The following is a 60,948-nucleotide window of genomic DNA, read 5'->3' as shown; positions in this document are numbered from 1 at the left end:
AAACAAAAAAAGTATTGCAAAAGTTTATAGAGAAACAAGAGAGAGCAATTCTTCAAAGAAAAAGAGACAAAAATGTATATTTAAAACACATGTATTTGAGTTTCTTTACTCTCTAAAACTCTGTTATAAATGTATTATGTTTGGGGGAACTGGACCATGAAGGACTGCCCCTTTTATCACATATTCTGGTTGTAGAAACGTTTTCTATTACAATTCATTGAAGCCGTGTATTGAAGACTGTTGCATTTGGCAGGCTGGTCTCATACACTAGACGTAACATATTAAACAAAAAAAAATCTAAAATCAAAATCAGTATGATATGTTACGTTTTTGTATGGTTACATAAGACAGAAGGTTACTTTTGGTCGGGGTGGATGGGTGGACGTATAAAGTGAATGTCTAGCAACCCAAAGATTGTGTGTTGAAATCTCATCATGGACAACTTCAGCAACAATTCACTACTTTCTAGCTACTTTGCAAATACTTAGTGTGTTAGCTGACCTTAAAACCCTTTAACCTAACTCCATCCTTAACCCGTAACCCTAACCCCTAGCCTAACCAATGGATTTCTTATGACTAGGCAGGGGTGAAACCATGGGTGGGCCTTGGAGGGCATAGGCCCACCCACTTGGGAGCCAGGCCCAGCCAATCAAAATGAGTTTTTCACCACAAAAGGGCTTTATCATCAACTGTCCAGGTGGCTGGTCTCAGATGATCCCGCAGGTGAATAAGCCGGATGTGGAGGTCCTGGGCTGGCGTGGTTACACATGTTCTGTGGTTGTGAGGCCGGTTGGACATACTTCCAAATTCTCGAAAACAACGTTGGTGACGGTTTATGGTGGAGAAATTAACATTCAATTCTCTGGCAACAGCTCTTGTGGACATTACTGCAGTCAGCATACGAATTGTGTGCTCCCTCAAAACTTGAGACATCTGTGGCATTGTGTTTTGTGACGAAACTGCACATTTTAGAGTGGCCTTTTATTGTCCCCAGCACAAGGTGCACCTGTATAATGATCATAGTGTTTAATCAGCTTCTTGATATGCCGCACCTGTCAGGTGGATGGATTATCTTGGCAAAGGAGAAATGCTCACTAACAGGGATGTAAGAAATTTGTGCACAAAATTTCAGAGAAATACGCTTTTTGTTGGTATAGAACATTTCTGGGATCTTTTATTTCAGCTCATGAAACACGGGACCAACATTTTACAGTTGATATTTTGTTCAGTATGGTATGATATGTAACTTTTTGTATGGAATGTATTTTTTATTTTATTTATTTATTTATTTATTTCACCTTTATTTAACCAGGTAGGCAAGTTGAGAACACGTTCTCATTTACAATTGCGACCTGGCCAAGATAAAGCAAAGCAGTTCGACACATACAACAACACATAGTTACACATGGAGTAAAACAAACATACAGTCAATAATACAGTGAAAAATAAGTCTATATACAATGTGAGCAAGTGAGGTGAGATAAGGGAGGTGAAGGCAAACAAAATATATAAATAAATAATAATATAAAAAAGGCCATGGTGGCGAAGTAAATACAATATAGCAAGTAAAAACACTGGAATGGTTGGTTTGCAGTGGAAGAATGTGCAAAGTAGAGATAGAAATAATGGTATTATTAGTATTATTATTAGTATTATTAGTATTAGTATTATTATTAAGTATTAATTTGTGGATGTCCATAATCCTATTTCTATGATATGTTACGATTTACAATTTGTATAATATGTTACAAATTGGCAATTCATACAATATGTTACAAATTTGCAATACGTATGATATGTTACAAATTCTAATTTGTTATTGCTAACGTTAGCTGGGTGACTAGATGGATAACGCTAACGTTATCTAGGTGGCTAACATAGATTAGGGCCCAATGAATTCATTTCAATTGACTTATTTCCATATATGAACTGTAACTCAATAAAATCGTGAAATTTTTGCATGTTGCGTTTGTATTTTTGTTCAGTATAATTTGAATTTCCCGGATTTTGTTTACTATGTTATGTCCCCCTGAGTCAAGTTGCATTGGATGGGCAGAGACAGAAAGGGAGACTTCGGCCACTCCCTTCTACACCTCCCGTTACCTCCCGCCCTCTAATCCTCCCTTTATCCAAGACCAGTAGCCCTACCCTTTCGCATGTCCAACCATTCTGCATCGCCCGGAGTAACAGCCACGCAGACTAGAAAAAAAAGGCAACACGCACTCTCTAAGGGGAGAGAGTGAGAAGGGAGGGGAGAGAGAAAAACGCCCTGGACACGGAGGGAGACTCGGGTTGATAGAGAAAGACAAGTATTCTAGAAGTGAGAAAGAACTTTTGATTGGGAAGAAGAAGACGTGCTTTTATCGACTGCTGGGACAGCAGGAGGGGAAGAGAACACTACCAAAGATGCTCAAGTTGCTGTGTTGAAGTTGATGCAGCTCAGACTGCTCAGGTAAAAACAATAATTTACTTTTGTCATCACAATTTTAATTTAGATCATTTTTTAACAGTTTATAATAATGGTGATGGTATCATATCTGGTAACCCCCCCCCCCCCACCCCCCCAAAGGTTATAATGCATACGTTTAAATGACGTGTCAATCGTGCTGTTTAATTAAGGTTAATTTTACATGACATTTTTTTTGAAAATAATATTGATAGCCTTTCACCACAGTAACTGAGAGGAAGGGTGGTGCCCATGATGCTACTTTGTTTTCTCGTTCAAAGTTCTGTAATTTATAACACGAGATGAAGTGGGTGTGTGTCACCACCCACATGAACGGGGACATGGGTCTCACTTCTTATTTCACTCTCCGTTACTGTGTACAAAATAAACCTGTTTGGGGTATATAAAGCGACGCCACTCACATGAAATACATTACATGTCAGACTAACTTAAGTTTCCCGGGGATGTGTTATAACATATATATTTTTTAAATGTAAAACCCCATGCAGATGTATAGCCTAGTCCGGTTGTGATTTCATCTCAGCGACGTGGATATTGATCCTCCTATTCTAACCCTGCCCTGCACGCAGGAAAGAAAAAAGAAAGTTGTTTAAAGAAACCGCCCAAAACATCATCATTGATGAAAAACCTGTCAAGTTAAATGATATTTGTTCTATTTGCCTCTAATCTATCAAGTCGAGTGTTTGTGTGAGTATGAGTAATTATTTGCTTAGAAATGGCTATCAGTAAAGGCAGTTCCCCATAAAGCGTTTTATTAAGATAGCCTACAGACTTGGGTGTGGATTCTACTCTCTTACAAGTCCTTCACCTCCCTCCTGCTTCTGGTTCAGAGAGGCGCACCAAGGGAAGAGGGAGAGAGAAAAGAATTGCACACACTCTGCAATCATGTACAGAAGTCTTAGAACAACATCTTATAACCCATCTTCACGAGACCAACGGTTTTCAGAGTATAGTATAGTAACGGGTTTAATATAGTATAACAAAAAACGGTACATTTCGAATTTAGCAATACATTCTTTAAAAAAAATCTGTTTAACGTCTTGACATGGGTGGAGTTTTACGGACTTTCTCGCTCGCAGTTTTAACTCGATTCGTTTTATCCCGGGATTCTAGCCAGGGTGGAGAGAGAGAGAGAGAGAGAGAGAGGGGGGGGGGGGTATGGTAATGGAATGTAGTGGTTAGGAAATACTTACTAATTGAAACCAGGTCTGAGGAAAAGAGGGGAAAATAATCAAGACTTCTGCAGCACATAGAGAAATCGTTTTTTATTTTTTTTATCGAGCTCAGAAACGAAGATACAGAATGTGTTTGAATAACAGAACAGCTACGCTGTTGTAACTTCAGGCGTGTATTAACCTTGAAGAGTTATGATCAAACGAAACAGACACGTTTTTGTTCGTTTCTTCATCACAATAGACATACGATAGAGATGTAGCGACATTGATCCCTGAAACATTATGCTTTGTAGAGTTGGGTGGAAATTCATATTTTTTAAAGCTCAGCCCTTCCCCCTTCTGCCACACCCTGGCCGACGTTCTTCTGTGAAACAGCAAGGAAAAGAATACCGCTCTCCCAGAAAACACTAGTTATAGGCTGTCATCGGAGCCAGCGAGCTCACACAGAATGCCTTAAAGCTGTAAAAGTCTAGCGTTCTCCAATTGTTCCTGTCGAAGTGATGGGCTGTATGGTCGGTCAAGTCATGCTTAAAGTGGCAATATGTAACTTTTTGGGCAACCCTACCAAATTCACATAGAAATGTGTGCTATAGATCTATCATTTGTGCGGCAGGTAGCCTAGTGGTTAGAGCGTTGTCGAATCCCCGAGCTGACAAGGTATAATCTGTTGTTCTGCCCCTGAACCAGACTGTTCAGGCTGTCATTGTAAATAAGAATTTGTTCTTCACTGACTTAAATAAAACATTTAAAAACGAAATAATTCAACTTGAAAGTAAGTCTAAGAACTGTAGGTCTGTTCTATGTGTGCTATTTCTATGCTTCCGGTTCATAAGTTTTGTTTTTGTGTCTTTAGGTTTTGTAATTGAGCTTAAAACAGCTGAAAATACTATATTTTTTGTTATGGAAAATATATTTCACAGTGATTTTAGATAGCACAAGCAATTTCTCAAGCAAGACTTTTGCAAGGTCTGTCTGGGAGTGGTCTGAGTGGGAAGGGGGAAACTGAAAACTTGGTGTTATTGACAGAGAAATGTGGAACTCTCATAACTAATTTTCTGCCTGGTGATGTCACGTGGCAGGCCAAAACGCCATCCCAACAAAATAGGCTGTAATTTTAGTCAATCTTTTCAAAAATCTCTAACACTAAAAGGGAATTATCACAATTTTCACAAATTCACAATATTATTCCAACCTCATAGTGTGGCAACACAGACAAATCACGTTTTTGACTGTACTAGACCTTTAAAATGTAAACTTTGTTATTATTGTGATGGTATGTAAAAGTATAGCCTATGTCTGTATTCAGTGTTTTGAACAGTTCATTTGACTCGGTAGTACTTGTTCCAAACAGAGAATATAGTAAGTGTCAACTATGGATTGGAATAAAGTAAGCAATCATTTAAGAAAACATCAGGTTCAGAACAGAGCCTTTCTTAACAACCCCCCTGACGTCGTTATTTAGTCATGTGATCTATCAGTCCAGTGGACATGGAATTCATAGAACACTCATCATTGTATTCCAACAAACCTGCCACCACAGCTTTCCCCTGCCAACTGTTGATAGCAGAGGAGAGGAGTGGCATTCTCACTGGGCCCGTGTGAGATGGAAAGAGACCACTTCCTTTTTTTTCATTTCCTCATCACGGGCCCATTCGAAAGAGGGAGAGAGGGAGAGAGAGGGGAGAGAGAGAGAGGGGGAGAGAGAGAGGAGAGAGAGAGAGAGGGAGAGAGAGGAGAGAGAGAGAGAGGGAGAGGGGAGAGAGGGAGAGAGAGAGGAGAGAGAGGGGAGAGAGAGAGGAGAGAGAGAGAGAGAGAGAGAGAGAGAGAGAGAGAGAGAGAGAGAGAGAGAGAGAGGGAGAGAGAGGGAGAGAAAGAGAGAGAGAGAGGGAGAGAGAGAGAGAGAGAGAGAGAGAGAGAGAGAGAGAGAGAGAGAGAGAGAGAGGGGAGAGAGAGAGAGAGAGAGAGAGAAAGAGGGGAGAGAGAGGGAGGGAGAGAGGGAGAGGGGAGAGAGAGGGAGGGAGAGAGAGAGAGAGAGAGAGAGAGAGGGAGAGGGGAGAGAGAGATGAGAGAGAGGAGAGAGAGGAGAGAGAGGATAGAGAGAGGAGAGAGAGAGAAAACAAAAAGATAATAACTTGACACATTGGAAAGAATTAACAAAAAAACAGAGCAAACTAGAATGCTATTTGGCCCTAAACAGAGAGTACAAAGTGGCAGAATACCTGACCACTGTGACTGACCTAAACTTAAGGAAAGCTTTGACTATGTACAAACTCAGTGAGCATAGCCTTGCTATTGAGAAAGGCTGCCGTAGGCAGACCTGGATCTCAAGAGAAGACAGGCTGTGTGCACACTGCCCACAAAATGAGGTGGAAACTGAGCTGCACTTCCTAACCTCCTGCCAAATGTATGACCATATTAGAGACACATATTTCCCTCAGATTACACAGACCCACAAAGAATTCGAAAACAAACCCAATTTTGATAAACTCCCATATCTACTGGGTGAAATACCACAGTGTGCCATCACAGCAGCAATATTTGTGACCTGTTGCCACAAGAAAAGGTCAACCAGTGAAGAACAAACACCATTGTAAATACAACCCATATTTATGTTTATTTATTTTCTCTTTGTACTTTAACTATTTGCACATCATTACAACACTGTATATAGACATAATATGACATTTGAAATGTCATTATTCTTTTGTGAGGGTAATGTTTACTGTTACTTTTTATTGTTTATTTCACTTTTGTTCATTATCTACTTCACTTGCTTTGGCAATGTAAACATGCCAATAAAGCCCTTTAAATTGAAATTGAATTGTGTGAGAGAGAGAGATTGTATTTTAACACTTGTATTCGTCTCTGTGTCTGATTGTTCCCTGGGTGTTTTAATTGTAGATAATTTAGACATTTAAGTCATTTATTTTATTTATCACATAGATTTCACACCTGGTGCCCTGAAGCAGCTGTCCGTCCATCAGAATTGGTGAAATAAGGACTAGAGGTAGTACTGCAATACGTTATTGATCCCAACTTGGGAAATTGTTGACTAAAGCTCCAATATTGTCGGGGGTTTTCCTCCCCCTCTGTGTGACTGTAAATCCATCTAAAAAAATCTCTCTTGACTCATGGACTTACACTATATATACAAGAATACACTGAACAAAAATATAAACACAACATGTAAAGTGTTGGTCCCATGTTTCATGAGCTGAAATAAACGATCCCAGAAATGTTCCGTACGCACAAAAAAAGTTTATTTCTCTGAATGTCCATTGACAAACATTGGCCGTAGAATGGCCTTACTGAAGAGCTCAGTGACTTTCGATGTGGCACCGTCATAGGATGCCACCTTTCCGACAAGTCAGTTCGTCAAATTTATGCCCTGCTAAAGCTGCCCCTGGTCAAATGTAAGTGTGGTTATTGTGAAGTGGAAACGTCTAGGAGCAACAACGGCTCAGCCGCCAAGATGGTAGGCCACACAAGCTCACAGAACGGGACCGGCGAGTGCTGAAGCGCGCAGCGTGTAAAAATCGCCTGTCCTCAGTTGCAACACTCACTACAGAGTTCCAAACTGCCTCTGGAAGTAACGTCAGCACAAGAACTGTTCGTCGGGAGCTTCATGAAATGGGTTTCCATGGCTGAGCAGCCGCACACAAGCCTAAGATCACTATGCACAAGCGTTGGCCCGAAATGGAGTGGACTCTGGAGCAGTGGAAACACGTTCTCTGGAGCGATGAATCACGCTTTACCATCTGGCAGTCAAACAGACAAATCTGGGTTTGACGGATGGCAGGAGAACGCTACCTGCCAGAATGCATAGTGCCAACTGTAAAGGTTGGTGGAAGAGAAATAATGGTGTGAGGCTGTTTTTCTTGGTTCAGGCTAGGTCCCTTAGTTCCAGTGAAGGGAAATCTTAACGGTACAGCATACAATGACTTTCTAGATGATTCTGTGCTTCCAACTTTGTGGCATCAGTTTGGGAATGGCCTTTTCCTGTTTCAGCATGACAATGCACCCGTGCACAAAGCAAGGTCCATAAAAAAATGGTTTGTCAAGATCGGTGTGGAACAACTTAACTGGCCTGCACAGAGCCCTGACCTCAACCCCATCGAACACCTTTTTGGATGAATTGGAACGCCGACTATGAGCCAGGCCTAATCGCCCAACATCAGTGAAGTACCTCACTAATGCTCTTGTGGCTGAATGGAAGCAAGTCCCCGCACCAATGTTCCAACATCTAGTGGAAAGCCTTCCCAGAAGAGTGGAGGTTGTTATCGCAGCAAAGGGGGGGACCATTAATAACTCCTTATACCTTTTTGTTTCTCTCCGTCACCCACAAGCACTTTCAACATTTAGATAATAAAGTATTTTACCTTTCCATTGTGTTAACGATGGAGAATTTTAAGTATCGACCAACCTATCGGGTATCTCACTGCACCCTCATACACCATGTCTTGAAATATGCAGAAAGAGAGATTTACACTGAGTGTACCAAACATTAGGAACACCTTTCTACTATCGAGTTGCACCCCCTTCTGTCCTCAGAACAGCCTCCATCAGGGCATGGACTCTACAAGGTGTCAAAGGCATTCCACAGGACTGCTGGCCCATGTTGTCTCCAATGCTTCCAACACTTGTGTCAAGTTGTCTGGATTTCTTTTGGGTGGTGGAACATTCTTGATACACATGGGAAACTGTTGAGCGTGAAAAACCCAGCAGCGTTGCAGTTCTTGACACACTCAAACCGGTGTGCCTGGCACCTGCTACCATGCCCCATTCAAAGGTACTTAAATATTTTGTCTCGCCCATTCACCTTCTGAATGTCACACATACACAATCCATATCTAAAGGCTTAAAAATCCTTCTTTAACCTGTTTCCTCTCCTTCATCTACACTGATGAAAGTGTATTTTCCAGGTGAAATCAATAAGGGATCGTTGGATTTCATCTGGATTCCCTTGGTCAGTCTATGTCATGTTCCCAATCAAATCAAAATGTATTAGTCACATGTGCCGAATACAACAGGTACAGTGAAATACTTACTTACAAGCCCTTAACCAACCATGCAGTTTTAAGAAAAAATAAGTGTTAAGAAAGTATTTACTAAATAAACTGAAGTAAACAATAAAACAATAAAAAAATATATAATAATTAAAGAGCAACAATAGTAACGAGGCTGTATACAGGGTGTTACGGTACAGAGTCAATGTGGAGGCTATATACAGGGGGGTACCAGTACAGAGTCAATGTGGAGGCTATATACAGGGGGGTACCAGTACAGAGTCAATGTGCGAGGGCACAGGTTAGTCGAGGTAATTGAGGTAATATGTACATGTAGGTAGAGGTATCAGGTAGCCATTTGGTAAGCTGTTCAGGAGTCTTATGGCTTGGGGGTAGAAGCTGTTAAGAAGCCTTTTGGACCTAGACTTGGTGCTCCGGTACCGCTTGCCGTGCAGTAGCAGAGAGAACAGTCTATGACTAGGGTGACCTACCCTCACCACCTGGGGGCGGCACGTCAGGAAGCCCATCATCCAGTTGCAGAGGGAGGTTTTTAGGGCACGATGGTGGTGTTGAATGCTGAGCTGTGTTTCCTTTGTCCAGGTGGGAAAGTGCAGTGTGGAGTGCAATAGAGATTGCATCATCTGTGGATCTGTTGGGGCGGTATGCAAATTGGAGTGGGTCTAGGGTTTTTGAGATAATGGTGTTGTTGTGAGCCATGACCAGCCTTTCAAAGCACTTCATGGCTACGGACGTGAGTGCTACGGTTTGGTAGTCATTTAGGCAGGTTACCTTGGTGTTCTTGGGCACAGGGACTATGGTGGTCTGCATGAAACATGTTGGTATTACAGACTAGGTCAGGGACAGGTTGAAAATGTCAGTGAAGACGCTTGGTCAGCGCGTGCTCGGAGTTCACGTCCTGGTAATCTGTCTGGCCCTGCAGCCTTGTGAATGTTGAGCTGTTTAAATGTCTTACTCACATCGGCTATAGAGACTGTGATCACACAGTAGTCCGGAACAGCTGGTGCTCTCATGCATGCTTCAGTGTTGCTTGCCTCGAAGTGTGCATAGAAGCAATTTAGCTGGTCTGGTAGGCTTGTGTCACTGGGCAGCTCGCAGCTGTGCTTCCCTTTGTAGTCCATATTAGTTTCCAAGACCTGCCACATCCGACGAGCGTCGGATCTGGTGTAGTAAGATTCAATCTTAGTCCTGTATTGATGCTTTGCCTGTTTGATGGTTCGTCGGAGGGCATTGCAGGATTTCTTAGCATCCGGGTTAGAGTCCTGCTTCATGAAAGCGGCAGCACTACCCTTTAGCTCAGGGCAGATGTTGCCTGTAATCCATGGCTTCTGGTTGGGGTATGTACGTATGGTCACTGTGGGGGCAACGTCATCAATGTGCTTATTGATGAAGCCAGTGACTGATGTGGTGTACTCCTCAATGCCGTCTGGAAGAATCCCGGAACATGTTCCAGTCTGTGCTAGCAAAACAGTCCTGTAGTGTAGCATCTGTGTCATCTGACCACTTCCGTATTGAGCGAGTCACTGGTACTTCCTGCTTTAGTTTTTGCTTGTAAGCAGGAATCAGGAGGATAGAATTATGGTCAGATTTGCCAAATGGAGGGTTGAGGGAGAGCTTTGTACATGTCTCTGTGTGTGGAGTAAAGGAGGTCTAGAGTTTTTTTCTCCTCTGGTTTCACATGTAACGTGCTGGTAGAAATTAGGTAAAACTTATTTAAGTTTCTCTGCATAAATGTCCCTGGCCACTAGGAGCGCTGCCTCCTCGTTCAGTCACGACTGTGAAACATAAGATATGACTTTTTTTAATGTCCCGTTGGTAGGATAGTATCGAGCAGAGATCATCCAGTTTATTATCCAATGATTGCACGTTGGCTAATAGGACGGATGGCGGGTCATCCACTCGCTGTCGGATTCTTACAAGGCACCTCGGCCTACGACCCCTATATCTCTGTCTCTCCTTCATGCGAATGACGGGGATTTGGGCCTTGTTCGGTATCTGAAGTAAATCCTTTTTTTAATTTTTTTTTTTTAATCCTCCATCTCCTCCGGCGCCATTATACCCCCTCCTAATGTCATGTTCCTAATGTTTTATACACTCCGTATTTTGGTCTGTCCAAAAAAAATTTTATTTTTATTCTGTCATGGAAATCAATGTATTTCCCATTTATAGTTTATATGCCAATTTATCGGCGAATTCACAAAAGCTATCCAAGGATTGTTTCATAGGGTTGTGTTTCTAGGGAGTGATATCGGTTCTTGTTGTTGAATATGTTTCATTTGAAGTTGTTAAATGTTCTTTATCATTTGAAAATAGACAAGTGAAAAGATTCTGGGGATGAGCGTACACATCTTCAATATGGACCCACGTTTCCTCTTTAGTGCATTTAACTAACTATATTTATTATTTATTTATATTTATCATTTAACTAACTATATTTATTATTTATTTATATTTATCATTTAACTAACTATATTTATTATTTATTTATATTTATCATTTAACTAACTATATTTATTATTTATTTATATTTATCATTTAACTAACTATATTTCACAAGTTAAAGCCCTGGGTGGTGGGCAGATACAATTTCAAGTCTGGAAGGTTAAAACTACCTCAGACATAGGAAGATGTAAAACCTTCCTTTTTAATACCATGAGTTTTATTTTCCCATATAAAGTTTGTTATGACCGAGTATACTTTTTTATCAGAATGTCTTCGGATGTATTTCCCATTTATAGTAATTGGTATTACCGAGAATAAATCTAAAAACCTTTGGAGCCATGCTGTTCTGAAGAAGTTTATTGTACCTGTAAGATTTATGGGAAAATTATTCCATTTAATTAAATCTGCTTTTATATGGTTGACTAATGGGATAAAGTTATATTTATATAAGCATCCTAAGTATTTTATATATTTTTTGTGGTGATCTTAAAGCTTTAGATCATGAGTTATTCTGTTTCCTATTGTTGTTATTTATTTACTTTCCTCCACGTTCCATTTTATGTCCTGAGATTTTACAGTATTCTGAAAATATTTTTAGCAAATGGGGACATTGAGTTTTCACTATTGGTCCGGGTATACCAAGGTCGGTAGTGACGCCTCCGGCACTGAGATGCACTCGGAGTGGCAGTGCGAGTAATGCAAATATATTTTTTGCTTTGTTGAGGTTGTTCTCCGGCTGGCAACATATACAGGCTCACGTGTATTTTTTAAAACTGTAATTTCTCTACCTCCGTCTCAGCACTTGCCTTTACTTGTTTAAAACCCATTTGTTTCCAACCACAGCTGTTCTTGAACGCTGACATAAATCCGGTAGCCTGTGGAATGTACAGGAAGTTTCAAAGTTGCTAACAGTCAAAAGGTTACAGGTGTGTTACCTGTCAATATGTCATGTGACTGGAAAACATTATAATGATTCATGTCAACAATAACTTTAGAATTTCATAGAGGTTCAGGTATTACATTTTGATTTCCAAAGCTCCAGGGGAAACCATTCCTTTAAGATTTATATGGAGGTGTGATATTAGCCTGTAATTACCATTACGATGTATATGGAAGTGTGATATTAGCCTGTAATTACCATTAAGATGTATATGGAAGTGTGACATTAGCCTGTAATTACCATTAAGATGTATATGGAGGTGTGTAATTACCATTAGCCACTGGTGACATTCACACAAACAATAAACAGTGTCACTTTGGGACAGACATCAACAGCCTACTTAGTAAATAACACAGTACTTGTATGCAGTCCTTATATGTTGGTGTATTTTGATGAGCATTGGAAACAAAATGTAAATCATTTCAATAAAAGGATTTATTCCAAATCAGTGAAATAATAATTTATAGTTCAGTTATGTTATGTTATGCTCTATGATTTGAGGTTTTACACACCATGCACTGTAGAAAAAACACATTTGCCTCTGTCAATCTACAACATTTTCATGTTTGCTTATGCAAAACCTCTCCCTCCCTCTCTCTCTCTCTCTCTCTCTCTCTCTCTCTCTCTCTCTCTCTCTCTCTCTCTCTCTCTCTCTCTCTCTCTCTCTCTCTCTCTCTCTCTCTCTCTCTCTCTCTCTCTCTCTCTCTCTCTCTGTCTCTCTCTCTCTCTCTCTCTCTCTCTCTCTGGTCTGTAAACCAGTCAGGCCAGTTAGTGGTAACACATGTTGCTTTCTCACCCCTTTCACACACCCCATTGCTTACAACTACTCCCCACAACAAAGGGAGGAACAAAACATTGAGACAATTCTGTTTGATAGCATTGGGATAATTCAGTATGTCTATTCTCCTTAGCTTAGGATTCCGTCCCAAATGGCACCCTATGCCCTTCATAGTGCACTACTTTAGACCAGAGCCCTATTCCCTATATAGTGCACTACTTTAGACCAGAGCCCTATTCCCTATATAGTGCACTACTTTAGACCAGAGCCCATAGAACCTTAACCAAATCTTGCCACTCGCCAGTATTTCATTGTTTGATGATTAGTGTTCTTTATCACGATCACTTACTCTATCTATTCTTGATAGTTGTCTTCAATCAATCATCTTAACTCACTGACAGATCCTTTCAGATACAAGACTAACTCTCTAGGTGTTTACCAGATACAAGACTAACTCTCTAGGTATTTGCCAGATACAAGACTAACTCTCTAGGTGTTTACCAGAAACAAGACTAACTCTCTAGGTGTTTACCAGATACAAGACTAACTCTCTAGGTATTTACCAGATACAAGACTAACTCTCTAGGTGTTTACCAGATACAAGACTAACTCTCTAGGTGTTTACCAGATACAAGACTAACTCTCTAGGTGTTTACCAGATACAAGACTAACTCTCTAGGTATTTACCAGATACAAGACTAACTCTCTAGGTGTTTACCAGATACAAGACTAACTCTCTAGGTGTTTACCAGATACAAGACTAACTCTCTAGGTGTTTACCAGATACAAGACTAACTCTCTAGGTGTTTACCAGATACAAGACTAACTCTCTAGGTGTTTACCAGATACAAGACTAACTCTCTAGGTATTTACCAGATACAAGACTAACTCTCTAGGTGTTTACCAGATACAAGACTAACTCTCTAGGTATTTACCAAACTGGAGAGTCTATACGGCTCCTTTGCACAATCAGGTACAGAGATCCATTCAGTGACGATGATTGTAGTTACCTAACATGACGCAACCAAATGACGAAAGTACGAAAAGTGATTCTGTTTTGTGGCTGGATCCTGTGCGGACATGCTCTGGGTTTGCAGGCAGCACACAGAGAGGCTGGGTAGAGTGAGTGGAGGTCATTTCTTTGGAGTTAGTCACTGTGGGAGAGGTACAGAGGAGAGACTGGGCTCCGTTCCAGCTGGCCTGACAGCGCTATCAAGTAATGTGTGAGACTGGAGCCCAGGGTGGGGCCTCCTCAGCCTTGTAGAGTACAGCACACAGCCCAGAGTGGGCCCTGCTCAGCCTTGTAGAGCACGGCACCCAGCCCAGAGTGGGGCCTGCTCAGCCTTGTAGAGCACGGCACACAGCCCAGAGTGGGGCCTGCTCAGCCTTGTGGAGCACGGCACCCAGCCCAGAGTGGGGCCTGCTCAGCCTTGTAGAGTACAGCACACAGCCCAGAGTGGGCCCTGCTCAGCCTTGTAGAGCACGGTACCCAGCCCAGAGTGGGGCCTGCTCAGCCTTGTGGAGCACGGCACCCAGCCCAGAGTGGGGCCTGCTCAGCCTTGTAGAGTACAGCACACAGCCCAGAGTGGGCCCTGCTCAGCCTTGTAGAGCACGGCACCCAGCCCAGAGTGGGGCCTGCTCAGCCTTGTAGAGCACGGCACACAGCCCAGAGTGGGGCCTGCTCAGCCTTGTGGAGCACGGCACCCAGCCCAGAGTGGGGCCTGCTCAGCCTTGTAGAGTACAGCACACAGCCCAGAGTGGGCCCTGCTCAGCCTTGTAGAGCACGGTACCCAGCCCAGAGTGGGGCCTGCTCAGCCTTGTGGAGCACGGCACCCAGCCCAGAGTGGGGCCTGCTCAGCCTTGTAGAGTACAGCACACAGCCCAGAGTGGGCCCTGCTCAGCCTTGTGGAGCACGGCACCCAGCCCAGAGTGGGGCCTGCTCAGCCTTGTAGAGCACGGCACCCAGCCCAGAGTGGGGCCTGCTCAGCCTTGTGGAGCACAACACAACACCCAGGCCTGTTGCCTAGCCCATTGGTTGCTCTCTTAGCAACCTAGCTAGCACTGAGAGGCTAGGCTGTTTAGCCCTGTAGCCTGTTGCTACAAGCTGTTAGCAAGCAAACAACCTTCACCGAGACAGGACTCGAGGCAAGGTGGGGCCCAGCCTCGTAGCACAGCGCTGCACCCAGCCGTTTAGCCTGTTGCCCCCACTACTGTAAGTCTCTCTGGATAAGAGAGTCTGTTAAATGACTCACCACTGTAAGTCTCTCTGGATAAGTGCATCTGCTAAATTATGTAAATGTAAAAAGCTAGCACTGCCTGAGGTGGGACTCGTAGCCTAGCCCGTTGCTCCATTCCCTTAGCAAGCAAGCTAGCACTGCCAGAGGTGGGACTCGTAGCCTAGCCCGTTGCTCCAATCCCTTAGCAAGCAAGCTAGCACTGCCAGTGGTGGGACTCGTAGCCTAGCCCGTTTCTCCAATCCCTTAGCAAGTAAGCTAGCACTGAGATGGTGGTAAGACTGGAGGCACATAGAAATCAATCTATTTGTTTGACTGACTAGAACGGGGAAAAGCCCATTAGGTGACGGAAATTTGACAGAACACTCATGAGTACAATCAATATTCTAGTCCGTCTAATTCCCGGCCCAGCCCCACACTCCTTTTAGCAAGCAAGCTAGCGGTGACCACTCCTCTGTGTGCACTGCTGTGATTGTGATCATTAAAACAGTAGTGTGGGGGCCACACTGTTTCCTTTAAACCTACCTGAAGCAGTGACTTTGGTGTTTCTCACAATATCTCTAACTGTTATTCCAGTCGCCTTGCTTTGACTAATGGTGTTCGTTTTACCACATAGGTGTGACCAATAGTACACAGTGTTTTTGGATTTGCGATGCCCGTGTAACAAGTCAATGCCAAGTCAAGGTTGACATGTTCCTATGTTTTGTAACACCAGTGGCAAGAGCCAATTATGTTGTCAGAAAATGTTTCCAAACAGACATAAAAACAACAAAATCCAAATCAGATCAACCAAATCCTTACCTGAATCTGCTTAATTGAACGGATTACAGACAGAGTGCACGTTTATGGAATTCCTTGAGACTTACCGTCTTACCTACTACGCATGTTGTTGATCTTCCTCCTTGTGACAGGAGGCAAAATGAATACAACGCCTCTGGGTGTCTGCTGGTGTAGACAGCTGTCCTACCCCTGAGTCTCTCTTTATACAAACACAGTGGCAATCCAACCTCGTATCGCTTGGCGTTTATCCCCACCACTGGCCTATCTATTTCAGTACCCCATCAGAAATAACCAACTAGCTAGCTACGCCAACAATAAAGCAGTGAGGATAGGAAGAGGTTTTAGCTTGGTGATGGTGTGAGGAAAGACCTTTTTAATGAGGGTTTGAAGAGAGAGAAACGCTTGTTGGATCCGTTAACCGGACCCTTGTTTACTTCTAGCTCACCGGTGGCTATTTGCTATAGACAACAACAACATGTAGTCATGACGCGCTTGGTTTCTGCTCTTCTGCAACTTCAAACGGGTAAGCACAAACGGAACACCGGAGTGATACATAACTATAAATCTAGCGAAGACCCAGTATGTTAACACAATGCAAATATAACTGTTTTATGCGTCAAAGGTTTGCGCTTGGAGTTGATCCTCAAACTAGTTCATCTTGTTTTAAATAATAAATCAAAATCCTGTAAAGAGTTTCCTCTTTGCACCCTTTACTAAAACTTTTACTTTGAGTTCTGTTTTTCAACTGCCACTGAAAGAGTCTGTAAACTGTAAACACAGTTATTTGCTGTAATTTTCTTGGACGTAAAGAACAGTTCAGCTGTAAACCACAAGAAGGGAGGAGGCAGCAGACTAATGACAGTTGTTCAAAAAACACAACTTGTCTTTAAAGAATTTGTCTGTGTGGGGGGCAGGTTGTCACTAGTCCATGCCTGTCTGTGAGGAATCCAGTCCACCAGTTGGTGTTTCTGCTCAAGAGGAAAGTCTCTTCTTTGTTTCACAGTACCCTCTTCCAGTCAAAGCAGAGACCTTCAAACGCAGGAAGGAATTGTGAACTAAGCCGGATGGAAAGCACTTGACATACAACGTACCAAGGTTCAGCTTTTACTGTCGAGACAAATGGCAAAGTTTAACTGGAAAACAAATATATCAATACCAAACCAGTTGCTTATACAATTAGATCATTATTATTGATTTCAAGCTCAAAGCTTTAAGGCACTGCTGAAAAGGACCAGTGTCATTCGGGAAAACAGAATTCTCCAGATACTTTATGGTACCAGTCATGAATCTTAAATCAGATATTTCTTCGCCTTCAGACATGTGCTAGTACTGTGAGCTCCAAAACTATTGGGACAGTAAGCAGGTTTCCATCCAACCTTTTAATGTATATAAAGTACATGTCGGATGAAAAATGTCATGACAGGCCTGATGGAAACAGAACATCTTTTTCCCAGTAAACTTTCAAAATGTCGACAAAACTAAATATGCTAGACAAGGTGGGATCTTTATGTGTTGGTAAAATTAATTATGCGAGAAATATAGGTGGAAACGCTTTTATACGCAAATATATACATTACCTTTCAAAAGTTTGGGGTCACTTACAAATTTCCTTGTTTTTTGAAAGAAAAGCACATTTTTCCCCCATTAAAATAACATCAAACTGATCAGAAATACAGTGTAGACATTGTTAATGTTGTAAATGACTATTGTAGATGAAAACGGCAGATTTTTTTAATGGAATATCTACGTAGGCGTACAGAGGCCCATTATCAGCAACCATCACTCCTATGTTCCAATGGCACGTTGTGTTAGCTAATCCAAGTTTATCATTTTAAAAGGCTAATTGATCATTAGAAAACCCTTTTGCAATTATGTTAGCACAGCTGAAAACTTTTGTTCTGATTAAAGAAACAATAAAACTGGCCTTATTTAGACTAGTTGAGTATCTGGAGCATCAGCATTTGTGGGTTCAATTACAAGCTGAAAAGGGCCAGAAACAAATAACTTTCTTCTGAAACTCGTCAGTCTATTCTTGTTCTGAGAAATGAAGGCTAGAAGGTCATGATCATATATAAGAGTAGTGTATGTTTCTAAACACTTCTAAATTAATGTGTATGATTACGGATAATGAATTGTGAATAATGATGAGTGAGACACAAATATCATATCCCCCCCAAAAATGCTAACCTCTCACCAATACAATAACGGGAGGTTAGTATGTGTGGGGTACAAAAATGATGTAGTCATTCAAAAAATCATATTAAACACTATTATTTTAACATGATCTATGTAACTTATTATGTGACTTGTTAAGCAAATCTTTACTCCTGAACTTATTTAGGTTTGTCATAACAAAGGGGTTGAATACTTACTGACTCAAGACATTTCAGCTTTTCATTTGTAATTCATTTGTAAATATTTCGAAAAAGATAATTCCACTTTGACATTACGGGGGTATTGTGTGTAGGCCAGTGACAGCCCCCCCCCCCCCCCAAAAAAAACCCTCTATTTAATCCATTTTAAATTGAGGTTGTAACACAACAAAATGTGGAAAAATTCAAGCAGTGTGAATACTTTCTGAAGACACTATAACCTCAAGCGAGACGCTATCTGTTACGTTGGCCTAAGGCTAGTCGCTAGTTGTTTCTAAGATGTTAATAGACCTGAACTGAAAGGGAATCTTGTCTAAACGTATTAGCAGCCACATGCAGACATCAGAACGAGGCCTACGGCAGACAGCAGCTGGGTATGTGAGGTCTGTGTACAAGCCAAGGTGTTGTTCTCCTCAGGTGGAACAGTTTAAGTAAAGGGCCAATACCTCGTGACTGTTTTTTTGTTTGAGACTGTTTTGGTGACATTTGATAGTGCAGCGATGTGTCCAAGTTGTGGTTTGAACATACTAGTGTTGCGTTAGGAAATTGAAATGACCCAGCTGTCATGCGTTGCGTCTTTCTTGTTGTGTTGAGTGATCTGTGATCTGTGGTACATATTTAAAATGGCGTGGCTGCCTGCTATGGTATGGTCTGCCACATAATTCACATTACCCACTGGGCAAAGACCTCAGTTCAACGTCTAGTTTTGATTTATATTTGGTTGAGTTTGTCCACTAACGTGAATTTAATGTGAAATCAACTAAACATTTCACCATGTCGCTGGATTTAGGTTAAAAGTTAGGTGGGAAAGAAAAGACGAAATGCCCTTAACTTTGATGACTTTTTGCAAATCCAATCAGTTTTCCACGTTGATTCAACCTCATCTCCAATGTTCCCTCTAATTTCTTTCGGCACTGAGAAAATTAACAATGTTGATTCAACCAGTTTTTGTCCAGTGGGTTTTGAAATATAGAATCTCTTGCTCCACCTGTACCACTTTCAGTATTTACATGTGTTGAAAACACGCTTGATTCTTTACAGATGAGCTGATACAGTATATATACAGCAGTATGTGGACACCCTTTCAAATTAGAGGATTCGTCAGGTGTATAAAATTCGAGCACACAGCCCATTCTCTCTGAGGTGAAGGTCCATTCTCTCTGAGGTGAAGGTCCATTATCTCTGAGGTGAAGGTCCATTATCTCTGAGATGATGGTCCATTCTCTCTGAGGCGAAGGTCCATTCTCTCTGAGGCGAAGATCCATTCTCTCTGAGGCAAAGGTCCATTCTCTCTGAGGTGAAGGTCCATTCTCTCTGAGGCGAAGGTCCATTCTCTCTGAGGCGAAGATCCATTCTCTCTGAGGCAAAGGTCCATTCTCGCTGAGGTGAAGGTCCATTCTCTCTGAGGCGAAGGTCCATTCTCTCTGAGGCGAAGGTCCATTCTCTCTGAGGCAAAGGTCCATTCCATCTGAGGCGAAGGTCAATTCTCTCTGAGGCGAAGGTCCATTCTATCTGAGGCGAAGGTCCATTCTCTCTGAGGGGAAGGTCCATTCTCTCTGAGGTGAAGGTCCATTCTCTCTGAGGCGAAGGTCCATTCTCTCTGAGGCAAAGGTCCATTCTCTCTGAGGCAAAGGTCCATTCTCTCTGAGGCGAAGGTCCATTCTCTCTGAGATGAAGGTCCATTCTCTCTGAGGCGAAGGTCCATTCTCTCTGAGGCGAAGATCCATTCTCTCTGAGGCGAAGGTCCATTCTCTCTGAGGTGAAGGTCCATTCTCTCTGAGGCGAAGGTCCATTCTCTCTGAGGCGAAGGTCCATTGTCTCTGAGGCGAAGGTCCATTCTCTCTGAGGCGAAGGTCCATTCTCTCTGAGGGGAAGGTCCATTCTCTCTGGGGCGAAGGTCCATTCTCTCTGAGGCAAAGGTCCATTCTCTCTGAGGCGAAGGTCCGTTCTCTCTGGGGCAAAGGTCCATTCTCTCTGAGGCAAATGTCCATTCCATCTGAGGCGAAGGTCCATTCTCTCTGAGGCGAAGGTCCATTCTCTCTGAGGTGAAGGTCAATTCTCTCTGAGGTGAAGGTCCATTCTCTCTGAGGCGAAGGTCCATTCTCTCTGAGGCGAAGGTCCATTCTCTCTGGGGCAAAGGTCCATTCTCTCTGAGGCAAATGTCCATTCCATCTGAGGCGAAGGTCCATTCTCTCTGAGGCGAAAGTCCATTCTCTCTGAGGCGAAGGTCCATTCTCTCTGAGGTGAAGGTCAATTCTCTCTGAGGCGAAGGTCCATTCTCTCTGAGGCGAAGGTCCATTCTCTCTGAGACGAAGGTCCGTTCTCTCTGAGGCAAAGGTCCATTCTCTCTGAGGCGAAAGTCCATTCTCTCTGAGGCGAAGGTCCATTCTCTCTGAGGCGAAGGTCCATTCTCTCTGAGGCGAAGGTCCATTCTCTCTGAGGCGAAGGTCCATTCTCTCTGAGGCGAAAATCCATTCTCTTTGAGGCGAAGATCAATTCTCTCTGAGGCGAAGGTCCATTCTCTCTGAGGCGAAGGTCCATTCTCTCTGAGGCGAAAGTCCATTCTCTCTGAGGCGAAGGTCCATTCTCTCTGAGGTGAAGGTCCATTGCATTGTTATGAAGACACAATCAGAACACACTGAAGATGTGTGACCTAGTCATGTAGATATCCCTGGAGCAGTAGCATATTAGTACGGGCATAGTTTATGAACTTGTTTCTATGTCTTTCCAAAAGCCATGAATGAATGTGTGTTGACGTTGTTTGCTCTCTTGTTGGAGTAACATAGGCAAGAGAGATGTGTGGACGTGAGAATTAACCTATCTATTTGATCAATCAATGTGATTAACTCCTATCCCTCTTCTCTCTCTGTGTGTCCCTCTGTAAACAGACAAACAAGAAGCGAAGAGACAGAGCCCTTGGCCTTGCTTGAGCAATCCAAAGTACGTAAGTGTCCTTCATTCAAAGATATAGTCCTCCAAGATGTTGACGACAAGACGCAGGCTAAACACAACACGCAACACATCAGTTACTGTAAACCCCCTTTAATATGAAATGGCCAGTCAAGCCCTGCCAGATCACACTGTTTAACTGTTGGTAGTAGCAGCTGTTGCAGGATCATTTTTTAAACTGGGGAGTCAGTGTCGTAAGCCTAAGGAATACCAAACCGCCAAACCGTACGCAGACAATGTAGCCAACAAGGGATACAGGAAAGAGGCGTATACAGACATGTTCTGTGGTCAGAAAGAGGCGGGTTAGCTAACTGGTTAGGAGCTGCCATTGTCAGAAACCAGAAGCTTTCTTGTCGGGTGGTCTGTCCTCGTGTTCCCTGCAGGCTTTCTCTCATAGCACAGTTACATAGCAAACTACAATGATGTACAACGCTCATCCCCTTTCCCATTCCTTCCCTCCAGTTCCTCCCCACTTTTCTTCTTTGATCCTTTTGTGGCCAAATTTGTACTTTCATGTCTCCATTGGGCACATTTTGATGAGCTCATCATTTGATTAGAAGATGTTTTGCAGTCAAGGCACAGAGAGACAGAAATGGAAGAAAGTAGTTTGACTGTTGTTTTTTTGTTGCTTTCTTTCACTGCTTGTCTGTCGAATGATTCCATGAACACAACAAGTCTTGTTCACAGTTTGCTTTACCCCTCAACCAGCTGGTCCTTTGACTTTACATTACAGCAATTATACAAATGATAGTTTCCCTCCTGAACTCTCTCTCTCTGTCTCTGTCTCTCTGTCTCTCTGTCTCTCTGTCTCTCTGTCTCTCTGTCTCTCTCTCTCTGTCTCTCTCTCTCTGTCTCTCTCTCTCTCTCTCTCTTTCTCTCTCTCTCTCTCTCTCTCTCTCTCTCTCGCTCTCTCTGTCTCTCTCTCTCTCTGTCGCTCTCTCTCTCTCTCTCTCTCTCTCTCTCTCTCTCTCTCTCTCTCTCTCTCTCTCTCTCTCTCTCTCTCTCTCTCTCTCTCTCTCTCTCTCTCTCTCTCTCTCTCTCTCTCTCTCTCTCTCTCTCTCTCTCTCTCTCTCTCTCTCTCTCTCTCTCTCTCTCTCTCTCTCTGCCCCTCCCAGTACTCCCTGCCAGGAATATGTCAAAGGAAAATACTTCTCTAGATCATAAAGCATTGTTCCAAAAGGGGGAGGGGAAAGGGCAGTAAAATACACATTTGATGTTATGAAACCTCAAGGACTATTGTAGCTATAGAGAGTAATAGGAGTGAGAGTTGGGTGTGGTGTGGCCGTAGGTTACTTTTTAATGCGAGAGATGAGATGAGGGCGGGACGTAGAGTAGAATAACGAGAGCTGTATAATCCGAGCCGGGAGCTGTAGGTTTCTCCCTCCATCTGCTTTTGTAAATAACTCTTGAGTGCCAACAATAATAATGGGGCTTGTTTGAGAGTTAGTGCAGCATAGTTTTCACGGGTCTCTCATATCCTGAATGTCTCTATGCAGACAGAGATAAGCTCTGAAACACATGGGAAACTGTCAGAGCAAAAGCATCAAATGGGACATGATGCAGAGTGTTTTTGTGTGTCTCTATTGATGATTTCTAATTCATCTGATGAATGCAATGCACATGTTGGTGTTTGGGCTCTCACATGGTGCGGGGTGTTCGGGCTCTCACATGGTGCGGGGTGTTCGGGCTCTCACATGGTGCGGGGTGTTCGGGCTCTCACATGGTGCGGGGTGTTCGGGCTCTCACATGGTGCGGGGTGTTCGGGCTCTCACATGGTGCGGGGTGTTCGGGCTCTCACATGGTGCGGGGTGTTTGGGCTCTCACATGGTGCGGGGTGTTCGGGCTCTCACATGGTGCGGGTTGTTCGGGCTCTCACATGGTGCGGGGTGTTTGGGCTCTCACATGGTGCGGGGTGTTCGGGCTCTCACATGGTGCGGGGTGTTTGGGCTCTCACATGGTGCGGGGTGTTCGGGCTCTCACATGGTGCGGGGTGTTCGGGCTCTCACATGGTGCGTTGACTTTGAGAAACTCACACACAGACACACACACACTGTTTTTTTTCTTCATTTACTTAGAAAGTATTTTTGTCGCGATACTAAGGGCCAAGCTACTAGCTAGGATCCATTTTAGATTGTGTTATTAGCTAGCATGCAGTGTCAGTTGACCTGAGTGCAAATTTGATCTTCATGAGTTAATTAGATCACGTGTCTTTGATGAATAACACCCTATTCCCCATGTAGTGCACTACTTTTGATGGGCCCTGGTCAAAAGTAGTGCACTATGTAGGGAATAGGGTGGCATTTGGGATGGATCCCTTTGACACTGCAGATTCAGTAGGTCTGCATCGTTGCCTTGTTAAAGTAACTCCCTTTATCTGGACTGGCTGTGTTGTTGTGTTACTGGAGGAGTTGAAAGCTTTTCTGATCCTTATATGTCATAGAGTACCGGAGTATGAGTCATAATACCCAAAATACCTAGCGGTTAAACAGGGAAATGGTTGCAATAGTTTTAGAAACACTTAAAATAAGGGCTGTGTTTCATATTGGCTTACCCTGGCGTGACGTTTTGATAACCGTGTAAATCTCTCTCGAACAAGGGGACTAATATCAATATATTTGCCTGTATTTACCCCCCATAAATGAAACGCTAATTAGCTGCTAATGTGGCTATCATAAAGAACTACAAATACCATGAGGATCTGGACGAGACGACCGAATCAAGGAAAAGGTAAGAATCTCTGGATCAACTATTTCATGTTAATTAAATGTAGTAATGAATAAATTGGCTACATTTCTTTAAATGTACAATTCTGGGAACTGTGTAGTGCAAGTTTTAAGTTGGCACAATACCTGATAGCAAAGGTGTCAGCTATATAGTCACCTTGTTCGAGAGAGATTTACACGGTTATCAAAACGTCACGCCAGGGTGAGTCTACATGAAACACAGCTCTTATTGGAAATGTTTCTAAAATCCCTTATAGGAAGAATTAATGGAGGAAAAAATGATTGGAACCATTTCCCTGTTTGACCGCTAGGTTTTATGGGTATTATAACACCTCCACTGTGGGGCTCTGTTTAGAAAGAATGTGCATACCTGAAAAGAGAGAGAGAGAGAGAGGGGGGTGGGGAGAGAGGGGCAGAGAGGGATGGGAAGAGAGAGAGAGGGAGGGATGGGGAGAGAGAGAGAGGGGGGGGGGGGATGGGGAGAGAGAGAGAGAGATGGGGAGGGAGAGAGAGAGAGGGGGAAGGGTGGGGAGAGAGAGAGAGGGGGATGGGGAGAGAGGGTTTTCATGGCAAGGGAAGAGACAACGCCATCTTTGACGTAAACATTGTTCATACTGTATTTTCTGTCTTGTCTTCTTCTTTGTGTTCCCATGTTTATATCAAATCAAAAATCAACATTTTATTTGTCACATGCTTGGTAAACAACAGGTGTGGACTAACAGTGAAATTCTTACGTACGACCCTTCTCAACAATGCAGAGAGAAAAGAGAAAATAAGAGAAATCATATAAAAAATATATTTAAAAAATATTTCTAGAAATATTAAAAAACGATGAATATGTATAATCATTCCCCTATGGTCAGGTTTTCCCCTCTTTCTTGAAATTGACCAAACAGCTGTTCAAAAAAGCAGTCTTCAAATTACCTTAACGGATTTCATGCATTCTGCAATATCTCCAATCACAAGAGATCAAGGGTTGTGTTCCAAATGACCCCCTATTCCAAGGTCTATTTATTGACCGGTTTTAATTGGACGACAGTGAGACATTGGCCGAAGCTGGGGAGAATAATATATTTACATTGCATTCCGGCATGTCTATCTGCTTATTGTTGAATCGTTGATCTCTTTAAAGTTGTCTGCATTCTATTGAGTCTGTTTATTAAACCATGGGCTTGTATCCTCTGTTCACTTAGTTGAACTATTTTTAAGATGGAATTCATTGCTTTTATCGTTTTTATCGTTTATCGCTTATCGTTTATCGCTAACAAGTACATGTCAAAACCTATAGGAAATGCTAGCTAAATGCTAACGTGCGCATTGCCGACATTTTATACAGTCTCTGACATAAACTGTTTTGCAGGACAAACATCTCAGCCCATAAAGTTATACAAGTAACTAAAAAAATGCCTCTCACAGTTTGCTGCACAAAACAAATATTAGACAGTAATGTTCTTTATCCAGGAGGAGATTCTCTGCTATTACAAAGAGAAGCTTAATTTTTCAAGAAGCTAACCAACTAGATAACTACTGAGTTAGTAAACCAAATGCACAACTGCAGAGCATTTAGCATATTCCATACTGTAGCTCCCGAGTGGCGCAGCGGTCTAAGGCACTGTATCTCTGTGGAAGAGGCGTAGCTACAGTCCCTGTTTCGAATCCGGCCTTTATTACATCCGGCTGTGATTGGGAGTCCCATAGGGCGGTGCACAATTGGCCTGGCTAGGCCGTCATTGTAAATAAGAATTTGTTCTTAACTGACTTGCCTAGTTAAAAACAAACAAAAAAAAGGCTGAGAGGGAAAGGAAACCAAACAGTGATCTTCAATTAGACTATAGAATAACAATACTGAGGGGAAAATCAATTGCAAATTTTCTGCTCTTTTGAATAAGGAATTTGATGTTTCAGAGATAAAGGCTGACAAGACCGAGATAAATCTAGGACTATCTAGCTCCACTTGAAATAAAATAGAAATATATAGATCACCTGGCGTGTGCTGCACAATAGTGCATGACTACAAGGCTCCTTGTCTCTCTGTAGTTGTGTGCTTGTAAACAAACACCATGTGACTGGGTACTACCGGTTAGCTTCATAATGTAAAATAATGTGACAGGTGAATTGAAGAACGTGATCTTCTTTATCTTCTAACGTATTGCACAAGTTGACTGCAGATATTTACTTAAAAAGTAGCTTAAAATATTAAAATGTGTATATTTATATATATATATATATATATACAGTGGGGAGAACAAGTATTTGATACACTGCCGATTTTGCAGGTTTTCCTACTTACAAAGCATGTAGAGGTCTGTAATTTTTATCATAGGTACACTTCAACTATGAGAGACGGAATCTAAAACAAAAATCCAGAAAATCACATTGTATGATTTTTAAGTAATTAATTTGCATTTTATTGCATGACATAAGTATTTGATACATCAGAAAAGCAGAACTTAATATTTGGTACAGAAACCTTTGTTTGCAATTACAGAGATCATACGTTTCCTGTAGTTCTTGACTAGGTTTGCACACACTGCAGCAGGGATTTTGGCCCACTCCTCCCTACAGATCTTCTCCAGATCCTTCAGGTTTCGGGGCTGTCGCTGGGCAATACGGACGTTCAGCTCCCTCCAAAGATTTTCTATTGGGTTCAGGTCTGGAGACTGGCTAGGCCACTCCAGGACCTTGAGATGCTTCTTACGGAGCCACTCCTTAGTTGCCATGGCTGTGTCCTTCGTGTCGTTGTCATGCTGGAAGACCCAGCCACGACCCATCTTCAATGCTCTTACTGAGGGAAGGAGGTTGTTGGCCAAGATCTCGCGATACATGGCCAAATCCATCCTCCCCTCAATACGGTGCAGTCGTCCTGTCCCCTTTGCAGAAAAGCATCCCCAAAGAATGATGTTTCCACCTCCATGCTTCACGGTTGGGATGGTGTTCTTGGGGTTGTACTCATACTTCTTCTTCCTCCAAACACGGTGAGTGGAGTTAGACCAAAAAGCTCTATTTTTGTCTCATCAGACCACATGACCTTCTCCCATTCCTCCTCTGGATCATCCAGATGGTCATTGGCAAACTTCAGACAGGCCTGGACATGCACTGGCTTAAGCAGGGGGACCTTGCGTGCGCTGCAGGATTTTAATCCATGACGGCGTAGTGTGTTACTAATGGTTTTCTTTGAGACTGTGGTCCCAGCTCTCTTCAGGTCATTGACCAGGTCCTGCCGTGTAGTTCTGGGCTGATCCCTCACCTTCCTCATGATCATTGATGCCCCACGAGGTGAAATCTTGCATGGAGCCCCAGACCGAGGGTGATTGACCGTCATCTTGAACTTCTTCCATTTTCTAATAATTGCGCCAACAGTTGTTTCCTTCTCACCAAGCTGCTTGCCTATTGTCCTGTAGCCCATCCCAGCCTTGTGCAGGTCTACAATTTTATCCCTGATGTCCTTACACAGCTCTCTGGTCTTGGCCATTGTGGAGAGGTTGGAATCTGTTTGATTGAGTGTGTGGACAGGTGTCTTTTATACAGGTAACGAGTTCAAACAGGTGCAGTTAATACAGGTAATGAGTGGAGAACAGGAGGGCTTCTTAAAGAAAAACTAACAAGTCTGTGAGAGCCGGAATTCTTACTGGTTGGTAGGTGATCAAATACTTATGTCATGCAATAAAATGCAAATTAATTATTTAAAAATCATACAATGTGATTTTCTGGATTTTTGTTTTAGATTCCGTCTCTCACAGTTGAAGTGTACCTATGATAAAAATTACAGACCTCTACATGCTTTGTAAGTAGGAAAACCTGCAAAATCGGCAGTGTATCAAATACTTGTTCTCCCCACTGTATATTGTTGTATTGGCTGTCATGTTTAGTGATTTATCACCTACTACACCTGACTTAACCTGTCGTTGTTAGCCAGATACTTTACCAGTACAGATACCAGTACTGTACAATAACTTGAAAAGATGGAATGGAAAAATATATATTTTTAACACCTCTCTTTGTTTATGTAATGATAACAGGCAATACGTTTAAAATGAGCGTGGTGGTGAGGAAGAGTGGTACATGTCGCAGATTCAAACTCTCTGGGTGTGTCCCAAATGGCACCCTAATCCCTTTATAGTGCACTACTTTAGACGAGGGGGCCCGTAGGGGCAAGTTGTTCATTAAATAGGGAGTAGTGGATCATTTGGAACACATCCTCTGTCTTAAACAGCTCTTTCTTTATCTCTTCCTCGGTTCTTCTTTCTCTCTCTCAGCAGGCCGTTATCTTGCAGAGCAGTGTGGACTAGTACCATTATAGCTATGTACAGTTTAACTTTAATCAGTGAATATATGTATATATATATATATATATATATATATATATATATATATATATAGGTTCACCTTGGCTTCAGTTACTCTCTGCTCATGCTACTGATGGATTTACCAGTTGTATTTATAGTGGTGCAAAAAAAGAGTATGGTATGGAAACATTTATTTTTAGTTTGAAACTATTATGCAAATATGGAATTCGGCACGATTGTCTATGGACAGGAGAACATATGCATGTTTATTTCATAGATCTACGGAGACATATAGCAAAATGAGCCATAGATCTATGGAGGCATATAGCAAATGAAGCCATAGATCTATGGAGACATATAGCAAATGAAGCCATAGATCTATGGAGACATATAGCAAATGAAGCCATAGATCTATGGAGACATATAGCAAAGGAAGCCATAGATCTATGGAGACATATAGCAAATGAAGCCATAGATCTATGGAGACATATAGCAAATGAAGCCATAGATCTACGGAGACATATAGCAAAATGAGCCATAGATCTATGGAGACATATAGCAAAGGAAGCCATAGATCTATGGAGACATATAGCAAATGAAGCCATAGATCTATGGAGACATATAGCAAATGAAGCCATAGATCTATGGAGACATATAGCAGTTTACAGCTAACAGTTTAACTTTACGTCCGTCCCCTCGCCCCGACCCTGGTGCAAACCAGGGACCCTCTGCACACATTAACAACAGTCACCCACGAAGCATCGTTACCCATCGCTCCACAAAAGCCACGGCCCTTGCAGAGCAAGGGGAACCACTACTTCAAGGTCTCAAAGCGAGTGACGTCACCGATTGAAAGGCTACTAGCGCGCACCACAGCAAACTAGCTAGCCATTTCACATCGGTTACACAGCATACTAAATGCAGCATACTAAATGCAGCATACTAAATACAGCATACTAAATACAGCATACTAAATACAGCAAACTAAATGCAGCATACTAAATGCAGCATACTATATACAGCATAGTAAATACAGCATACTAAATACAGCATACTAAATGCAGCATACTAAGTGCAGCATACTAAATACAGCATACTAAATACAGCATACTAAATACAGCATACTAAATGCAGCATACTAAATGCAGCATACTAAATACAGCATAATAAATGCAGCATACTAAATGCAGCATACTAAATACAGCATACTAAATGCAGCATACTAAATGCAGCATACTAAATACAGCATACTCTATCTATATCTAGATGTAGATCAGATGTGACTGGTAACAACAAGCACGATGCCCATGGCAATAGGTTAACAATGACACAGTCTCAGAGAGATGTTCTGGATTCCATCCCTCTCTTAGACAGACGACAGACATTTTAATTAGTGTGTCTGATCTGACTGTCTAATCTGAGCACCACAGGAATCTGACAGTGGGTGTGGGCTTGGAGCGAATGAGTGTGGGTTCTCTCTCTCTCTCTCTCTCTCTCTCTCTCTCTCTCTCTCTCTCTCTCTCTCTCTCTCTCTCTCAATTCAATTCAATTCAATTCAATTCAAGGGGCTTTATTCTCTCTCTCTCTCTCTCTCTCTCTCTCTCTCTCTGTCTCTCTCTCTCTCTGTCTCAATTCAATTTAAGGGCTTTATTGCCTTGGGAAACAGATAATAAAATAGATACTAAACAAAAGTTAAATAAACAACGTGTTCCCTCTGAATGTTTTCGGTGTCTGAGGTGTACTATGCCTCTACTCTCTGACTGCGTCCCAAATGGCACCCTATTCCCTGCCTAGATCTCCAGGTACCCATAGTGCTCTAGTGCCGTGGCAGTAAATGTGACAGTAAATATGATCAGGAGGTAAGGAGATCAAATCAACGGGGAAAGATAACACAAAACAAATCAAGAAAACACCATGGCAACAAAAAAAAGTGGTTTGCGGTATTCTCAATTGTGTTCCCAAGATTGTGAGATAAAGATTGAGGAAACTTGTTGGATTCCTAGTTGTGACTTCCCTGGCTCCCTCCCTGCTTCCTGTGTAGTTATGACAACTTAATGAAAACAGAGATAATCACTCAGTGGCGTGACTCATATCCTGTTGCTTTTGTTATATCCTGTTGATAGACATGAGCGCATGGTCAGGGGGCTGGTACATAATTACAAATCATTTGTAGACAGCAAATTGACTGCAGGAAGCCCAAACAGATATAATATTTAACTAAAACATAATTACTTCAAACCTTGCTTACATTTGTATAAGATCACATGTCTCTCTATGATGCGTGGGAATACTTGGAGCTGATCGCCTGGTGATTTGTGTCGTGTGTGTGTCCAACAATGAAAATGTAAAAAATAAAATAAAATACATCGGTGCCCAAATACAACCACCCTGCTGAATCCTGCTGTATGGGTTGATTGGACCAAAGGCATCGTCCAGTGGGGGGAACCCTGTTCTACGGATTGGTTTGACCAAATGGATACGGCCACAGAACTCTTTTTTTCCAATACAAGTTTACACTGTAAAATATAATGTAATGTAAGTTGGCTTAACTTAAAAAAGTAAGGAAACCCGATTAAGTTAGGTGAACGTATCTCAATTGGAGTCAATTGGACCCCGAATGGATACAGCCACACTGTATAACATACACGTCTATAGACTATATGTTCATGTATACATGTACAGCACAATCCCCCCAGCAAACGTTCAATGTTGCCTGTGATTTAGTTGACTCACAGTACAGTCTCCATCGGAACGTTCTTCCCATAAAGGTCAGGAATGAACACTGGACACTGGATAGTTCTTCTTCACAGGCTGTGTCCCTAAATGGCACCCTGGACCTTGTCCCAAATGGCACCATGGACCTTGGCCCAAAGTAGTGTACTATGTAGGGAATAGGGTGTAATTTGGGACGCAGGCAACACAGTCTTCTTGATGAATTGGGGTCCCTTTGAAAACGGACATAATTGTCTGTCAGAATCTAAAGCGTGGTGTAACATAGGCCTACACTGTCTGCGTAGGTGGAGGTTCATACAGCACAGACATGGCTTATGTAATTACAAGGGGTGGGATGTTCGAGGAGTTGACATTAACGAAACAATGGGTTGTCTGTCCCCAATGTGTGTGTTGGGTCTTGTCAGCATGTGTTGGACGGGACAGGCACTCACCCTGGCAAGTAAATGATGTAAACAAACCACTTTCTGGCTGTGTTGTATTTGTAGCGTACTGTTTTGTTTATGTGATGTGTAGTACATTAGTTCCATGGCAACTGAATATTGTCAAATTGTATTTGATGTAGCTAGCTTTTTGTAGGCCAACAGTATATTTGACATTTCAAATGGTACAGTTCCATTGTAAGAAAGGGGAGAGCTAGGGTGCAAAAAATGAGTTATAAGCAACGTATGTTTTGGATTGTCCTCCCAGTCAAAGTGCATTATATCTCAACGTGGTCTCAAGAGCATTTCATATTATTCTGTACGTAAATTATAATTCGTATGATACAGTATGTTATGAATTGCATATCGTACGATATGTTATGAATTACAATTCGTACAATATGTTACGAATTACAAATCGTACAATATGTTACAAATTTGCAAAACCTTGTGTCTACCGTTAGCTAGTTGGCTAACGTTAGCTCTAGGGGTTAGGGTTATGGTTAAAGTTAGGGTTAGGCTTATGGTTAAAGTTAGGGTTAGGGTTATGGTTAAAGTTAGGGTTAGGGTTATGGTTAAAGTTAGGGTTAGGGTTATGGTTAAAGTTAGGGTTAGGGTTATGGTTAAAGTTAGGGTTAGGGTTATGGTTAAAGTTAGGGTTATGGTTCAAGTTAGGGTTAGGGTTATGGTTAAAGTTAGGGTTAGGGTTAGGGTTATGGTTAAAGTTAGGGTTAGGGTTAGGGTTAAAGTTAGGGTTAGGGTTAGGGTTAGGGTTAGGGTTAGGGTTAGGGTTAGGGTTAGGGTTAGGGTTAGGGTTAGGGTTAAAGTTAGGGTTAGGGTTAGGGTTAGGGTTAGGGTTAGGGTTATGGTTAAAGTTAGGGTTATGGTTAAAGTTAGGGTTATGGTTAAGGTTAAGTTGCTAAGTAATTGCTAAGTAGCTAAAATGCTAAATTTGTCTGTGATGAGATTTTGAACACGCAACCTTATGGGTCGCTAGACGTTTTTACATTCTACGCCTACCCATCCACCCTGACCAACCAGCTGCCTTTCATTTTTGCCTTATTAAGTAAACGTCTATCTTATGTAACCATACCAAACGTAACATTCTCATTCGAGTGTCCCGGATTTACTTTTACTATGTTACATCTAGTCCATGAGACCAGGCTGCATATCTGTTGTATATGCATTAACATTGTGTCTGTTGCATCACAGTTCATTTCCTAAAACTTGTCTTGCTAAACCTGTGAAATCAAAAGGGTGGGACCCACTAATCCCTCTCTGTAAGACTTTTCTCCTCTACTAAATGTACTCCTCAGTTCAGACATATTATTTATAGGCTTTCACAACCTCGATAGTTACAAATGAGGAGGTCAATTTCACAACAAATAGTTGACAGAAAATAATTCTGTCAGGAGTCACACCAGGGCGCTTGGTCTTACCTTGACTGAGTTATTTCTATAGGGTCTGATGCCGTGTGTACTAAACAAGAGGTTTGGTTTATGTATGTGTGTGTGTATGTGTGTGTGTGTGTGCATGTGTGTTTTTTTATACAAGCCTGTATGTACGTGTGTGTGTGTGTCTAAAGAATGGAAGCTACAGCCATCATTGTTCTCAGTATTGACATTGGAGCAGAGGTGTAAGCTGCAGGATCAGGCAGCTTTCCTCAGGGTAAGGGTGTGGTCTCAGTCCAACTCCAACCAAATTTCCACAAAACACAGCACAGGAGAGAAACGGAGGGAACTGAGAGTTGGGTGGTTATATAGGACAAGGCAGGACTAATCACCTACCCAGAGTTTTAGCGCCATCTAATGGCCATTGCATACATCTAATGACCATTTCATACATCTAATGACCATTTCATACATCTAATGACCATTTCATACATCTAATGGCCATTTCATACATCTAATGGCCATTTCATACATCTAATGGCCATTTCATACATCTAATGGCCATTTCATACATCTTGGCCATTTCATACATCTTGGCCATTGCATTATAACAAGAACTTGTTGTAACCATGCAGTGAGTGACAGGTAGACCATAGTTTTCATAAAAGCAAATACACATGCAAATATGTCAGGTGCCTTACATTTTGTACACATTTTAACAGGGTTTTCTTTTTACAGAATGGTTTGCTGAAGCTGAATGGTTTGCTGAAGCATGTTCATGAATCAACGGTACTGATGTTATCTCATGTTTTGTTTTTCAGTAAAACCAAGGCAGAAAGAAACCACACCAGAGCATAGGCAAAGGACAAGGAAAAACAAAGGTATTTCACCTACTAGAAATCACCTTATTAAGAAATACTATAGTCTTAGTTTGCATTTTATTTTCTATTTCATGTGATTTGTTTTCTCTCTCTCTCTCTCCCCCTTCTCTCTCCCCCCTCTCCCCCCTTCTCTCACTCTCTCTCTCCCCCCACTTTTCTCTCTACCCTCTCCCCTCTCTCTCCCCCCTTCTCTCTCCCCCTCTCTCTCTCCCCCCTTCTCTATCCCCTCTCTCTTCCCCCCTTCTCTCTCCCCCTCTCCCCCCTTCTCTCTCCCCCTCCCCCCTCCTTCTCTCTCCCCCTCCTTCTCTCTCCCCCTCTCTCCACCTCCTTCTCTCTCCCCCTCTCCACCTCCTCTCTCCTTCTCTCTCCCCCTCCTTCTCTCTCCCCCTCCTTCTCTCTCCCTCTCTCCCCCTCCGTCTCTCTCCCCTTCTCCCCCTCCTTCTCTCTCCCCCTCTCTCCGCCTCCTTCTCTCTCCCCCTCTCCCCCTCCTTCTCTCTCCCCCTCTCTCCCTCTCCTTCTCTAAAGTTCAGCACATGAACTAACTTAATGGTGTTGTTCTCCAAAGCGTCTTTGAGATTCTTCTTGTATTGATAAAAGCCCTATTAACATCTATCGTTATTAAAGGATGGCTGAAGAGGAGGAAACCAGGGAGGTGCTCTTCTCTGACTGGTCGGGTCCAGAGAAACAGGGAATGACCCTTGAGCAGTCAGGCGAAGGAGAGATCTATGTCAAAGAGGTGAAAATGGAGTCGCCTGCTGGACGCACTGGAAGAGTACACGAGGGTATGTAACGGAGTTAGCATTGCTCTTCTGTAAGGTATTCATGAAGTTAATTGATTTCTACAGTTATTTAAGCTCCTGATATATTATAATTTATGTAAGTTGATATACAGTAAGATTTGATAGATCTACCTTTGTTTTATTCAAAATCCATTTTGACTGACGGATTTTTAACATAGTATCAATGTTCTCTTGTGTCCTTCCCCCTAAAGGTGATCAAATTGTGGGTGCCACCATCTATTTTGACAACATGAGTTCCGAGGAGACAGCGGAGCTCCTTAAGACCTTAAACAAACACAAGGTTGGTCTGAAACTACAGAACAAGGACAAGTCACCATGCCGCTCCCCCATGGGCACTATGTCACCCTGCCGCTCCCCAATGGGAACTCTGACGTATGAAGGGAAAGGGAGGTTTGGAGGCTCCAGCCAAGACAGTATCCTGGTATGTAGCTATGTTTACTGTGCAAGCAATGTTAAGTGTATTTACTTGTGTGATGGTGCGGCAAAAGATTGGCATTTTACAGGATTTGAATAAGTTTTTCAGTAGCTTTTATGTGAACACCAGGATCGGGGTCAATTCATTTCCTGTCAATTCAGGAAGTACACTGGAATTCCAATTATCTTCAATGGTTTTATAACGAGGAACATTTAGAATTGTAATTAGAATTAGGTTTACTTTCAGAATTCACGGGAATTGAAATTGAAATGAACCCCAACTCTAGTGAACATAGACTTCTTGAATACAGACTATACACATATCTTCTTAAATATACTTACTTCCATATCGAATGTTCATACTGTATTTTTTCAACAATAGTATTATTATCTAATGTAATACATTTATGAATTACTGCAATTACTGATTTCACCTTCTTTTGACGAGAACAGAGTGGGGATGATGAAGATTACAAGAGAATATATTCCAAGAAGATTAAGCCCCGACTGAAGTCTGAGGATCTGGCTGAGGGCGTGGACGTCCATACGGAGCGCCACAGCAGCACCAGCACTGACGGCAGCACGATCACCACTATCACCCGTCGCATCACTACCTACTCTGTAGACATGCCAGGGGGCGTGGACGAGCAGCTTGAGCTCACTGGGCCAGAGTTCAAAGGGAAACGATACGAGCAGTCAGAAGGGGGCAGCTCGTCTCAAATACGAGTTTTACACGGAAGCGGAAGCTCTTCAGGTATAGGAGGTGGATTGGAGGGGGGTGATTTTGAACTAGGAGGTGATGGTGTTTCCTTCACTGGGCCGCATGTAACTAGCTCTTCTGAGAAACACTGGAGCACTGGAGGGGTGAAAACCACCACTATTACGAGGCAGATAGAGGGCGGAGATGGTGGAGCAGCAGGGATCAGATTCAAAGGACCTAACTTTGGAATGTCGGGGGCGAAGGGTCAGCGGGAGTTCGGCCTCTATAGAGGGGGTGAGCAGGGAGACGGGAGCTTTCAGGTTTCAGGTGACTCAGCTGACTACCAGGCAGGATCAGTCAATGTCACGATCCCTGGAAGAACAACAAATATTTCCTCCAGCTCCATATCAATGGGTAAAGGGGAGGTGAGAGGAGTAGACGTTAATTTGCCTGGTAGAGGCAGTGCAGACTGGCAGGGTAGGGTCAGAGGATCAGTACCTGGAATAACCATTAGTGATCAACAGATGAGAGAGTCTGGGATCGTAGGTCACTCCGGAGGCAACCAGGGTGGGGTTTCCTTACCCAGCATGCCAGGCACTGATACAGGGTTGAATGGAGGCAAGATATCAACAGACATAAGAGCGCCAACACTTGACATCAGTACCCCAGGCATGAAGGAGTCTGGCTCAGTGAAAACGTCTGTAAAAGGACCGTCAGTAAAAGGAACGACCATTGAAAATGAAAGCAAACTTAAAGGTGGCATCAAAATGCCATCATTTGGACTGAACACTGCAGGTACAGAAAGCGATGGAGATGTTAAACTACCGAAGGTGAAGGGTAGTGTAGATGTTTCGGTTCCCGGAGTAGATGTAGATGTATCAGGCCCATCTATGAATGTTAAAGAAGAAAAGAAGATAGGTGGTATTGATATCAAAGCACCTAAAGTAGACATTAACGTTTCAGGTGTTGATGTTCATGATCCAGAAGGCGGTTTCAAGATACCCAAAGTAAAGATGCCATCATTTGGAATCAAAGGAGCGGGACGTGAGGGACCAGATGTTGATGTCAACCTACCAAAAACTGACATTGACATCAAGTCTCCCAAAGTCGACATTAAAGGTCCAGAACTTGACATTGAAGGTCCAGATGGTAAAATCAAAGGGTCAAAATTCAAGATGCCGTCAATATCAGGACCAAACATCTCAATGCCCGACGTGGACTTCAATCTGAAAGGTCCAAAGATGAAAGGAGATTTTGATGTGTCAGGAGACCTCAAAGCACCCAAAGTAGACATTGAAGGTCCAGATGTTGACATTGAAGGTTCAGGAGAATTTAAGATGCGAAAGATGAAGATGCCGTCATTTGGAATCAAAGGACCCAAACTGGAGGGGCCAGATGTTGATCTCAACCTTCCTAAAGCTGACACTGACATCAAGGCTCCCAATGTTGACATTAAAGGTCCATCAATTTCAGGACCAAAGATCTCCATGCCTGATATGGACCTCAACCTAAAAGGTCCAAAGATGAAGGGACATTTCGATGTATCAGGGCGCAAGATAGAAGGAGACCTCAAAGCACCCAAAGTAGACATAGAGGGGCCAGATCTTGACATTGAAGGTTCAGGAGGATTTAAGATGCCAAAGATGAAGATGCCATCATTTGGATTCAAAGGACCTAAATTGGAGGGTCCAGATGTTGATGTTAACCTACCAAGAGCTGATATAGACATCAAAGCTCCCAAAGTGGACATTAAAGGTCCAGAACTTGACATTGAAGGCCCTGATGGTAAAATCAAAGGGCCGAAATTCAAGATGCCGTCAATGTCAGGACCAAAGATCTCCATGCCTGATATGGACTTCAACCTAAAAGGTCCAAAGATGAAGGGAGATTTCGATGTGTCAGGGCCCAAGATAGAAGGAGACCTCAAAACACCCAAAGTAGAGATAGAGGGGCCAGATCTTGACATTGAAGGTTCAGGAGGATTTAAGATGCCAAAGATGAAGATGCCATCATTTGGATTCAAAGGACCTAAATTGGAGGGTCCAGATGTTGATGTTAACCTACCAAGAGCTGATATAGACATCAAAGCTCCCAAAGTGGACATTAAAGGTCCAGAACTTGACATTGAAGGCCCTGATGGTAAAATCAAAGGGCCGAAATTCAAGATGCCGTCAATGTCAGGACCAAAGATCTCCATGCCTGATATGGACTTCAACCTAAAAGGTCCAAAGATGAAGGGAGATTTCGATGTGTCAGGGCCCAAGATAGAAGGAGACCTCAAAGCACCCAAAGTAGAGATAGAGGGGCCAGATGTTGACATTGAAGGTTCAGGAGGATTTAAGATGCCAAAGATGAAGATGCCATCATTTGGATTCAAAGGACCTAAATTGGAGGGTCCAGATGTTGATGTTAACCTACCAAGAGCTGATATAGACATCAAAGCTCCCAAAGTGGACATTAAAGGTCCAGAACTTGACATTGAAGGCCCTGATGGTAAAATCAAAGGGCCGAAATTCAAGATGCCGTCAATGTCAGGACCAAAGATCTCCATGCCTGATATGGACTTCAACCTAAAAGGTCCAAAGATGAAGGGAGATTTCGATGTGTCAGGGCCCAAGATAGAAGGAGACCTCAAAGCACCCAAAGTAGACATAGAGGGGCCAGATGTTGACATTGAAGGTTCAGGAGGATTTAAAATGCCAAAGATGAAGATGCCATCATTTGGATTCAAAGGACCTAAATTGGAGGGTCCAGATGTTGATGTTAACCTACCAAGAGCTGATATAGACATCAAAGCTCCCAAAGTGGACATTAAAGGTCCAGAACTTGACATTGAAGGCCCTGATGGTAAAATCAAAGGGCCGAAATTCAAGATGCCGTCAATGTCAGGACCAAAGATCTCCATGCCTGATATGGACTTCAACCTAAAAGGTCCAAAGATGAAGGGAGATTTCGATGTGTCAGGGCCCAAGATAGAAGGAGACCTCAAAGCACCCAAAGTAGACATAGAGGGGCCAGATGTTGACATTGAAGGTTCAGGAGGATTTAAGATGCCAAAGATGAAGATGCCATCATTTGGATTCAAAGGACCTAAATTGGAGGGTCCAGATGTTGATGTTAACCTACCAAGAGCTGATATAGACATCAAAGCTCCCAAAGTGGACATGAAAGGTCCAGAACTTGACATTGAAGGCCCTGATGGTAAAATCAAAGGGCCGAAATTCAAGATGCCGTCAATGTCAGGACCAAAGATCTCCATGCCTGATATGGACTTCAACCTAAAAGGTCCAAAGATGAAGGGAGATTTCGATGTGTCAGGGCCCAAGATAGAAGGAGACCTCAAAGCACCCAAAGTAGACATAGAGGGGCCAGATGTTGACATTGAAGGTTCAGGAGGATTTAAGATGGCAAAGATGAAGATGCCATCATTTGGATTCAAAGGTCCTAAATTGGAGGGTCCAGATGTTGATGTTAACCTACCAAGAGCTGATATAGACTTTAAAGCCCCCAAAGTGGACATGAAAGGTCCAGAACTTGACATTGAAGGCCCTGATGGTAAAATCAAAGGGCCGAAATTCAAGATGCCGTCAATATCAGGACCAAAGATCTCCATGCCTGATGTGGACTTCAACCTGAAAGGCCCAAAGGTGAAGGGAGAGTTTGATATGTCAGGAGACCTTAAAGCACCCAAAGTAGACATTGAAGGTCCAGATCTTGACATTGAAGGTCCAGATGGAAAAATCAAAGGGCCAAAATTCAAGATGCCATCAATTTCAGGACCAAAGATCTCCATGCCCGATGTGGACTTCAACCTAAAAGGTCCAAAGATGAAGGGAGATTTCGATATGTCAGGGCCCAAGATGGAAGGAGACGTCAAAGCACCCAAAGTAGAGATAGAAGGGCCAGATCTTGACATTGAAGGTTCAGGAGGATTTAAGATGCCAAAGATGAAGATGCCATCATTTGGATTCAAAGGACCTAAATTGGAGGGTCCAGATGTTGATGTTAACCTACCAAGAGCTGATATAGACATCAAAGCTCCCAAATTGGACATTAAAGGTCCAGAACTTGACATTGAAGGCCCTGATGGTAAAATCAAAGGGCCGAAATTCAAGATGCCGTCAATGTCAGGACCAAAGATCTCCATGCCTGATGTGGACTTCAACCTAAAAGGTCCAAAGATGAAGGGAGATTTCGATGTGTCAGGGCCCAAGATAGAAGGAGACCTCAAAGCACCCAAAGTAGACATAGAGGGGCCAGATGTTGACATTGAAGGTTCAGGAGGATTTAAGATGCCAAAGATGAAGATGCCATCATTTGGATTCAAAGGACCTAAATTAGAGGGTCCAGATGTTGATGTTAACCTTCCAAGGGCTGATATAGACATCAAAGCTCCCAAAGTGGACATGAAAGGTCCAGAACTTGACATTGAAGGCCCTGATGGTAAAATCAAAGGGCCGAAATTCAAGATGCCGTCAATGTCAGGACCAAAGATCTCCATGCCTGATATGGACTTCAACCTAAAAGGTCCAAAGATGAAGGGAGATTTCGATGTGTCAGGGCCCAAGATAGACGGAGACCTCAAAGCACCCAAAGTAGACATAGAGGGGCCAGATGTTGACATTGAAGGTTCAGGAGGATTTAAGATGCCAAAGATGAAGATGCCATCATTTGGATTCAAAGGACCTAAATTGGAGGGTCCAGATGTTGATGTTAACCTACCAAGAGCTGATATAGACATCAAAGCTCCCAAAGTGGACATTAAAGGTCCAGAACTTGACATTGAAGGCCCTGATGGTAAAATCAAAGGGCCGAAATTCAAGATGCCGTCAATGTCAGGACCAAAGATCTCCATGCCTGATGTGGACTTCAACCTAAAAGGTCCAAAGATGAAGGGAGATTTCGATGTGTCAGGGCCCAAGATAGAAGGAGACCTCAAAGCACCCAAAGTAGACATAGAGGGGCCAGATGTTGACATTGAAGGTTCAGGAGGATTTAAGATGCCAAAGATGAAGATGCCATCATTTGGATTCAAAGGACCTAAATTGGAGGGTCCAGATGTTGATGTTAACCTACCAAGAGCTGATATAGACATCAAAGCTCCCAAAGTGGACATTAAAGGTCCAGAACTTGACATTGAAGGACCTGATGGTAAAATCAAAGGGCCGAAATTCAAGATGCCGTCAATGTCAGGACCAAAGATCTCCATGCCTGATGTGGACTTCAACCTAAAAGGTCCAAAGATGAAGGGAGATTTCGATGTGTCAGGGCCCAAGATAGACGGAGACCTCAAAGCACCCAAAGTAGACATAGAGGGGCCAGATGTTGACATTGAAGGTTCAGGAGGATTTAAGATGCCAAAGATGAAGATGCCATCATTTGGATTCAAAGGTCCTAAATTGGAGGGTCCAGATGTTGATGTTAACCTACCAAGAGCTGATATAGACTTTAAAGCCCCCAAAGTGGACATTAAAGGTCCAGAACTTGACATTGAAGGCCCTGATGGTAAAATCAAAGGGCCGAAATTCAAGATGCCGTCAATATCAGGACCAAAGATCTCCATGCCTGATGTGGACTTCAACCTGAAAGGCCCAAAGGTGAAGGGAGAGTTTGATATGTCAGGAGACCTTAAAGCACCCAAAGTAGACATTGAAGGTCCAGATCTTGACATTGAAGGTCCAGATGGAAAAATCAAAGGGCCAAAATTCAAGATGCCATCAATTTCAGGACCAAAGATCTCCATGCCTGATATGGACTTCAACCTAAAAGGTCCAAAGATGAAGGGAGATTTCGATGTGTCAGGGCCCAAGATAGAAGGAGACCTCAAAGCACCCAAAGTAGACATAGAGGGGACAGATGTTGACATTGAAGGTTCAGGAGGATTTAAGATGCCAAAGATGAAGATGCCATCATTTGGATTCAAAGGACCTAAATTGGAGGGTCCAGATGTTGATGTTAACCTACCAAGAGCTGATATAGACATCAAAGCTCCCAAAGTGGACATTAAAGGTCCAGAACTTGACATTGAAGGACCTGATGGTAAAATCAAAGGGCCGAAATTCAAGATGCCGTCAATGTCAGGACCAAAGATCTCCATGCCTGATGTGGACTTCAACCTAAAAGGTCCAAAGATGAAGGGAGATTTCGATGTGTCAGGGCCCAAGATAGAAGGAGACCTCAAAGCACCCAAAGTAGACATAGAGGGGCCAGATGTTGACATTGAAGGTTCAGGAGGATTTAAGATGCCAAAGATGAAGATGCCATCATTTGGATTCAAAGGTCCTAAATTGGAGGGTCCAGATGTTGATGTTAACCTACCAAGAGCTGATATAGACTTTAAAGCCCCCAAAGTGGACATGAAAGGTCCAGAACTTGACATTGAAGGCCCTGATGGTAAAATCAAAGGGCCGAAATTCAAGATGCCGTCAATATCAGGACCAAAGATCTCCATGCCTGATGTGGACTTCAACCTGAAAGGCCCAAAGGTGAAGGGAGATTTTGATATGTCAGGAGACCTTAAAGCACCCAAAGTAGACATTGAAGGTCCAGATCTTGACATTGAAGGTCCAGATGGAAAAATCAAAGGGCCAAAATTCAAGATGCCATCAATTTCAGGACCAAAGATCTCCATGCCCGATGTGGACTTCAACCTAAAAGGTCCAAAGATGAAGGGAGATTTCGATATGTCAGGGCCCAAGATGGAAGGAGACGTCAAAGCACCCAAAGTAGAGATAGAAGGGCCAGATCTTGACATTGAAGGTTCAGGAGGATTTAAGATGCCAAAGATGAAGATGCCATCATTTGGATTCAAAGGACCTAAATTGGAGGGTCCAGATGTTGATGTTAACCTACCAAGAGCTGATATAGACATCAAAGCTCCCAAAGTGGACATTAAAGGTCCAGAACTTGACATTGAAGGCCCTGATGGTAAAATCAAAGGGCCGAAATTCAAGATGCCGTCAATGTCAGGACCAAAGATCTCCATGCCTGATGTGGACTTCAACCTAAAAGGTCCAAAGATGAAGGGAGATTTCGATGTGTCAGGGCCCAAGATAGAAGGAGACCTCAAAGCACCCAAAGTAGACATAGAGGGGCCAGATGTTGACATTGAAGGTTCAGGAGGATTTAAGATGCCAAAGATGAAGATGCCATCATTTGGATTCAAAGGACCTAAATTAGAGGGTCCAGATGTTGATGTTAACCTTCCTAGGGCTGATATAGACATCAAAGCTCCCAAAGTGGACATGAAAGGTCCAGAACTTGACATTGAAGGCCCTGATGGTAAAATCAAAGGGCCGAAATTCAAGATGCCGTCAATATCAGGACCAAAGATCTCCATGCCTGATGTGGACTTCAACCTGAAAGGCCCAAAGGTGAAGGGAGAGTTTGATATGTCAGGAGACCTTAAAGCACCCAAAGTAGACATTGAAGGTCCAGATCTTGACATTGAAGGTCCAGATGGAAAAATCAAAGGGCCAAAATTCAAGATGCCATCAATTTCAGGACCAAAGATCTCCATGCCCGATGTGGACTTCAACCTAAAAGGTCCAAAGATGAAGGGAGATTTCGATATGTCAGGGCCCAAGATGGAAGGAGACGTCAAAGCACCCAAAGTAGAGATAGAAGGGCCAGATCTTGACATTGAAGGTTCAGGAGGATTTAAGATGCCAAAGATGAAGATGCCATCATTTGGATTCAAAGGACCTAAATTGGAGGGTCCAGATGTTGATGTTAACCTACCAAGAGCTGATATAGACATCAAAGCTCCCAAAGTGGACATTAAAGGTCCAGAACTTGACATTGAAGGCCCTGATGGTAAAATCAAAGGGCCGAAATTCAAGATGCCGTCAATGTCAGGACCAAAGATCTCCATGCCTGATGTGGACTTCAACCTAAAAGGTCCAAAGATGAAGGGAGATTTCGATGTGTCAGGGCCCAAGATAGAAGGAGACCTCAAAGCACCCAAAGTAGACATAGAGGGGCCAGATGTTGACATTGAAGGTTCAGGAGGATTTAAGATGCCAAAGTGGAAGATGCCATCATTTGGATTCAAAGGTCCTAAATTGGAGGGTCCAGAGGTTGATGTTAACCTACCAAGAGCTGATATAGACATCAAAGCTCCCAACGTGGACATTAAAGGTCCAGAACTTGACATTGAAGGCCCTGATGGTAAAATCAAAGGGCCAAAATTCAAGATGCCGTCAATATCAGGACCAAAGATCTCCATGCCTGATGTGGACTTCAATCTGAAAGGCCCAAAGGTGAAGGGAGATTTTGATATGTCAGGAGACCTTAAAGCACCCAAAGTAGACATTGAAGGTCCAGATCTTGACATTGAAGGTCCAGATGGAAAAATCAAAGGGCCGAAATTCAAGATGCCATCAATTTCAGGACCGAAAATCTCCATGCCTGATATGGATTTCAACCTAAAAGGTCCAAAGATGAAAGGAGATTTCGATATGTCAGGGCCCAAGATAGAAGGAGACCTCAAAGCACCCAAAGTAGACATAGAGGGGCCAGATGTTGACATTGAAGGTTCAGGAGGATTTAAGATGCCAAAGTGGAAGATGCCATCATTTGGATTCAAAGGTCCTAAATTGGAGGGTCCAGAGGTTGATGTTAACCTACCAAGAGCTGATATAGACATCAAAGCTCCCAACGTGGACATTAAAGGTCCAGAACTTGACATTGAAGGCCCTGATGGTAAAATCAAAGGGCCAAAATTCAAGATGCCGTCAATATCAGGACCAAAGATCTCCATGCCTGATGTGGACTTCAATCTGAAAGGCCCAAAGGTGAAGGGAGATTTTGATATGTCAGGAGACCTTAAAGCACCCAAAGTAGACATTGAAGGTCCAGATCTTGACATTGAAGGTCCAGATGGAAAAATCAAAGGGCCGAAATTCAAGATGCCATCAATTTCAGGACCGAAAATCTCCATGCCTGATGTTGATTTCAACCTAAAAGGTCCAAAGATGAAAGGAGATTTCGATATGTCAGGGCCCAAGATAGAAGGAGACCTCAAAGCACCCAAAGTAGACATAGAGGGGCCAGATGTTGACATTGAAGGTTCAGGAGGATTTAAGATGCCAAAGATGAAGATGCCATCATTTGGATTCAAAGGACCTAAATTGGAGGGTCCAGATGTTGATGTTAACCTACCAAGAGCTGATATAGACATCAAAGCTCCCAAAGTGGACATTAAAGGTCCAGAACTTGACATTGAAGGCCCTGATGGTAAAATCAAAGGGCCGAAATTCAAGATGCCGTCAATATCAGGACCAAAGATCTCCATGCCTGATGTGGACTTCAACCTGAAAGGCCCAAAGGTGAAGGGAGATTTTGATATGTCAGGAGACCTTAAAGCACCCAAAGTAGACATTGAAGGTCCAGATCTTGACATTGAAGGCCCTGATGGAAAAATCAAAGGGCCGAAATTCAAGATGCCGTCAATATCAGGACCAAAGATCTCCATGCCTGATGTGGACTTCAACCTGAAAGGCCCAAAGGTGAAGGGAGATGTTGATATGTCAGGAGACCTTAAAGCACCCAAAGTAGACATTGAAGGGACAGATCTTGACATTGAAGGTTCAGGAGGATTTAAGATGCCAAAGATGAAGATGCCATCATTTGGATTCAAAGGACCTAAATTGGAGGGTCCAGATGTTGATGTTAACCTACCAAAATCTGATATAGACATCAAAGCCCCCAAAGTGGACATTAAAGGTCCAGAACTTGACATTGAAGGCCCTGATGGTAAAATCAAAGGGCCGAAATTCAAGATGCCGTCAATATCAGGACCAAAGATCTCCATGCCTGATGTGGACTTCAATCTGAAAGGTCCAAAGATGAAGGGAGATTTCGATGTGTCAGGGCCCAAGATAGAAGGAGACCTCAAAGCACCCAAAGTAGACATAGAGGGGCCAGATGTTGACATTGAAGGTTCAGGAGGATTTAAGATGCCAAAGATGAAGATGCCATCATTTGGATTCAAAGGACCTAAATTGGAGGGTCCAGATGTTGATGTTAACCTACCAAGAGCTGATATAGACCTTAAAGCCCCCAAAGTGGACATTAAAGGTCCAGAACTTGACATTGAAGGCCCTGATGGTAAAATCAAAGGGCCGAAATTCAAGATGCCGTCAATATCAGGACCAAAGATCTCCATGCCTGATGTGGACTTCAACCTGAAAGGCCCAAAGGTGAAGGGAGATTTTGATATGTCAGGAGACCTTAAAGCACCCAAAGTAGACATTGAAGGGCCAGATCTTGACATTGAAGGTTCAGGAGGATTTAAGATGCCAAAGATGAAGATGCCATCATTTGGATTCAAAGGACCTAAATTGGAGGGTCCAGATGTTGATGTTAACCTACCAAAAGCTGATATAGACATCAAAGCCCCCAAAGTGGACATTAAAGGTCCAGAACTTGACATTGAAGGCCCTGATGGTAAAATCAAAGGGCCGAAATTCAAGATGCCGTCAATGTCAGGACCAAAGATCTCCATGCCTGATGTGGACTTCAATCTGAAAGGTCCAAAGATGAAGGGAGATTTCGATGTGTCAGGGCCCAAGATAGAAGGAGACTTCAAAGCACCCAAAGTAGACATAGAGGGGCCAGATGTTGACATTGAAGGTTCAGGAGGATTTAAGATGCCAAAGTGGAAGATGCCATCATTTGGATTCAAAGGTCCTAACTTGGAGGGTCCAGATGTTGATGTTAACCTACCAAGAGCTGATATAGACATCAAAGCCCCCAAAGTGGACATTAAAGGTCCAGAACTTGACATTGAAGGCCCTGATGGTAAAATCAAAGGGCCGAAATTCAAGATGCCGTCAATATCAGGACCAAAGATCTCCATGCCTGATGTGGACTTCAATCTGAAAGGCCCAAAGGTGAAGGGAGATTTTGATATGTCAGGAGACCTTAAAGCACCCAAAGTAGACATTGAAGGTCCAGATCTTGACATTGAAGGTCCAGATGGAAAAATCAAAGGGCCAAAATTCAAGATGCCATCAATGTCAGGACCAAAGATCTCCATGCCCGATGTGGACTTCAACCTAAAAGGTCCAAAGATGAAGGGAGATTTCGATGTGTCAGGGCCCAAGATAGAAGGAGACCTCAAATCACCCAAAGTAGAGATAGAAGGGCCAGATCTTGACATTGAAGGTTCAGGAGGATTTAAGATGCCAAAGATGAAGATGCCATCATTTGGATTCAAAGGTCCTAAATTGGAGGGTCCAGATGTTGATGTTAACCTACCTAAAGCTGATATAGACATCAAAGCCCCCAAAGTGGACATTAAAGGTCCAGAATTTGACATTGAAGGCCCTGATGGTAAAATCAAAGGGCCAAAATTCAAGATGCCGTCAATGTCAGGACCAAAGATCTCCATGCCTGATGTGGACTTCAATCTGAAAGGTCCAAAGATGAAGGGAGATTTCGATGTGTCAGGGCCTAAGATAGAAGGAGACCTCAAAGCACCCAAAGTAGACATAGAGGGGCCAGATGTTGACATTGAAGGTTCCGGAGGATTTAAGATGCCAAAGTGGAAGATGCCATCATTTGGATTCAAAGGTCCTAACTTGGAGGGTCCAGATGTTGATGTCAACCTACCAAGAGCTGATATAGACATCAAAGCCCCCAAAGTGGACATTAAAGGTCCAGAACTTGACATTGAAGGCCCTGATGGTAAAATCAAAGGGCCGAAATTCAAGATGCCGTCAATGTCAGGACCAAAGATCTCCATGCCTGATGTGGACTTCAATCTGAAAGGCCCAAAGGTGAAGGGAGATTTTGATATGTCAGGAGACCTTAAAGCACCCAAAGTAGACATTGAAGGTCCAGATCTTGACATTGAAGGTCCAGATGGAAAAATCAAAGGGCCGAAATTCAAGATGCCGTCAATGTCAGGACCAAAGATCTCCATGCCTGATGTGGACTTCAACCTAAAAGGTCCAAAGATGAAGGGAGATTTCGATGTGTCAGGGCCCAAGATAGAAGGAGACCTCAAAGCACCCAAAGTAGACATAGAGGGGCCAGATGTTGACATTGAAGGTTCAGGAGGATTTAAGATGCCAAAGATGAAGATGCCATCATTTGGATTCAAAGGACCTAAATTAGAGGGTCCAGATGTTGATGTTAACCTTCCAAGAGCTGATATAGATATCAAAGCTCCCAAAGTGGACATTGAAGGTCCAGATCTTGACATTGAAGGCCCTGATGGTAAAATCAAAGGGCCGAAATTCAAGATGCCGTCAATATCAGGACCAAAGATCTCCATGCCTGATGTGGACTTCAACCTGAAAGGCCCAAAGGTGAAGGGAGAGTTTGATATGTCAGGAGACCTTAAAGCACCCAAAGTAGACATTGAAGGTCCAGATCTTGACATTGAAGGTCCAGATGGAAAAATCAAAGGGCCGAAATTCAAGATGCCGTCAATGTCAGGACCAAAGATCTCCATGCCTGATGTGGACTTCAATCTGAAAGGTTCAAAGATAAAGGGAGACGTGGACATGTCTGTGCCAATGATTGAAGGTGACCTGAAATCACCCAAAGTAGATATTGAAGGTCCAGATGTTGACATTGAAGGTTCAGGAGGATTTAAGATGCCAAAGATGAAGATGCCCTCTATGTCTGGCCCCAAAATGTCAATGCCTGATATTGATTTCAATCTCAAAGGGCCAAAGTTCAAGGGGGGAGTTGAGGGAGAAATCAGTCCACCCAAAGCTGAATTTGATGGATTGGATGTCTCAATTGAGAGTCCTGACATTACACCAAAGAAGTCTAAGTTCAAAATGCCAAAGTTTGGATTCGGAGGGCCAAAAATCAAGTCTCCTGAGGTTGATGTAAATCTAGCAAAAGCAGATATTAATGTCAAAGTACCGAAAGGTAGTGTTTCAGACCTTGAGCTTGATGTTGGGGCTACCAGCCCTAAGGTCAAAGGATCCAAATTCAAAATGCCAAAATTTGGATTCAGAAGCCCGAAGGTAGAGATACCAGATATAGATATTAACATACCTAAAGCTGATGTCGGCATTAAGGGACCCAGTGTTGACATTAAAGGTCCAGAACTGGACATTGAAGGCCCAGATGGTAAAATCAAAGGGCCAAAATTCAAGATGCCATCCATATCTGGACCAAATATCTCCATGCCTGATATGGACTTCAACCTGAAAGGTCCAAAGATGAAGGGAGATGTTGATATGTCAGGAGACCTCAAAGCACCCAAAGTAGACATTAAAGGTCCAAATGTTGACATCGAAGGTTCAGGAGGATTTAAGATGCCAAAGATGAAGATGCCATCCTTTGGATTCAAAGGACCTAACCTGCAGGGTCCGGATGTCGATCTCAACCTACCAAAAGCTGACATTAACGTTGAAGGTCCAGAAATTGACATTGAAGGCCCAGATGGTAAAATCAGAGGGCCAAAATTCAAGATGCCTTCAATGTCAGGACCAAAGATATCAATGCCAGATATGGATTTCAACCTGAAAGGTCCAAAGTTAAAGGGAGATTTTGATGTGTCAGTCCCCAAGATCGAAGGAGACCTCAAAGCACCCAAAATGGACATTGAAGGTCCAGATGTTGACATTGAAGGTTCAGGAGGATTTAAAATGCCAAAGATGAAGATGCCGTCCTTTGGATTCAAAGGACCCAAACTGGAGGGGCCAGATGTTGATCTCAACCTTCCTAAAGCTGACATTGATATTAAGGGGCCCAATGTTGACATCAAAGGTCCAGAACTGGACATTGAAGGCCCAGATGGTAAAATCAAAGGGCCAAAATTCAAGATGCCATCCATATCTGGACCAAATATCTCCATGCCTGATATGGACTTCAACCTGAAAGGTCCAAAGATGAAGGGAGATGTTGATATGTCAGGAGACCTCAAAGCACCCAAAGTAGACATTAAAGGTCCAAATGTTGACATCGAAGGTTCAGGAGGATTTAAGATGCCAAAGATGAAAATGCCATCCTTTGGATTCAAAGGACCTAACCTGGAGGGTCCGGATGTCGATCTCAACCTACCAAAAGCTGACATTAACGTTGAAGGTCCAGAAATTGACATTGAAGGCCCAGATGGTAAAATCAGAGGGCCAAAATTCAAGATGCCTTCAATGTCAGGACCAAAGATATCAATGCCAGATATGGATTTCAACCTGCAAGGTCCAAAGGTGAAGGGAGATTTTGATATGTCAGGAGACCTTAAAGCACCCAAAGTAGACATCGAAGGTCCAGATGTTGAAGGTTCAGGAGGATTTAAGATGCCAAAGATGAAGATGCCATCATTTGGATTCAGAGGACCTAAACTGGAGGGTCCACATGTCGATCTTAACCTACCTAAAGCTGATATTGACATCAAGGTACCTAGTGTTGACATTTCACGTACAGATCTCGACATCAGAGGTCCTGATGCAAAGTTGTCAGGTGGTTCCCTTGATATGGGATGTCCCAGTTTCAGTATTGAAAAACCAGAGATCAAGTTTCCAAAGTTCAAAGGTCCCACGTTTGGTATTAAGTCCCCAGAAGTTGAAGGTCCTGAACTGAATATTTCTCACAGAAAGACTGATGTGAAAGCACCCGAGGTTGACCTTAACCTAGGGGATGCAAATATCAAAGGACCTAAATTCAATGCACCAAAGATCCATATGGGAGGAAAGAGCCCCAAATTAGATGTTAATTTGCCAGAGGTTGACAGTAGTCTAGAAGCCCCTGATGTTGACGTTCATGTCAAAGGAAAGAAAGGCAAATTCAAACTACCCAAAATCAAAGGGAAAGCAAAGAAACCTGATGTTGATATTGACCTTGAAACTTCAGGTGTAGATTTAGATGTTGACTCTCCTGATCTTCACCTGAAAGGAGCAAAAGTAAAGAAACCCTTCTTTGGAAAACTTCATTTCCCCGATGTGGAATTTGATGTAAAATCTCCCAAAGTTAAAGGTGATGGCTCTCTGTCTGGTGGCTTGTCATCTGGGAGCCTACAAGCCAACATTGGGGGCCCAGATGTAAACGTGGAAGTCCCAGATGTAAAAACTAAGTCTAACATGAAATTTCCAGGGATGAAAGTCAAAGGGCCCCAGGTAAATGTCTCTGATGTTGACGTAAATGTTAACGGGAAAAATCTGAAAGGAGAGGCAAGCCTCTCAGGAGGTTTTAAAGATCCTAAGACAGATATTGGAGGAGGAGTAGATGTAGACTCAAATATTTCAGGATACGGTGGACTACATTTCCCAGAGGGACATGTATCATTCCCCAAAATCAGTGTTCAAAAGTACCATGGACCAGAGATGGGAGTAGATGTTGATGCAGGGTTAGAAGCAGGGGCAGGAGCAGGGTTAGCAGTGGGGGGTGGGAAGGTTGATGTGCAGACTCCTTCGGTTAGTGGTAGAGTTAGTTCTCCGAGCCTGGAGTTGCACAGCCCAGACGTGAAGAACAGTGGTGGTAAAGTGAATGTGAAGATGCCAAGGTTCGGTTTTGGCAAGTCAAAAGCAAAGGGAGGTAGTGCAGCGGAACTAAGCTTCCAGGGGCCGGATGCAGAACTTGGAGCCGGTGGTCGTGGCGGCGTTAAGGGCTCCAAAGAGTTGAGTTTAAGTCATGGGGAGTTAGTAAGTGGCAAGTTGTCAGTAGAGGGAGGATCTGGGCTTAGTGTGTCCCCTAAGAGCAAGTCGGCCTCACTGGATCTTTTTAAGAAATCAAGGCATCGGTCTTCCTCTGTGGCGAGTGACGAGGGAGATCTGGCTGCGTCTTCCCCCTCAAGTCACTTAAGTGCTGAGGGTGGCGACATCTCTGTTGATGTTGGGGGGGCCAAGGTGAAAGGAAAGAAGAGCAAGTCAAAGTTTGGCACCTTTGGTGGTTTTGGCTCAAAGTCGACGGGCTCATATGAAGTGACACTGGGTGAAGATAGTGAAGAGAGAATAGAGGGAAGTGGTGGTGTATCTCTCCCCTCTAAAAAGTCGAGAATCGCCTCATCTTCCAGCAGCGACAGTGGGCCTAGAGGTGGTTTCCATTTCCCAAAACTTGAGTTTTCTATGTCACCAAAGAAATGAATGAATTGTTGAGGCTAATTATAAACTCTCTCATATGCTACCCAATTATCTTCTCCGTATACACAACAGCCCTATCTGCTCAAGAATTTAAAACTTGACAGACGAGTTCACATCTCATCTCAATGTAACATTACGTGTGTGTTATTCCCTTTGGACTTTCTCCACACATTTTACTTATTACATATGGGGTACATGACATTGTTCAGACTACAATTTAACTGTAAATAAGATGAATCTGTATTGTAATATTAAGTATTGTCTTTTGTACATAGTCAAAATTTATTGAACATAAATCTCACCAAATTCATACCAATAGTGCCTGTTTAGTCCCACTGTTGTAATGCATTATTGTATTGTATTATTCTGTTAAAATGCATTTTGTCAAGATTAGGTATTTTTATATCCAGGGTTCTATTGCACAAAAAATAGTATAGATTCAATTGTTATTTTTAAGAAAAGTATGTTTATACACACAGCAAAAACCAACAACCGTTATAACTACTTTTCCGTTTTTATGTATGAAACGATTTACTTTTGTTTTTGAAACTTTGGATATGTAATCGTTGCAGAAACGTATTTACTCAACATAAAGCCGTCCCTGTATACCAATGCAATTAGAGACCATAATTGCAAATAAAAACAATGTTTCTGTTTACTAATAAACTCTATTTACTGTTGTTATTCATCTTTGAGAGAGAGCAGGCATTTAATTATTATGATTTTTTTTTTTTACATCCATTTTGATTATTACAATTCGTCCCTTTTCGCTTCAAAACCTTTAATTTGAATTCTGCTCAAATGCCAAAATGGAAGGTGCACATTGGAAAATAGTACACCATATGCTGAGGAATCCATTTGTATTTTTGTACAATCAAGATATTTAGAAATGTAAAGAAACAAATCAGGCTTTTTTATGGAGACATTCTCTCTCTCACCATCTCTCTATTTCTCTCCCTCACTGTCTCCCTTAATGCAAGTCTCTGGTGTTTGGTTATACTAAAGAAAATGTATGACTATCATGAATAAAGAGTCACGCTATATTTTTTACCTGTATAGCAAAATAAATATCTGCAATGTTAATAACAGAGAAAGAAAAAAAATGTAATTTGCTTTTATTTGATGGAGTTTTTAATTAATTTGCATCTATTGTGTTTCATGTGTTTCATTCTGCAAAATAAATCAAATAAACGGTTAACGTACCAATTGTCCCTGATTTTATTTTATATCACCGTCTTTATCATCCCCACCCCATTATTTAACAATGTCACGCCCTGATCTGTTTCACCTGTCCTTGTGATTGTCTCCACCCCCTCCACGTGTTGCTTATTTTCCCCAGTGTATTTATCCCTGTGTTTCCTGTCTCTGTGTATTTATCCCCGTGTTTCCTGTCTTTCTGTCCCAGTGTATTTATCCCTGTGTTTCCTGTCTCTCTGTCCCAGTGTATTTATCCCTGTGTTTCCTGTCTTTCTGTCCCAGTGTATTTATCCCTGTGTTTCCTGTCTCTCTGTCCCAATTTATTTATCCCTGTGTTTCCTGTCTCTCTGTCCCAGTGTATTTATCCCTGTGTTTCCTGTCTCTCTGACCCAGTGTATTTATCCCTGTGTTTCCTGTCTCTCTGTACCAGTGTATTTATCCCCGTGTTTCCTGTCTCTCTCTCCCAGTGTATTTATCCCTGTGTTTCCTGTCTCTCTGTGCCAGTGTATTTCTCCCTGTGTTTCCTGTCTCTCTGTGCCAGTTCGTCTTGTATGTTAGTCAAGTCAACCAGCGTGTTTTTCCCATACTCCTTTTGCTATTCTCTCTTTGAAAGTCATCCCGGTTCTGACCCCTGCCTGACTCTGGACTTCTTTCCCACCTGCCTAATCATCCTGCCTTGCCTGACCTTGATTCTGCCTGCCCTTTGGTACCTTTTGGACTCTGAACTGGTTTTGACACTTTTTGCCTGTCCACGACCATTCTCTTGCCTTCCCCTATTGGATTAATAAACATCGTAAGACTCCAACCATCTGCCTCCTGTGTCTGCATCTGGGTCTCGCCGTGTGTCATGATAAACAATTATATTACACAACCTAATGTGTTTAAGACAAATAACGGATACATGACATGGAAAATACCACATGAAGGACTATGCTGTCAGGAAATCACACTGAGGCTCTCCTATAGAGTACAGAGCATTCAGCCACACCCTATGGAGTGTAGTGCACTTTCAGAGAACGGGGGGTGCCTTTGAGCATGCCTATTTGGAGAGAGAACTTAACGGTGACGTTGAAACGGTTTTACAACAGTATTAATATTATTACATGGGGCAAGAGGAGTAGGCAGAGTTGTGGTCAACTTATTGAGAAATAGCTTATAAGGCCTGCATCCCCTATTCCCTATATAGTGTACTACAGACAGTATAGTGACTCAGTCAGTGAGAGGAAGACTATTTTCATGAACTAACTTTTTTCTTTGAGACTCAATGTTGGGAGTAGTTTCAAATAACCTCAAAAGACTGATTGTGTATTTAAATTGGCAGTGTGTTGTTAGATCACTATCAAACAACTGTACTCTTTACTAATTGGATGAGAGAGAGAGAGAGAGAAAGAGAGAGAGAGATAGTTGGAGAGAGAGAGAAACAGAGACTGAGAGAGAGAGAGAGAGAGAGAGAGAGAGAGCGAGAGAGAGAGAGAGAGAGCAGAGAGAGAGATAGTTGGAGAGAGAGAGAAACAGAGACTGAGAGAGAGAGAGAGAGAGAGAGAGAGAGAGAGAGAGAGAGAGAGAGACAGAGAGAGAGAGAGCGAGAGAGAGAGAGCAGAGAGAGAGATAGTTGGAGAGAGAGAGAAACAGAGACTGAGAGAGAGAGAGAGAGAGAGAGAGAGAGAGAGAGAGAGAGAGAGAGAGAGAGAGAGAGAGAGAGAGAGAGAGAGAGAGAGAGAGAGAGAGAGAGAGAGAGAGAGAGAGAGAGAGAGAGAGAGAGAGATAGTTGGAGAGAGAGATAGTTGGAGAGAGAGAGAAACAGAGACTGAGAGAGAGAGAGAGAGAGAGAGATAGTTGGAGAGAGAGAGAGACAGAGACTGAGCATAGCCTTGCTATTGAGAAAGGCCGCCGTAGGCAGACATGGCTCTCAAGAGAAGACAGGCTATGTGCTCACTGCCCACAAAATGAGGTGGAAACTGAGCTGCACTTCCTAACCTCCTGCCCAATGTATGACCATATTAGAGAGACATATTTCCCTCAGACTACACAGATCCACAAAGAATTCGAAAACAAATCCAATTTTGATAAACTCCCATATCTACTGGGTGAAATTCCACAGTGTGCCATCACAGCAGCAAGATTTGTGACCTGTTGCCACAAGAAAAGGGCAACCAGTGAAGAACAAACACCATTGTAAATACAACCCATATTTATGTTTATTTATTTTAACTTGTGTGCTTTAACCATTTGTACATTGTTACAACACTGTATATATATAATATGACATTTGTCATGTCTTTATTGTTTTGAAACTTCTGTATGTGTAATGTTTACTGTTAATTTTTATTGTTTATTTCACTTTTGTATATTATCTACCTCACTTGCTTTGGCAATGTTAACACATGTTTCCCATGCCAATAAAGCCCCTTGAATTGAATTGAATTGAATTGACTGAGAGAGACAGAGAGACAGAGAGAGACAGAAACTGAGAGAGAGAGAGAAAGAGAGAGACAGAGACACACAGAGAGAGAGAGAGAGAGAGAGAGAGAGAGAGAGAGAGAGAGAGAGAGAGAGAGAGAGAGAGAGAGAGAGAGAGAGAGAGAGAGAGAGAGAGAGAGAGAGAGAGAGAGAGAGAGAGAGAGAGAGAGAGAGCAGAGAGAGAGAGAGAGAGAGAGAGAGAGAGAGAGAGAGAGAGAGAGAGAGAGAGCAGAGAGAGAGAGAGAGAGAGAGCAGAGAGAGAGAGAGCGAGAGAGAGAGAGAGAGAGAGCAGAGAGAGAGAGAGAGAGAGAGACACAGAGAGAGAGAGAGAGACACAGAGAGAGAGAGAGAGAGAGAGAGAGAGAGAGAGAGAGCAGAGGGAGAGAGAGACACGCAGAGAGAGCGTGTGTGAATTATAAATGTGTTGCATTTTGATTATTTGCTGACTAATCTGTATTAATATTACTACATGTGGCAAGAGGAGTAGGCAGAGTTGTGGTTAACTTATTGAGAAATAGCTATAAGGCCTGCATCCCCTGTTCCCTAAATAGTGCACTGCTTTTGACAAGCGCCCTAAGGGTCCTGGTCAAAAGCAGCACACTATATAGGTGATAGGTTGCTATTTGGGACATATTCTGTATGTAGTATAGCTGTAGCCTACCATTGCCCACGCAGTGTTTTGGCAGGGACACAGGAAGTCTTCCCTGTTCCTGGTGGTTTGAATGTAATTGTTGTTGAGGCAGCGTAGAGGAAGGAACTCTTCAGGAATTTCCTTTAAAAGAGGAAAGTGCTCTTTTCCTTTGTGAAGCCAAAATATTTGTCAGCTAAAGAGGACAACGGAACATTTCATCGGAGACTTGTAGTAGTCTGTAGTAGTGCTGGTTTACAAGACTTTCGGAGACTTGTAGTAGTTTGTAGTAGTGCTGGTTTACAAGACTTTCGGAGACTTCCAGATACCAAATAGTCGGTTAGAAAGGAAAATAAGACCGTCAGGATTCCTTTGACAGGTAAGAACGATGTTCTGTTTGAAGTTAGCGACTTAATGCTTGAGCTGCTTGACGAGGTGTAGACTGATCCGGGATACTCTCGACTTCTTTCTTTCTATCATTTTGTCTAATAATATTTGTCACTGAGGATACTCATAATACTTCAATCATTATCGTGTTTAGGGTTTCTCTGACAGGAGCTTAAAATAAATTCCCCATTGCCCCGTGTCCTTTCCCTGGCTTGTCTTGGCCGTCCACCATCATTAATAAAGTATTTTACTAAATGTCTTAGTAGTGATTCAAGGAACAACCTCAGATGCAGGCCCAGACACAAACTGCACATTAAATGTAATTTTTCAAACATTTTTCCCTCCTGACATCCAGAGTGCCACATGTCCCCCTATCCCCTATATAGTGTACTACAGAGAGTATAGTGACTCAGTCAGTGAGAGGAAGCCTATTTTCAGAAACTCAACTTTTTCTTTGAGACTCAATGTTGGGAGTTGTTTCAAATAACCTCAAAAGACTGATTTTTGCACAGAGAAGCATTCACAGAGAAGCATCCACAGAGAAGTATTCACAGAGAAGCATTCACAGAGAAGTATTCACAGAGAAGCATTCACAGAGAAGCATCCACAGAGAAGCATTCACAGAGAAGTATTCACAGAGAAGCATTCACAGAGAAGTATTCACAGAGAAGTATTCACAGAGAAGTATTCACAGAGAAGCATTCACAGAGAAGTATTCACAGAGAAGCATTCACAGAGAAGCATTCACAGAGAAGCATTCACAGAGAAGCATTCACAGAGAAGCATTCACAGAGAAGCATTCACGGAGAAGCATTCAGGGAGAAGTATTCACAGAGAAGCATTCACAGTAAATACTGTATATTACCTTTAAATGTCAAATGCACTATAATGCAGATTGGATTGAATTCCAGGCTGAACCTTTCACACACACACACACACACACACACACACACACACACACACACACACACACACACACACACACACACACACACACACACACACACACACACACACACACACACACACACACACACACACACACACACACACACACACACACACAGACACACACACACACACACACATCCTAAGTAATTTTATCTTCATATTGTAGCATATTGGGAGAAATGGCAAGTGAGTAGGCTAGGTACAGCCAGCCTCTCATGGAGGTAGATGTTGGATGATAATGTCAGTAGCTAGCCCAGCTCTGGACTGCTGTCGTGTGGTGTCACGGGGAGGTAAAAAAAAAATTATGTTACCTTTATTTAACTAGGAAAGTCAGTTAAGAGCAAATTCTTAATTACAATGACAGCCTACAGGTGAGAGATTTTTTAGTGCAATAGATTCATTGGAGTTAATTGTTAATTAGCTTGTCTGCTCTTTATCTTGACAGATAACACTGTTAAAATGTGGTATTGTTTGTTTTAAGGAAAATGTATTGATAATAAACTGATATCGTTACAATTCAGTTTCAGATCCATTGTATTTACAGTCTATTGCTTTTTTTCAGCTTCAGTTTTCAGCTTCAGTTTCAGCTTCGGTCTTCAGCTTCAGTTTCAGCTTCAGTTTTCAGCTTCAGTTTTCAGCTTCAGTTTCAGCTTCGGTCTTCAGCTTCAGTTTCAGCTTCGGTCTTCAGTTTCAGTTTCAGCTTCAGTTTCAGCTTCGGTCTTTAGCTTTGGTCTTCAGCTTCAGTTTTCAGCTTCAGTTTCAGCTTCGGTCTTCAGCTTCAGTTTTCAGCTTCAGTTTGATGTAGTTTAAGAGAACATTGTCACTTGAACACTTTCTTAGGTAATTCTATTACCGTTGGGTCTACCGATGCTAGGTGCTGTAACAGGTCGTCATTGTAAATAAGAATGTGTTCCTCTTGAATGTTATGGCAAAATGTATAGTTCTGCCTAAATAGACTAAATTAATTATGTTTCCTGAGATGGTCATAAACAATAACTGGTAATGCTGGATAGTTCTAGAAAGGTCTGGAATTCACCTTTTCAGGGGATTTTTTTTTTAAATAAATTGGTGAGGTGTAGTCACTTTTGAGGACACAACCTCAAGTATTTAGTACAAATATGAAAATAAATAAAAAATATCAATCAAAACATCATATATAGTTTTTTTCCCCTATTCAACAAAAGTGGGGGAATTGGGCTTGAAATTACTTAAGTGCTTTCTAAATATAACAGTAATCAAATCATAAACAACTTACTATAAGATTTAACCTGTCCTTCAGGTCAAGTGGGACAGATCCCCACCCAGTGGTGACCTGTCATTCAGATCAGGTGGGGCAGATCCCCACCCAGTGGTGACCTGTCCTTCAGGTCAAGTGGGGCAGATCCCCACCCAGTGGTGACCTGTCATTCAGGTCAAGTGGGGCAGATCCCCACCCAGTGGTGACCTGTCCTTCAGGTCAAGTGGGGCAGATCCCCACCCAGTGGTGACCTGTCCTTCAGGTCAAGTGGGGCAGATCCCCACCCAGTGGTGACCTGTCCTTCAGGTCAAGTGGGGCAGATCCCCACCTGTTTTGAGCCCCAGCTGTTTAGCAAAACAATAACTGTTTTGTGCTTGTTTTACATGTTGTTTTGGCATTAATACATGTCACATATCAGTTTGCAAACAACGTTAAAAAAAGACAAATTAATTAGTTAATAAATCCACATACAAACATGGTCTCTTTTTTACTTTCTTGAGTAAGGCAGCTCCAAAATGCAGGTGTTTCAGCCTGGCTGGTGCTTTCTGTGGTGGTGGGGCAGCCTAGCTCAGTGCTTTCTGTGGTGGTGGGGCAGCCTAGCTCAGTGCTTTCTGTGGTGGTGGGGCAGCCAGCGGGAAAATACGGAGCTTAGGGGTTGGTAATGTTCTCTAGTTGCGCTGTGATTGCCTCAGTGTTCTGTCACTCATAGGGACACTACGTCGCCATAAAATCTACGGGGAGAAAATTCAAGCCTCTTGGGTGCTGCCATAGAGTTACATTAGAAGTCCCCATCCAAAAAGGCTCAAGACTATTGGCCACCAGTAAAATTACGTCATATCACGTTATATCTACAGTAGCTTTGATTGGACTGATCATGTCAACATCATACTTTCAAAATCTTAGCTACCAAGCTAGCAGTCCTCATCATGAATCAAGTCAACAATCTACTGGCAAATCCTTTTCAATCCTTGTCATATGAAGAGGAATTATGAAGATAAATTATAGATTAAATGTATTGGTGCTCATCTGCCATTGGACATAAACATTACACAACAATGAAATCACAAATTCAACAATGAGTGGTTTGGAAGGAATCAGTGGCTACCTGCAAGAGTTGCAAAGCAATCACTAGCCTGCTATTCAGTGGAGTGGGTGTGTGGTCCCAAATCTGTGTTTAACGGTCTCTTTTCCAAGCTTAAAAGGGATAAACATTCAACATTGGCCATGCTGTCAATCCAGCATGACTTATGTCGCTTTCAAAACACCTGGAAACTCAGATCTGGGAAATGTCGGACTTCAGTGAGTTCAAGACAACTGGGAACTCGGAAAAAAACGAGCTTCGACTGGGAAAATACGTTTTAAACGGTCATCCAACTCGGAAACTCGGGCCTCTGTCTCGAGCTCCGACCTGAAGATCACTAATGTCTTGATTTGACCTTGTGTTTTTCAGAGAATGCCAGACTTTGATGACAACATTTGCCCACGAAGGACCGCTGCGCCACCTTCCTGTTCAACTGAGCCCAGCATAACAAGGTCAGTCCAAAAATGTATGTACAGTACGCTGCTGCATAAATTATGTAATATGCCAGGGAGATATGTATACTGTTGCTAAGAAAGTAATACTAAGTGTATGTTGTGTAGCAAGCTGTTAGTAGCACATGTGCCTCACCCTAATAATTTTGCCCATTTCCCCTCATAATTTAGCCTACTGTTCTGACTTGGTGGGGCACATGTAGCCTATAGCCTGTATTAGAGAAATGTCATCATTGAATATTGTAAGGGCTTTCATTGTCTGCTTATATGCCCCCTATATTTATCCTGAGGTTCTGACTTCCTGTACAGGGAGAATACTCTAATAACGGCTGAACAAATAGTTATTTTGACTATGTCCGTCCTAGCTTGCTCATTAATTACTTATTCGAAATTATGGCTTGCCTCTTATCCGCTCGTTGTCCCCTTATGCCATAGTTTGTACATCTCAATTGTCAGTAGAAACCACATTTGTTTAAGCAACTCAGCCATATCAGCTATGTTTTTTAAAAGGCAGTAAATGAGGCTGAATTAACTGTTTCGCTGCCAGACAAGGCTCCACTGAAAGCTAGGTGTAGCATGGTAAGGTGTTGGGACTGCTGTTGGGACTCTGCTGTTGGGACAGCTTTATGTAGGCCCGAACAGTTTGTTGGCTCCGTTTGTCACAGTTATACTCCAATTAATGTATTGTTTAGTGTTGTGTAGATTTCGTCCATCTCTGACCAAGAGAAAGTGATCGAATTTCAATTCTACAAAATTATTTAGTATCTTTTCATGTTGAGAGCTCTAAATCTGGCGGAGTATCACAGCGGGAGGAAACGATGATTTCTGGATTTGCTAGACTGTCACCTTTCATATGTAGTCTCCCAGGTTCTGTCAGGAAAGGCCAGAAAATGTGACATGTCTCTCCCTACGCAAATGTGGGGTGTGAAACCTGGCACTTGAAGTCAGGTCCACTGACAGAGTGGTGGAGGAGAGCAGACAGGTGGGGCTTCCTGGCGCTA

The 60,948-nt window shown here is 42.7% G+C and overlaps 1 protein-coding gene across 7 annotated transcripts; it reads left to right on the top strand.

The window, feature by feature from the left end:
- Positions 1-2,132: 2,132 nt before the first annotated feature.
- ahnak (AHNAK nucleoprotein) lies at positions 2,133-52,760 on the top strand. 7 transcript variants are annotated; one of them, XM_071411922.1, is made up of 8 exons: positions 2,133-2,452; positions 21,101-21,152; positions 33,535-33,594; positions 34,219-34,376; positions 34,586-34,815; positions 35,262-41,517; positions 41,872-42,051; positions 42,247-52,760. In XM_071411922.1, the coding sequence occupies exons 4-8, from the start codon at positions 34,220-34,222 to the stop codon at positions 51,555-51,557; spliced, it is 16,134 nt and encodes a 5,377-aa protein (XP_071268023.1). In that variant the 5' UTR covers positions 2,133-2,452; positions 21,101-21,152; positions 33,535-33,594; position 34,219; the 3' UTR covers positions 51,558-52,760. The 7 variants fall into 7 exon arrangements, with proteins under 7 accessions (XP_071268023.1, XP_071268024.1, XP_071268025.1 ...); XM_071411923.1 differs by having other exon boundaries at positions 41,872-42,405; positions 42,760-52,760; XM_071411920.1 differs by adding an exon at positions 6,586-6,649 and having other exon boundaries at positions 2,161-2,452; positions 41,872-52,760.
- The last annotated feature ends 8,188 nt before the right edge of the window (positions 52,761-60,948 follow it).

Source organism: Salvelinus alpinus, chromosome 7 (assembly GCF_045679555.1).
Source record: "Salvelinus alpinus chromosome 7, SLU_Salpinus.1, whole genome shotgun sequence".
Taxonomy (NCBI): Eukaryota; Metazoa; Chordata; class Actinopteri; order Salmoniformes; family Salmonidae; genus Salvelinus; species Salvelinus alpinus.
The sequence above is the reverse complement of the archived record's forward strand: the minus strand, read 5'-3'. Positions and strand labels throughout refer to the sequence as shown.

Coding starts and splice junctions, on each gene's coding strand:
- ahnak (XM_071411918.1), top strand. CDS start 34,220: ATGGCTGAAGAGGAGGAAACCAGGGAGGTGCTCTTCTCTGACTGGTCG. Junction 34,816..35,261: donor CCAGCCAAGACAGTATCCTG/GTATGTAGCTAT, acceptor TGACGAGAACAG/AGTGGGGATGATGAAGATTA. Junction 41,518..41,871: donor TCCCAAAGTGGACATTAAAG/GTCCAGAACTTG, acceptor TGGACATGAAAG/GTCCAGAACTTGACATTGAA.